This window comes from Camellia sinensis, chromosome 3, assembly GCF_055761805.1.
Source record: "Camellia sinensis isolate YWXY chromosome 3, ASM5576180v1, whole genome shotgun sequence".
NCBI classification, from domain to species: domain Eukaryota; kingdom Viridiplantae; phylum Streptophyta; class Magnoliopsida; order Ericales; family Theaceae; genus Camellia; species Camellia sinensis.
The window spans coordinates 28,362,336-28,434,424 of record NC_138963.1 but is presented as its reverse complement, the minus strand read 5'-3'; the positions used below and the strand labels follow the sequence as shown (position 1 = coordinate 28,434,424).

General features: G+C 35.0%; 1 protein-coding gene across 5 annotated transcripts; it reads left to right on the top strand.

Moving 5' to 3' along the window:
• The first annotated feature begins 18,860 nt into the window (after positions 1-18,860).
• On the top strand, positions 18,861-43,064 carry LOC114303777 (uncharacterized). 5 transcript variants are annotated; one of them, XR_014363666.1, is made up of 9 exons: positions 36,412-36,809; positions 37,001-37,154; positions 37,238-37,845; positions 37,943-38,844; positions 39,361-39,483; positions 40,292-40,444; positions 41,644-41,701; positions 41,866-41,918; positions 42,022-43,064. XR_014363666.1 is itself a non-coding variant. In XM_082919406.1 (8 exons), exons 1-7 carry the CDS (start codon positions 18,992-18,994, stop codon positions 36,765-36,767), a joined length of 1,371 nt encoding a protein of 456 aa, XP_082775532.1. In that variant the 5' UTR covers positions 18,861-18,991; the 3' UTR covers positions 36,768-36,809; positions 37,001-37,137. The 5 variants fall into 5 exon arrangements, 2 of the variants coding, with proteins under 2 accessions (XP_082775532.1, XP_082775531.1); XR_014363667.1 differs by having other exon boundaries at positions 39,361-39,487; XM_082919406.1 differs by lacking the exons at positions 37,238-37,845; positions 37,943-38,844; positions 39,361-39,483; ... (2 more) ...; positions 41,866-41,918; positions 42,022-43,064 and adding exons at positions 18,861-19,304; positions 34,724-34,918; positions 35,033-35,314; ... (1 more) ...; positions 35,771-35,860; positions 36,232-36,331 and having other exon boundaries at positions 37,001-37,137.
• Positions 43,065-72,089: the final 29,025 nt, after the last annotated feature.

Below are 72,089 nucleotides of genomic sequence, written 5' to 3'. Positions count from 1 at the left end.
AGGCTTGAATAACCTTCCTTTATTACCCTTACTCTGCCACGTGTCGAACTGTAACTGGTTTTTACAAAATATGTAGCCAACATTACCCCCCGCACTAATATACCCAATACTTGGCGATATTAGTGGATTACAGTTTTCCCGCGCCTCTAGAACGTGTATGGAGTCCAAATTCTGGAAACTCAACCGTCATCCATTTGGTGATCATTTGCATTAACTCGTCGAACATCCCAATACCTTAGTATTCGAACAGGCTATGGCTGCATCAACTTCCCTTTCTACTGATCAAGCATATGAAGAGCCTTTGAGTGATGTTGTTCCCCCTCGAAAGAACCTCCACGCATTCATTAGCCACCTTTACCCGCCCTTCTCTATTCAGGTAATTGAGGCTTTTGCAGATTATAAACCTTTGGACTACGAACACATTGCCTTTAATCCCTTGGTTTACAATCTTACAGATACAAAGAGTTCTTCCCCTAAGCTCCCTTTGTATTTTGACCGAACTACTCTCAAGCCTTTGCTTCGACAAGTTGCAAATATGGACTTAGGAAACTCTTCTTCACAGACCTCTGCATGGGATGAAGCTGTAACCTCTTCACCCTCTGGGGCTTCTGGCTGGACAAGCTGGTCAACTCCTGAGACTTATGATTTAAGGGAGCGAATCAATCACCATTTTGTTGAGTTTACTGACCCCTTGGAGTTTCCCTTCTACGCTCGAAGCTCAGTGGTCTACCCTTACGTGCCCATTGACCTTCGACGTAGCTTGGAAGAGACTCTGCTTGTGGCTTGGTATACTTCTTCCATGCCTACAAAGATAATGCACCCTGCCCAGCGCCCAGAAGAAGCACAAGGGTACATCCCTTCATTCTTAGCCAAGAAGGCGAAGATTTGTTCTTCTGATTGGCTTGATTATATTAATGCCTTTGTTCCTTCTGCTCCCGTGCCATCTCCCATGATAGAGGCATCCACACCTTCTTCTGCATCTTCTGAGATAGAAACATCTGCTCCCTCCCCTTTGTCTTCTGAAGCAGAGCCATCTATTCTCTTCCCATCTTCCGAAGCAGGACCATCTTCTCCTTCTCCTTCTCCCATTCTTTCCTGGACAGAGAAACTAAGACTTGCCCTTCCAATGGACAAAGTTTTTCCACCTTACCAACCTCCGTCACCCCTTTCTCCAGCTGAGCGAAAGCAAGCTCAACTTTTGCTCGCGGCTTTCTCCCACCTGCCCTTCAATGTTCTTGAGGATGACATTCCTCTTAAGAACTTTCAATGGGCTTGTGATGTCCTGACTAGGGGTTATGTCCTCAACCCTCTTGCCCAAGCAGAGCTTCATTTGTTTTTGGACCAACTTCCAGTGCTCCTCCACTGGCATCGGAATTCTAAGATCACCATCCAATCTCTGGATCAACTTTTATCTCTCCGAATTCATGCCCAGTATGAAGCAGAGAATTTTATCGAAGAGTTCGATGACTTCAAGAATAAAGATTCTGCGTACTGGGATGATTTGGTTATAGATGAATTGGAACAAAAATCGAGGGAAGAGGCTTTCGAAACAAAGGCTGAAGAACTCTATTATGAAGTGAGAGCTCATCAGCTTATGCAACCAACTTTAGAAGAGATAGAAGAAATAATAAAGAAAGAACAGAAACTTATTGACCATTGCTGGACAAAACTTCATGACCTTGTTATTTATTCTATTCCTTATTTTTATGAACTTGAATTTGTACCCAGATAGGGTTACTTAATGTAATCGTCTTGGCTTTAATATAAACAAAGTCTTTCTGTATTTAACACTGTTTGACTCTGTTTCCTTTTATAAAAGCTAACTCATAACTTCGAATTGAACAATCTCATCCTTCGAGTCAATTGTTTTAATGAAGTACTAAAAGAACCAACATGTCTTATTCCAATTTATGGAGTAAAATTGACAATTCTGGCCGATATCGTCTGGAATTAATGCTTTAAATTTTAACAACATTACCCCTCAACATATGGTCATGATTAATATAATCAATCAATTTCAAATTGACCATTTTTCTTTCGAAGAGTAATATGTACAAAAAACCAACAATTGGTTTTGATGCTTCGAACAGTGTTTCTTACCCCTCAAAACCAATTACAACCAACATATGGTCATGGTTAATATAATCAATCAATTTCAAATTGACCATTTTTCTTTCGAAGAGTAATATGTACAAAAAACCAACAATTGGTTTTGATGCTTCGAACAGTGTTTCTCATACTCAGAGAATACTAGGGTTTGCTCCGAAGGTCGTTACTTTGATTCATAATCCCTAAACAGGTCTTTAAACTCTTCGAAATAGACCAATAATCAAGCAATTTAGCACCTTTAAGCATATAATAGGCTTCGAAGCCGGCTTATGTATTTCGAAGCCGTTGTTATTTGATTTTTTGGCGCCAACATCTTGTCTTCGAAGCCAAATATTTCATTTTGAAGCTGGCCCCAATCCCGGAATAAGCTCTTCCCTCCAAGACTATCAATATTGGAAGAGATTCCTCGCATTCATACTTTTAGTACTTAACGACTTACGGGGTATAATTTCAGACACAAAGGTTTTAAAACCCTCTCGTTTCGTGTTCTGAAATCTCTTGCTTTTTACAAACCCTTCTCTCTACTGGTTCCTCTTTGCTTCGGTCTTCATCTTCTGAAGAGTGTATCATCAATGGCTTCTTCTTCACCAAAAGTGCCAGCCCCAGAGCGCGTAGGCTCATCTTTAGCTTTGAAGAGGCTTATTGACGCAGAATGTGAGAAGTACAAGGCTGGAGAGAAAAGCGCTATCGATGGGCGTATCTTCGTCCCTCGTCATCATGAGCAGCAGAACTACGTGCTCGGACCAATTTTCAAGGAAGTCCTTACTGAGCTCCCAACCTTTTATCTGCGTCTGGTGGACCAACGTCTCCTTTATGAAGGTGGCCTTGACTGGAAGAACTGGAGAAGCAATCGTCCTCATCGATGCTGGCCCACGATAAGACCGGAATGGCAAGAATGGTATGATCGGATCATTCCTGCTAAGACACTGGACCTCCAAGAGCTTTGCCTCCTCGATGCTCTTCGACTATCTAGGGTAACTATCTCGGAGGACCCTTTCCTAGTTCCTACTGCTTTGTGCTTTTGGAACCCCGTCTTCAATTTCTTTCAATTTAGATGTGGGATGATGGCCCCCACTGTTCTTGATATTTGCCATCTATTAGGAGTATCCCCCATTGGTACCCCCATCACACCAGATTTTCCTGACTTAGCAGTCCCTTTCTCCCTCCCCTCTCTTAATTCATCTTACAGTGATTTTGTTAGAGCCGAGAACAAAAGAGTGGGTCCAGTAACTGATAGGGAATTCTTTTCCTTTTTATTATATTGGCTTTGCAAATTTCTTTTCTGCACCTCCTCCCAAAGAATCATGCCTGAATTTGCTCCTCTTGCCAAAGCCTTGGTTTTGCAGAAAAGAGTAGCCTTAGCCCCATACATTCTGGGTCATGTATATAGAGTTTGTTCCCTCTTTTGTGAGAAACCCTTAGATGCTAATCAAGGGGGACCATTTTGGATCCTTCAGCTTTGGCTCTTTGCCTATTTTACTGAACTACAATCCAAATGCCTTAAATTTTCTGGGCTACACTCTCTTACTCATGGCATAAAACTAGCCAATGCTTCACTTTATCCAGCTACTTTTGCCTTTTATTTCTCCTTCTTTCATCAACTACCAGCTGCTCTTCCTGATCACCGTTTCCGTCCCTTCGAATCTAGCATAGGTCCAGCCTGGTTGAGTCACTTCCTCAGTGACAGGCTCTGTGCCTTGCCTATTCACAAAGATATGTGGGCTTCCCTACTGATCCCTAGAGAACTGTTTATTGGGACCACCAACCCCAGAGCCTATAAATGCATAGCTGAGCCTTATTGTCCTGCTCAATTTGCTAGACAATTTGGCCTCACACAAGGAGTTCCAATACCTCTCTGCAGCAACACCAACCTAACTCTGACCAAGAGAGATTTGAAGGTTCGAAAGTCAAGGCTAGAAGAGGCAACCTTCAAGTTTATGGATGATCTGGCCACTTTTGAGTACATCCCTTTCATTCCTCAAGGCACCTTTTTGAAGAGATATCAGAGTTGGTGGGTGAGTAATATGGAAGTTTATTTAGTTGAAGGTGATCAGAAACAAAAGAAGCAGAGACTGCTTGAGCCTGAGAAGAAAACAATTGAGGTGCAAGAAGAAGGAAAAGAAGATGCAAAAGATCAAGAGCATGAGTCACCCTTGATGAGGAGGAAAAGGGTGATTGATTTGTCCCAAGAAGAGACAACCACTAGGGAAGTAGAGAAGGAGGTTATTTTTAAGGAATCCGAACCTCAGGCTGAAGGAGCTGAGAAAACAATTGAGGAGCAGACAATGCCAATTCAAAGAAAAAAGAGAAGAAAGATTACTGTCTCTTCTTCTGAGTTTGATATCTCCCCTTCCAACTTTGATGAGGATTCTGATTCTGAGACAATTGCCCAAGCAATAGGAAAGAGAAGGAAAATGACTGCTTCAACTACTGCCTTGATTGAAGATCCCCTTCATGAGGCAGCCGCCAAGGCCGTGGAACAAGAACATTCCAAAGCCATAGTCGTCTTTGAAAGGGCTGAGAAAAGACGGCAACAACAAATTTTAAGAGAGAGAGCTGCTGCTGCTGATGCATTGCAAAGGGAACTAGCCAGAAAACAACGGACTGCTGGACACTATTCTCTCCGCAGTTCTCCCATCAGTACCAGTGCCTCTGGAACAAGTAATTTCTTTCATACCTCTACTGTTTTTTACTTTGTCAGCTTGTGGTATTGAAGTTTAACATTGTTCTGCATTTCTTCCTTTTGCAGCGACAACTACTGCACTCACCTTTCCAATGAGGCCTTCCTCAATTTCGGTTGAGGTTGATCAAATGCAGAATGTCAGGGTTGTTCGAATCGTACTTCCACTTCCAAAGCCTATATTTGACGTACCTTCCTTAAGTCCCAGTATTCCTGCATCTCTTCTTCTTGGATTAAAGCCATACCTCCCTTTTTTGGCTCGTGACCTACCTCAGTCTACTTTTCCTTCGAGCCTTGCTCTTTTTCCGTCATTTACAGAAACTCCAACTGCTGCTCCATTCCCAGGGGCAGTTGATTCTTCCACAGAGGACATTGGTAGCTCTTCAATTCATGGCTCATCACCAATGCGCACTTCCAGCCCCTCTTCACTTGATTTGCTGGTGGCCAAGACCATAGAGGCTGCCAAAGATGTTCCATCCGTTTCTCCCATCCCCATGCAGTCCTTTGTGTCTTCCACCACCACACTCTCTATGCCCTTCATGTCAAGGGACGAGGTAGACATCTTTGAAGGAAGACTAGCTAGTCTCTTTGACATACCTTCTACCTCTCCCACCTCTACTGCTGAAGCTGAGCCATTAGCCTTGGCTGACTCCCTACTGGAAATCTTCAAGAGTTCTCCTTCCTCCAGCAACAAGCCTTTTGCACCTTCAGTAGATTTGGACACATGCTTGCAACTGTTGACTTCTTTTTCAAGGATCCCCTTCGAGGCTCTACAAAGGCCTATCATCAGGAATGGGTTCCTTCAATGCTGTAACATTGCTGAGCGGTCTGCCATGAGTGTCTCAAGTCATCTATCACAGGCTGCAGCTACTATTGATTTTTATCTCAACATTTGCCATGCTGCTAAGACTGCGGATGAGAAGCTGGCTAAGGACCAGAGTTTTGTTTCTCAAGTGCATACTGAAGTATCAACTCTGAAAGAACAACACTCTTTTGCCTCCCACTTTCGAGTCCAACTTCTGGAGAAGAAAGCTCATCTTGAAGAGGAGTTAGCCGCAGTAAACCAAGCCTTGGTTCGAACTGATAAGAAACTGCACATCACCAATCAAGGGCTGGCTGATCGAAAAGAAAACATGGCTGCAGCTATTCAATTATTTCCTTCCCTTAGCAATAGGAAAGCTATTGTACAAAAACAATTAAAGCATTGTAATGATTTTTGGGCCAATTTGTGGCACAATGTACTTGATTCTTTATGAAAGCACAATATTTTGTATATCATTTGAGCAAGCTTGTGTTTTTGCATATGGTATTCACTCTATCCCTTGTGTTTCCCAAATGGTTGGAAAATAAGGTTTTAAATATCTGCCATTAATCTTTTTGGGATGTACATAACCATTCAAATTTCTTAAATGGTATGCTCCAAAAGGCAGAACCCTATGAATTTGATATGGTCCTTCCCAGTTAGGTGACCATTTGCCAAACTTATGGCTTTTAATCCCAATTGGGAGTATTGTCTTCCATACCAAATCACCTTCATCAAAGCCAATGTGTTTGACTTTCTTATTATAATTCTTGGCTGCTTTCTTCTTTTGGAAAAGAATGCTATTTAATGCCAAAATTCTGGCTTCATCTATGCCTTCTAATTCTAAGCACGTACTTTGATGGTATTGTTCAGGATTCAATTGATCTTGACATCTTACTCTCAAAGATTTAACATTAATCTCTACTGGTAAGACTGTATCATGTCCATACACCAAGGCACAGGGAGTGACTCATGTGCTTGACCTCGGTGAGGTTCTATATGCCCACAGAACATCCAATAATAGGTTATGCCAATCCCTGGGATTGTCATCCACAACCTTTTGTATTCCTTTTTTCAAGGACTTATTGGATGACTCAGCTTGACCATTAGCTTGTGCATAATAGGGTGTGGAATTAACAAGACTAATTCCAAATTCTGCCACAAAAGACTTCACCATCTTCCCATCAAACACAGTTCCATTATCAACTGTTATGGTTTGCGGGATGCCAAATCTATGGATCAAATCTTTAATAAAACCAATAACCTCTGTTTGGTCTACAGCCTTGTATGGCTTAACTTCGACCCATTTAGTGAAGTAGTCAGTGGCCACTAGAATGAAACAATGATGTTTCGAAGAAGGTGGGTGTATTTTTCCCATCATATCCATGGCCCACCCTCTGAATGGCCAAGGCTTCACTACTGCATGTAGGTCAATTATGGGCACGTGCCTTATTGTGCCATGCTTTTGACATGCCTGACACCCCCTTGCATATTCTATGCAGTCTTTAAGGATGGTTGGCCAATAATAGGAATGCCTTCGAAGCAACCACCTCATTTTAACACCAGGTTGATGAGCACCACAGATGCCTTCATGAACCTCAGCCATGGCTGTTAATGCTTCTTTCGGGCCTAGACATTCTAACAATAAGCCATCTCCCCCCCTTTTGTAGAGAGCATTACCATATATCATATATTGCATAGACTGCAATTTGACTTTTCTACTGGCCTTCGAAGATGGACCAGCCAAGTACTGCATTATTGGATGCCTCCAATCTTGTTCTTGTAAGTCATTATGATTGACTTCCAAGATCACATTCCTTTTATTCAAAGGTTGTATTAATCTCTGATATGTTGTTTGGCTTATGTCCCTTTGGGTATTATCCCTTCTCTTGAAGTTCGAAGCTCTCTGAGCCACATCATTGGCTCTATTGTTCAAGAATCTTGGAACATGGGTTACATTTGCTGTTTGAAACTGAGAAAGCAAATGTAATGCAACAACATAATATGGCAAGATACTTATGCTTTGACACTTGAAAATTCCTTTCACTTGGTTAACCACCAATTGAGAATCTCCGAATATGTCAACTGCATGTACTTGTAATCCAATAAGAATCTCTAGTCCCACAATTAAGGCTTCATATTCAGCCTGGTTATTGGAACAGGTAGCTTCATCCACTCTAAAACCATGGGTAGTTTCTGTCCCCTGTGGAGACTTGATTACAATACCAATTCCAATTAACCCATTTGCTTTCGACCCATCGAACCACATTTGCCATGGCTCAACACTGGCCATACCAAGTTCCATTATCTCCTGGCTCTCTGTTTGAGATGGATGATCTGCCAAGAAATTGGCTAAAACCTGCCCTTTTACTGCCCTTTGAGGGACATATTCTAGATGAAATTCTGATAAGGCAAGTATCCATTTGCCAATTCTTCCCCTCAACATTGGTCTAGATAACATATATTTAACCAAATCTGTGGTTGCAATTACCAAGACAGTTGTAGGCAGAAGATAATATCTTAATTTTATTGCAGCAAAATACAAAGCAAGACACAGCTTTTCAACAGCTGAATATTTACATTCACAAGAATTTAAAAACCTACTAAGGTAATAAATAGCTTGCTCCTTGCCTTCTTCGTTGTCTTGAGCTAAGAAAGCTCCCAATGAATCCTCTGCTGCAGCTATGTACAGCTTCAAGGGCTTGTTCCCCTTTGGTGGCATCAGCACTGGAGGGTTAGCCAAGTAGGCTTTGATACCTTCGAAAGCAATTTGATGCTCTGCTGACCACACGAATTCTTCTTCAGCTTTCAGCCTTAACAAGGAAGAAAATACTTTAGTTTTTCCTGCAGTGTTAGAAATAAACCTTCGAAGAAAGTTAACCTGTCCAAGGAACTTCTGCAATTCTTTCTTACTTGATGGAGGCCTGGCTGCAATGATGGCTTTGGCTTTGTTCTGGTCAATCTGTATTCCTTTCTTATGTACCACATAACCCAAGAAGTTTCCAGATGATACGCCAAAGGCACATTTAAGAGGGCTGAGCTTTAATTTGAACCTTCTCGTTCTTTCAAAGGCTGCTTCTAAGTGAAACAGGTGCTCTTCCATGGATTGGGATTTAACCACAATGTCATCAATATAACATTCCAAATATCCTCCAATAAGATCATGAAAGATAGTGTTCATGGCTCTTTGATATGTAGCTCCAGCATTCTTTAGACCAAATGGCATTTTAACCCATTCAAATGTGCCAATATTCCCAGGACATCTGAATGCTGTCTTGTGGATATCTTCCTCTGCAATGCAGATTTGGTTATAGCCGGAATGCCCATCCATCATTGACAAGACTTGGTGACCTGCTGAACTGTCCACCAGCAAGTCCACTATAGGCATAGGGTACTCATCTTTGGGAGTTGCCAGATTTAAATTTCTGAAATCGATACATATCCTCATTTTGCCATTCTTCTTGACTACATGCACAATATTAGATAGCCACTCGACATACCTGGCTGTTCTAATAAAACCTGCCTTGAGGAGTCTAAGGATCTCTTCCTTGACCTTCTGAATTACTTCTGGACTCATCCTCCTTGGTTTCTGCTTGTAAGGCTTGAAATTAGGCTTCATGGGGAGCCTATGTTCCACTAATGACCTATCCAATCCTGGTAGTTCATTATAAGACCATGCAAAGCAATCTTTGTATTTCTTCAGAACAACCAATAGCTGGTTTCTGTCCAGTGCATTCAAACAAGCACTTATATAAGTGGGCTGTTGTACAGAACCTTCCCCTAGATTTACTTCTTCTAAAGGGTCTTGTGCCTGAGGACTTACCAAAGCTTCTTCCTTGATTCTTTCAACCTTCGAAGTAGCCTTCTTGCTTTGTTCTGCTCCTAGGTTCTTTAGTTCAACATCCTTGCCCTCCTCCTCATAGACAAAATCTGTCCATAAGGCATCCTCCTCCTGTAGCTCCTGGACTTTTGTCTCAATGTCCAATGCACAATATTTCCCAAGGGTCAAAATTCTGACCTGTTGCTGTTTCTGCTTGCAGCCGAGTATCATGGCCTCTCTTTCTTGCTCCTGTACTCTCTGGACTATAGCTTCTACATCCAATGTTGAGAATTTAATCAGAGCCAAGGATGTGGCTTCTTGCTTTTCACTTCTTTGCCTATAACCAGGCATCATTGTCATCCTTTAGAACGACCTCTTCATCAGCACTTTCTTGGACTAAGTGCTTCAAGTGTGTCACTTCCTCATCGGCCGTCACTTCGGCTGAACCGTCATCTTCCATCAGTATACTGAGCGGTGTCACTCCCTCAATATACAATTTAGCCTCCGCAAAGTCTGCACAGGCTATGAAGGGTTGAGGATCTGCATCGATTTCCTCTGTCTCTCCATTGCCTAAAGCCATCATGATTTTCTGATGCAAAGAAGAAGGCACACATTTGTTAGTGTGGATCCAATCCCTTCCAAGTAAAGCATTATATTTAGCATTACTGTCGATTACGAAGAATGCTGTCATGCAATCCCTGGTTCCCACACTTAAATTAATGGGTAGAATCCCCTGAGCCATTTGCTTATCTCCAGCAAAACCAGCGATGGTTGTGCTGGTTGGTATCAACCTGGGATTCTTTTTTCCTAGTTTCTTCAAAAAAGATTTCGGCAACAAGTTTACTGCTGCCCCATTGTCTATTAGGACTCGATTCAGTTGTATCCCATCGAAGAAAGCCTTGATGTACAAAGGCTTAACATGTTGTGTCATGGAATTCGAGGGATACTCGAATAGATACGATAGGTTGATGCTTACCACTTCCTCGCTCTCATATTCATCTTCGATCGGGGTAACCATTTCGAAATTATCTTGCACCATACTTGCTTGTGAGTCTTCACTAGAGATCTGAACTGGATCAGCTTCCTGCCCCTCTTGATTCTCATCTCCAGCTTGGAATTCCTGTGGTAATATGTGTACCATGTTCACTGATACTGGGGGAAATGAGCCAAACTGGATGGCTGGCTGTACCTGTTTCCCCTCTTGGTCACTTTGGTCGACTTCCTCAGAAACATCCTGCATGATGCATTCTGGTATTTCATTGCTAACTGATCCCTTCGAAGGATCTTTCTCAACTGGCTCTTCAGTCAGAAATGTTTGTTCAGCCATGAAGACTTCGAACATCTCTTCCTCCACGACCTCTTTCTTCTGGCTTATGCCAATCTCTTCTTCGGTCTCGCTATCTGTCTCCATCAGAGCTTTCTCCAACCCTGCCAAACTAGCCTTCTCTCTGGTTTTTAGTTCAGAATGAACCTTGGCAACTGTTCTCGGCCGCAGACCACTTTGCTCTGTGGAACCGGCTTTGGAGCATGGTCTGACTTTGGGTTCTTCCTTCCTTCCGTTTTGACTGGTGAAGAATTTTCTCCACTTTCCTTCAGATCTTTCTGGTACTGGGTGTACCTGCGCTGAATTTTTCTCCTCTGTGATCTTGAGATGACTGGGACCATGTCTGGTTCCCTTGTCTTTGGGTGTTTAAGCAACACCCAGTTATTCGGAGCCACCATAGGAGGCTTGATCATCCTGCCTTGGTTTACAACATCTCCTCGAACAGGCAATTCTCTAGGTTTGTTTTGCATTACAAACCAGTCTGGGACTCCAGGTACCCATGAACTTGCTGATTCAGACACTGAACTGCCCTTTTCCACCTTCGAAGCCATCTTCGAAACTGGCCGTGAAGGTAAGTGCTTGGTTTTGTCCTCATGTTTTGAGTCTGATTCAGACCTTCGATAAGGGTGACCATTTTCTGTCCTGCGTGAAACTGGTCTAGGGGGCCAATCTCTGGCTTTGATTCCATGAACTGAGCCTCTCTCCAGTTTTCTTTCAGAATGGCTACTCTCCATTCTATAATAGTTATGTGGCCTGGATTCATGCAAGAGCTTCTTGCCTTTGTCATGCATTCTGTTCACCACAGGTTCAACCACTGGTGGTCTCTGCCTATCCTGCCTATCACTAGCCGGATACGGCCTTTTGTTGTAAGCATTGGTTGACTTAGGACGTCTCTGAACATCCCTGTAGTATTGCTTCCCATCAGTTGGAAGCCCTTTCAACCACTTGTAACTGAGTCTGCACTTGGGGCACATTCTCTGCATCACCGCTGCTTCTAAAGAATCATCACCCAGTGATTCTTCATCAGAGTGTTCCCTCTGGTGCGAGAAACCCTGTTCAATAACTGGTGGGCTTCTAGTATTCTTCTTGATGTTGGTTTGATTAGCAACATGCATCTGCACATTGACTTCCTCCAATTCTGTCAAGGACAAGTTCTGGAAGTCTGATGTAATGACATTGGCTGCTGCCTCTCCAACTTCTGGAAAGGGATCACTGTCAATTCCCATGGCTTTTTCTGTTTTAGCTGGGAACTTCAAACTTCCTTTTCGAATCTGTTCTTGGATCCTGTCTCGAAAAACAATGCAGTTTTTAGTAGAGTGAGACCAAGAATTATGCCATTTACAGTATACTTTTCCTTTAAGTTCATCTGGAGATGGTAGTTTTACTCCTTTTGGTAACTTAAGGAAATTAGCCGCGAGCAAATGATCAAAGATGTCATCTGCTTTTGTTAAATCGAAAGAGTATTTTCTGTGAAAGTCTTTCTTTTTAAACTGCTGGTCTATAGTTGTATCCTTATGAATTAATGCTTCACAGATTACAAGTTCTTTGCCTACAATCTCTGCTGCATCTATTTCATAATTAGGATCTCTATAATATGTCTTATATGATGCATTATTTCGATCTTGTTCCTCTTCTAATAATGCTTCATATCGAGACACCTTATAGGTCAGTTCGACCAAATCTCTGAATTCGGTTGAATCAAACTTCTTTCGAAGCCTGAATTCTAAACCATTTTGAGCCAATCTGACGAATTCTGGCTCTGGCAGGATGACTCTACATTTATTTCGAGCCCTTTTAAATTTGGCAACAAACTGAGTAGCCTTTTCTTCAGGCCTTTGACTCAATCTAGCCAAATCTGCCATAGATACTTCTGGCTCTGATTGGAAGAATTAGGCATGAAATGCCTCTTCCATTTGTTGCCAATTTTGAATGGAGCCAGGTGTAAGGTTGATGTACCATACAAATGCTCCCCCCGTTAGGGAATTTGGAAATAATCTCAGTTTCATATAGTCATGGTTAGTAAATTCACCGCATTGAGCAGCAAACCGAGCAATATGTTCTATCGTTGATTGATTTCCAGTCCCATAAAAAAGGGTAAAATCTGGTATCCTGAATCCCCTTGGGTATTCATATACCCTATCCACCCATTCTGGGTATGGTTTTCTGTATACAGGAGTCTGGACCCCCCGAGCTATCGGTCCACACATTTCCCTAACAATATCAGCGATTTGATCCCTAAGGACCATATTTTGTGCCTGCTGAACCACTACTGGAGGGGCAAACACAGGATTTGGTGGACAAACTTGTGCTTGTGGTCTTCTTGGTCCATAAGGTGGTAAATTTGGGGCTGGTTGTCCTTGCGGTGCAGGTTGCTGTTGAGGGTATGGGTAACCTCTTTGAGCATGACCTGCGAAAGGACCTGCAAAAAGTGCTGGAACAGGTGTTGTGTCTCTGCCATTTGTAAGAAAACCCTCCAACCCCCCGGGTGTAAATTCGAATAAGGGATTAGTGTACCCCCTTGTGCCAGGTATGGCTTCGAACATGGGATTTGTAACCATTCTTATGCCAGTTTCTTGTACTTGGCCAGATCCACCAACTTGTGTGGCTTCATTATTAAGTACTGAGGCATTTTGGCCTGCTATAGGCCTCGAAACAGGTTCATACCAAGACTGAGGTGATGGTCTTTCATAGTTCTGATTACTAGTTTGACCATTATACTGTCCATTAACTTGCATAGGCTGTTTTTCTCTAGCCAATCTTTGTTGGGGGACATTTACAACTTCCTCCGTGTGTCTTGTGTTTGTTGGTTGGTGGTTATTCATTCGATCCAAAAAGGATGTTGCCCACCTTTCCATTATGTTCATTAATTGTTGTCCCATGGCATCTACTAAACCATCCCATGGATTTGTTGGTTGAGTAAATGGCACAGTGGATGGTCCAATTCCTTGGTTTCGTCCAATAATATGAACATATGGTTCTTGTCCAGAAGTACTGGTTTGTTTGACCATAGGTTCTGACAATATAGGAGTTTCCACAGGATGTGTTACCACATTATCCTCTGGATTTGGTATTTCTACCTCTCCTTCCACGCCTTCTTCCAAGCGTTCATTTTCTCCTTGTCGTCTTCTTCTAGCCATTTTTAATTAGGTCCCACCGGGCGTGCCAAAAATATATGTTGGCTTTTTAGCTTTTCGAAGGGTATTTTTGTAAATGTGAGCGTGCCAGCAAGGATCAATCAGTCCTTACAGAAATTGTGATTGCCAACCAATTACCAGACGATTGTGTTTTAGTTCTTTCAGCCTCAATGAAGAGGACTTTTACTGGTGGCTTGACTTAGGAGAAATTAAAAGGAATAACAGTAATATGAAGAACAATTGAAGTATTTCATTAAAATGAACACTTACAATGGTCCAAACTCAGCCTCGGAGAGGTTTACAACAGCAATCCACTTGAATCTACTTGAAACTACTCCTATGAATCGAAGTGCAGTGCGGGTATTTAAAGTGCAGGTATTTAAAGACTGGAAATGTAAAAGACTGGAGAAGAAAATATATGAAGTAAATGACTGATTTGTATGATCTGAGTTCCCTTTTTTCTGGGGGCTGCCCTGCTATTTATACTCGTCAGTGATGACCTTCGAACTGCACTTCGAACCGTCGAACTGCTCCTCCATGATCGCTGATCATGCTTCCTTACAAGTAGCTCCGTTACGCCATTACTGGCAGTTGAGTTTCCCTCTTGTACTTGAATTTGAATATGAGTAACCGTTGAAGCTATGTCATCTTGCATCCCGTTATTGATCTAGTGTTACTCAGATCATGTGAGAACCAATATTTATTGCCACGTGTACGATCAGGATTGAAGGCTTGAATAACCTTCCTTTATTACCCTTACTCTGCCACGTGTCGAACTGTAACTGGCTTTTACAAAATATGTAGCCAACAATTACACATAATTGATTCTCATACCATATGTTCTAAAAAAATTTCTCAATAAGTGGGTATTGAATTAAATCTATTGATTAGCTTAAGTGCGTATAAGTATAGAAAAAGTAGAGTGGACCTAATGGTTGGGGCAGCAAATTGGTCACAGCTCATTTAGCCTTAATTTGGGGATGTATAATTAACTATAGTTAGGTAAACCTTACTTGAAGTTTGGCCTTTAACTTTTTTCTAAATGAGAATGAACTATACTTTAGTTCATCTTAAATTTGGTCATGGAAATTCTCGAGACACGAAAATCTTAAGATATGATTCAATAATTAAAAATGTAATGAGACAGGAGAAAAAAAAAAAAAAACTGGGAACTCATAATTATATATCCCAGACAATTTGCATATATTTTTTTCAATAGTTTGATATTTATTATTTAAAATAAAGAAAATATATTTATTATATCATATTACAAAATCCGTATTTGGTCAATGAATTCCAAACTTTTATGAAAACATAAAAGTATAGGCTATTTGATAATAGGGTAATATTCAGAAATTTAATCTGAATAGTACACTAAGTAAAATATTTTTAAATTTTAAATGAAAGCCTAAGAAAATCTAAATTAAATCACCGGCAGTCATAATCAAAGAGATCATAATATAATAATCAAATGTCACTTAAGATACAATCAAAAAAATTTAGTCATAACAAAAATAACAACTACAATAGATGATAATTAGGTCATAACTAAAAAATACAATGAAACATATCAAGTCATAATCAACGCTACAATAGATCAAAATTAAAATCATAAAAGATTATAATTGAAGCATATGATGCACCCTTTCAAGAATAATGCATATTATTTAAAGAATTTAAAATCTGAATAAAAGTCCCATATAAATTGGGTTTAGGCTAAAAAATAAAAGAAAAGAATATTGTCAATTTCGTTAGTAATAATAATTTTTTTTACAACACTTAAAGATTGTGTCACAAATAATCCCAACACAAAAAAAATCATTTTAGTGGGTATGAATTATGGGTCAGTAATTTTGTTTATCCAAAAAAATAATCTCAAATTTCTACCGACGTAACAAGATTGTGTGATTAAGATTGAATTTATTTAATATGAGATTATACATAGAATAAATTCAAACCACAAGTTAATAATTCTAAATAAATTTTGAAAAGGATTTTTGGTTTTTTGGGCTAAAATAGAATTAAAAGATAAAATATGCTAAAATAACTAATAAGACAAAATGTTATATCAAATTCATAATTATTTTATTTTTTCTCTCACAAACATCATATTCAACTATAAAAAAATCTCACCTTTTCCTCAAACATAACTATTTTAACCTATTAAAATAGTCAATATTTAAAATAACCTATTAAAATAGCCAACTTCTCAAATGTGAAGGCTCCATTAGGGTTGTTTTGGAAATATAGTTAAACAAAAATGGTAGACACCTCAAAAATTCTACCAAAAATTCTATCAAATGTCTCACATGGGTGTGAGATCTATATGGGACACACATTGTATGGGTTTCACACCCATGTGAGACATTTGGTAGAAACTTTGGTATAATTTTTGGGATCTCTAGCATTACTCATAGTTAAAAGTTAACTTTTTAATTTTTTTTTCAAAAAAAAACGTGTAAAAAATATTAAAAATAATATGACCTAAAATGAATTAAAAGTTAAAAAATAATTTTTAACCATCCTTTTAAAATAGCCGTAGAAAGCTACTGTTGGAGATTACCCATTAATATCATGCGTGCCAACCACCAACATATATAAACTCGTTACACTGCCAACCACCAACATATATAAACTCATGACACTGTATTTTGTAAGAGTATTCACACTAGTCTCTATAAATTAAAATTTTTAATTAAATATAGTTAGCAAATCATGAAACAATGCTCCATCTGACTCAAAAATCTAATTTACTGGCAATTGAATAGTTTATCTTCTTTTTTTTTTGGGGGGGGGGGGGATAAACTTTATCTCCACTATTTTGACTTTTTTGAGTATTTTTCATTGAGGGAATGAATGATAAAATAGAATTAGAATAGAGAGTCTAATGAATGATACAGTTAAAACAATAATTAATTAAAATAAGAAATTAGTTTTTTTAAATTATTTGGCTCAAAATTTGTTGAAACTGATGTGAATGTTCTAATTAATCATAGAGACGACGGTTGTTCGATATTAAAACAATTTGTTTTTTTTTTCTCACACATTAGAGCATCTCCAATGGCAAGCTATTGGAACTGCCATTGCCAAAATTTAGCCATAGTCTCCAAAAATCTTACTCCAGTGGACTGCTATAACCCTTGTTAAATTTGACAATTGCCATTTTCTCTGTCAAATTTGGCAACAAGTTTGGCAATCATCATCCAAGCAAATTGAATTTGGCTCCAAAATTTCTATGGAACAAACAAACACATTGGGAAAAATCCAGCAGCAATATAATAATAATAAAAAAAGACTATTTTCTAGATTTTTGGAGATGAAGATAAAGGCAAACCCCCCCCCCTCCCCCCAACAGAACATATATATATATATAACAAATTTAGAAAACAACAACAACAATCACTACAAAAGACAATAATCAAACAATTTCAGAGAAATTTCAAGCAATCTCAAACAAAGCAAAAAGAATCTCAACTAATTTCAAGCAAATTTCAAACAATTTCATAAATGAAATTTCACAAAAATAAATACTTGGAAAGGGGTTTGAAGTTTCTTCATCTTCTTCACTCAATTTTGTAGTGGTATCAAATGGTGGGGTAAATTATATATATATATATATTTAATTTTTTATATTTGTCTAGTCAGATAGAATGTAAATATTTAATTTTTTTAGAAAAAATTTGAAATAGGTCATAAAAGATAAAAAAAAAAAAAAAAAATCATTAAAAAACACATAACCTAAAATCCTATTCAAGACTTATAAAAAATTTTAAAAAAATTCTGGAAATATTTTTGATTTAAAATAAAAAAATAACAAGTGTAAACAAAAAAAAAAATCGAACACTGTTTCGATCAACCAGCCGGACGTCCGGGTTAACCAAATTTTCCCGCCTAGAAAAGAGTTTTCAAAGGTGGGTGTAGAATTATAATTTGAAAATTCAAAACAAATACTACACTGAAATCAATGGGTGGAAATGTGCTTGGAGAGCTTCTCCAAACGCAGCCAAATTTTTTGTCAAATTAAGGATGAACCAAATCTTTCACTAAATTTTCAATAAGCTTTTTTCTTTTAAATTTGATTCCGTCCCAAAATAATAGTCAATTTTGGAGAATTTAATTTTTTTTAGTAATACAATTATTACATTTAAAAAAATTAATTTTCAAAATTATCCTTTGATAGTACAGTATATTTTTTAGGAAATATCAATTGTCATAATAATATTTTTTTGTGTTGTTAATAAATTTTTCTAAAAAAAGAGAACAAGATAAGAAATTTATATTATTTTAGTCCTTAATTTTTAAGAAAAGACTTATACTTTGAGTGGGATGGAGAGAATAATAAAATTTAAGATGAACAAGTAATTTTTTAAAAACTTTTGATGAAATTTAATGAAAGATTGGAATAACTCATATCAAAACAAATTTTTAACTCATTTAAAATCAAATAAAAAATTTAATAAATGATTGGAGATGGTGTATCTATTTTTTTAGTCAGATCAGTCGTTTCCAAAATTTTCATAACTCATTCCTTAATTAAATCCATTAATCAACTTTCATTTTCTTAAAATTCAAAATTCCCTCTCTGCAATCTATTTTTCTTCCCAAAATTTTCACAACTCATTCCTTAATTAAATTCATTAATCAACTTCCATTCTCTTGAAATTCAAAATTCTCTCTCTGGAATCTATTTTTCTTTTCAAAATTTTCATAACTAATTCCTTAATTAAATTCACTAATCAACCTTCATTCTCTCTTGAAATTCAAAGTTGCGTTTGGTAGAGCTTTCTAACTATGATTAGAAAGTAGGAGTTGCAATAAATAAATAAATAAAAACTTATATTGTTCTGATCAACCGGCTGAACGACCAATTAATCTAAATTTTCCCCCCTTTGATAAAGCTTTTAAAGCTGAGTGTAGAATTATCTTTGGAAACTATAAACAAACATTCAACACAAATAAAGAAATGGAATCATAGTTTTAAAACCATTCCAAACAGAGTCCAAAATTCTCACTCCCCGCAATCTCTCTCTCTCTCTCCATAAATACCTACCCCTCTCTTCCTCACTTTCCACATCCTACATTAACTCTCTCTCTCTCTGTACACACAGGGTCTTTTGTTAGAATGGCAAAGGAAGTTGAGGAAACAGTAGTAACAGAGCAGGAGTTCTCAGCCAAGGACTACCACGACCCGCCTCCAGCTCCGCTAGTGGACGTGGTGGAGCTGACAAAATGGTCGTTCTACAGAGCTATCATTGCAGAGTTCATAGCCACACTTCTCTTCCTCTACATCACCGTCCTCACCGTCATCGATTACAAGAGCCAGATTGACCCCATCAAGAACCGTGACCAGTGTGGCGGTGTCGGCATCCTCGGCATCGCATGGGCCTTCGGCGGCATGATCTTCGTCCTTGTTTACTGCACCGCCGTTATTTCTGGTTAGTATAACCTAAAACCATTATTTACCATTTTACTAATTTAAACCCTAATAATTATACATATTTTTTTATTAGTTAAGATTGTCACTGACCTTTGTAAACAATAATTATTCTACCTGCACAAAAATATATGGCTGAATTGATGTAGGATTAATAAAAAGTGAGATTCATCTCATGTAAAAGGGTTCTGTTTAATTTTATATTCAATTTTTATGTTTCTAATTATTTATTTTGGAAAGAATTGAATTGTCCAATATTTTGATGTGAGCTCAAAATAAGATGATTCATCCTATTTATTTATTTTTAATTTTTATCATTTACAATGATATCATCTCACCTTGTTATATTATTTCGTCATTTTTGTTTGGGTGAAGTACCAATAAATGCTAAATTTAGATTTTGTGAACTGATTAGTCCCTAGGTTTTTCTTATGGACCCAAAAGTCCCGTTATAAGTGAAATTACTTTAAGGGATGGGGGCAGAACACGCGTGTGTGGAAAACAAAGGGTGAATGTGGGATTTTGCAATAGGCTGAAATTACACATTTACACCAAGCTCACTATAGATTTTTTGTGTTTTCCCTCCTTTGCAATCGAATCTCACACTATCAGGGTAGGAAAGTTTCTGTATACCCAATGTTGAATTGTTGCGTAGTTAATATGACATTGGGTTCCAATATGTTCTTCGTTGCAACTTCGAGAAGTCGTGAGATTGAGGCACATTAGGATACAGAAACCCTACATTGTGTGAACGAGGGATTGGGTGTTAGAGCCAGCAGACGTTGAATTTGTATCGTTGAATGGGTGTTGCGGAGATGACAATGCCACGACCAAGTTAGTGATGTTTATTTGAGAAGGAGTCGGGAATGGGAGGCCTATTGATAGGGTTTGCTAGCGTAGAGTTAGGGGTTGCAACGTTGGGGTTTAATACTTATGTCGTATGCCTTTTTTGTGGTATGTGCTTGGTATTTGGTCCACCACTGTTAGATTTTTGAATTTTGTTGGGTTTAGATTGTTTGGCAACGTCATCTGGTATTCAATCTTGTGTTGATGTGTGTTTTTTTTTTTTGGTAGGATCAACCATTCTGTGTTTCTCTTTCACTTTTAGGTTGGGGTATTATCCAGGTGGCACATTTTGCAATTGGATTGTGATGTTAATGGGTGATATATGAGAATTCCACATACACATTAAACCATATAACCAAAATGTGGTCCTGGTTATGTGATCCTAATGTCTATGTGGTTTGGCATTACATGTTGGCCAACCTAGGTATAGTGTCCTGTGTTGTGGAACTGTAGATGTGTTGGATCTGCTTATATAACACGGCATTCACACCGTACTCAACTATGTCGTTGAACGATATGAAAATAAGGAGTAGTGGTTATATTGTCAAGGTGTATGGACATTGTTCTGTCAAGGTTTGCTAGCGTTTTTTATCGTTTTAATGTGTTCTTATTTTTAAACCAGTATGGGTCGGAATGGGTGCCTGATGTGTTGTTGTAGATGTTGTTTGTATGTGATTCGTAAATTTGCGATAGTTGTTTAGGTCTTTGATGGGAAATGTTATATTGGTTATTATGTGTTCCGTCACACTTCTTTGAAAATGTATTATTGGGTCTTCCATAAGCTTGTGAGATTGCATTAATTGTTTCCGTATGCAAGGAATCATTAAGGCATACACGTTTACATTGGAAGTGCGTTTATGGAGAGTGATAACAATTATTGAGTCCATGAATGGAACAATGTTTTGCACGTTTGGTGAGCGAGTCTTGTACAATCATAACCTAAGTACACTGCAATGCACATGACAGAGAATATGTTATTCAACTCGTTGTCAACATGATACAAACATGTGTATTACATATTAGTATACAGTCGTTATAAGGAAATGATGAATTCAAACGTCGATCCACTTTGAACTTATTGTAACCAGGTACGTTGAACAACATGTATACCAGACCCGGCACCAACCCATCAAACTTCCCACAAATAACATCAACGATTCTCTCGAACGTCGATGCATAATGCAACCGAATAGCAGCATTGGTTTTGTCGTACGTGCACGACAAAATCCCAGCATCCATACCTGCGCATAACAAACACATGGCCATCACACATTCCATACATTACACATTATGGTGATGTATAATTTTTTTGAATTAGACACCATTACAGTTAACTTCTTGATTGAAAAAAAAAAATGAAACCCAGATTGAAACAAAACCACCATGATGACCAAACATGCTAACGTGCATCAGTAAACCAACATAGACACATCGAGACCACCGAATGCGAAAAAAATTGCCAACCCGTGTAGAAAACCACATTGATCAACCACCAAACAAACCCACATTACACATAAACACCCACCATTAACACAACACACGGCAAACATGAAAAATAACCCCCAACCAATAACAATACCCACCCCCCTATCCAACTAAAAAATCACATTACACCCCTGTACATAAAGAACAATCGACCAAAATGTACATACCTTGTGTCATTCTGCTAGACCCGAGCAAATGCAACACCACCGTCTCTAGAAAAACACACTAGTAAAAAAGACTCCTGTTCAGTCCCCGAAATGCCAAAATACACATCCACCGTGATACACTCCATCAAATCTCTCTCACAGAATAATATCAATCACGTCTTACCCACCAAATCTCACACACCCAGGAATTTGTTCCCAAAATGAATCATTAAAAAGGGTATTCTAGTCAAGAGATACGCCTTTTCAAAAAAAACTAGGACCAATCCGTCCATAAGAAAACTCTTAGGACTAAATGGATCAACGCTCCCCCATATAGGATTTATGGGTAAATTCTCCTTTTTGTTTTTTAGTATATTTTAAAATTATATTTAGGCCTAGTTTGGAAAGACTAAATAAGTGCACTTTTTAACTTTTTATGAAATATGGGTTGTGTTTGGGTTGGGTTTGAAGTGATGTGTTAGAGAGGTGATGTGACTTAAATAAGATGATGTGACTTAAATAGGATAGTGACTTTTTAACTTTTTGTCTTTTTTCAATCATGCCAAACTTGACCTTATTATTGGAAAATGTTACAAATCCCAAATAATCTACCAAACTTCGACCCACACAAACTCACACATGTGAGAGATTTGGCAGAAAATTTAGTAGATTATTTGGGATCCCTAACATCACTCTTTATCATTTATTTATTACAAGAGTCTAGTTAATATGTGCTTTTAGAATAAATGCTAAAAATATTTAAAAATATTATGGTCTTGTTTGGTTTGTTTTTAAAATATTTCGATATTTCTTTAGAAAATTATTTTCTTGTTGCTGGTTATTTGTGATAGCTTCCAAGACTTTCGACTTTTAGGTTCTCCTTTATGTTCCTTCTTATATGTAGTTACATCAATATCTATGTTTGTGTTTGTTTATCTCGGTTATATACAATTATTATACAAGCTTCAAATTTCCAATTCATTCCGAAACTAAACGAAGTTTAGGGTTTGAGGATTTATTTTGATATTTGTTAATTGTGAAAATCTCGATGAAGCTTGATTTTGTGAATTGTGACATGTTCTTGTATGAAAGGAACTGCTTTTCTTGATCTCAATTGGATTATTTAATTATTATTATTATTTATTTTTGAAAAAATCTGTATTGGAGTTTTGTCATTTAGCTGTGTGATGTAAGGGAAAGACTTTAAATTGTACTTGAAGGGTTAAGTTGCTTGTGGGTATTAATGGCAAAATCAAAGAATCAAACTTTGATTAGATAGTATATTAGTATCTACTTGTTTATATATATATATATATATGTTCTTCAAAACGAAACATTCTAGGGTTTGGGAAAGATTCCAGCATTCACCCGAACTTCTTCCACCCAATTTGATTCGGATTTCGGAGTCCCTCTCCTCCAGATTTGACATTCATTGCAACCTATGAAATATAGATACTTCTAGATGAGAGTTGTATTTGTATCGAGTATCAATACTTTTTGGATACTAGCATAAACCTATTTGATACTTCTTAAACGTATCTATAATTTGAAATTTATTTTATTTTATTTCAATCAAGTACTAAATCGGCTATTCAATTGATCCTAAAATCAAAATATGTGGAGAATTGATCTAAAAGAGAAGATCAAAAAGTTTTGAGAAGAACTAGAAGAGAAAAGAAGAATACAACGGTCAAAACCTTAATCTCACAAAAACGGCCACAACCTTTAACTACTCAATACTATTATCTCAAAGCTAACCGAAAACTATTACATAGGGCCATATATATAGGCAATGTAGGAAACCCTAATTAAAAATAACAAAGTAAATCATGACATTATTTGGAAGCCTAATCTCTAATAAAATAAGTAACTAAATATACTAAGGTTTTAATTAAATTATTAATAAAAAAAAATAAACATAAATTAAAAAAAAATTACAAATAAATAAAATCCACATATCACGTTCCGCATCGTCTAGATCATGTAACTTATTTTGAAAGTTGAGTATTTCTTGCATAGCATTAGAGTAATTGTTAGGATAAATACAAGAGTAGTTTCCAGGTAAGAAGAATTGGGCAACATTGAGAATAAAGCATGTCAAATTTGGTCCAAGTTTGAGTGGACATAATGAACCCTCAATATATCTTATATGAATATATTGTCAATATTAATATATAAAGGGGGCTCATTTTGGTGTTGATCATGTACTGAAGTTGTGTATTATTTTCCTTCTATCAAGTTATGGGGCAATAATCAAAATTCTCACAAACTCCTTTCCACTTAGAAACATTAAAATCAACTTCCCACAAATTCACATCCTGACAACTTCTCCCGAAACTGCTTTTCACTTGCCAACTTTCTCTTTCAAATCAAATGGTTTCCTATATGAATTAGAGGATGTCTATGGTGCAAGATCAAGTGTTTTCTTGCTCCTGCTGGTGTTGCAACTTGAAGGATAACATTTTCGCTTAAAGGCCTCAAGGTGGGTTGGGTCTTTGATTAAATAATGATTGTCATTCAGTTTCTTGTTGCAGTGGAAAAAACAGAGTTGCAAAGTACATTGTCTCTGTGTGTTATATATATATATATATATATTTGCTCTATCAAAGAGGAATAGACTTTCCAATTCCTCCAAACCAATAGTATGGAGCAGAAGAACATTCAATTATCTCCTTGGATTTGCTCAGTAATTTTATACTATCACCACTACCTTGGTTTAAATGACATCACTTATGTTGAAAATTGGGCCAGGTATTGGACCCGAATTTGGGCGCCTATGTGGCATGACCCATGGCCCATTCAAATTACCCATGTAATTTGAATTTGATTTCTTGATTATCCTATTTGTTAGGATAATCCTCTATCTATCTACATCAATCCTATCCTTAGGAGATATAGATAGATGGATATATATGGTTAGATATTTGATTATATATTTTAATATATAGAACATCAGATACGTGATGTGGTTTTTTATCTATAACATTTTTTCCCTATACTCTCTCTCTAACTCTCTCCCATCAGAGAACGATCTAGCGTTTGCACTGTGACTAGTGTGGGTGATACTCATACTGTAGTAGCACTCCATTGCTGGTTGTTCATAGTTAATGGTTGTCAAGCACGTGATTTACCAACAAGGTTCTTTGTTTTGGATTCTTTTACACAAGATATAGTTTGAATCATTTTACCTGTTGCATTATCTGTATCTTACATTGGTATCAGAGCCATAAATGGGTATTTTCGTGCTTGTTTTTTGTGCATTAAAATATGTATATAATTATATATATATACACACGTGATATATGCATGAAAAATTAATATTTTTTCGAACTGTCCCTGATCAACTTGAAATTTACATATGTTGTGGTCTATGAAGCATGGGTACTTTGAAAAACATGCTGTACCCGTACCGGGTACGTATCGGCGTACTGTACCTCGTATGGTACTTCTGCATACGTACCGGATATACGAAACATGTACCTAAATTTTTTCTTCTTAATTTTTGACGTACCCAGACGTACTTAGTATATATCTAAGCCGTACCGTACCTCAGTTGAAACAATATTTTCCTTCTACTACAGAGATAAAACTCACTTCACTAGATTTCTTTTTTAATTTTTGTTTTATACTTAACATGATTTTAAAATTAAACTATGGTTTGTAAGTTATTTAATATATTGACATTTAATTTTGATTTATACTTTTCCTTTTGGCATTAAATGTTAATTATAGGTTGGACCTTAACAAATTAAATCATTTAATTAATTTTTGCATTACTCTAAATTAAAAATAAATATTTTTTTATTAACGTACCAAGCCGTACCCGTACCCTATTTTTTTTGAATTTTACCGTATCAATGTACCTGTATCGTACCAGTACCAGTATTCGTACCCGTACCTATGCTTCATAGGTTGTGGTATATTTCATGTAGAATATATCTGCAAAGTTTCATGAAAATCCAATGGTCGGATTTTGAGAAAAATGGAGATTCATATTTAATTTTTCGAAACTTTGACTGCATGCTGGTTTTAAACGCTTTGTTTTTATGTTATAAAAATTATATATTTGAAATCCTTGTTTTGATACCTTCGAAATGGTATATTATGGGCTTGATTCCGACTTACGGTTGATGAGAAAAAATAAACTCTAATTTCAGTTCGTTTTGTGTTTTTGGTGGCTAAAGGAAGAAGATGAAGTGTAGAGTTTCTGCACTTCCACTCTCATTAGAGAGAGGGTGTGCTACACTCCATTATTTGTATTTGTTAAATGTCATTTTTGATACCACCATAGTTTTTATTTTGGAAAATGGAGTCCAGTAGTACCAAAATTGGACAAGAAAACACACCGGAAGGCAGCGCGTGTGCCTCACGCGCCAACTGACGCCGTCAGCGGCGGCCACGTGCCATCACGCGCCGGGCGTGCTTCCACGCTCCGTCACACGTGTGTCAGCCACGTTGTCCACGCGCGTCGCTTGCCCAGCCGAGCCGCGCTGTTTTTAGCGCCGGCTTGTTTGGTTTGGCAGCTGGGTGTAAGGCGCTGTTTGTTGTTTTTTAAAATCTAGAATTGCTTTAAATGGTCATAAGTAATTTGTTATAGCTTTGTTCTAAGCGTGGTTGGTACTGTTAGACTTAGAATTAAATTTTTAATCTACTGTAAAATTTTAAAATTTTATGCAAATAAAAATATTTTTCCTGAAAAAATAATTCATTATTTCTGCTTTAAAATGCTTCTGGTGTTGCAAGACTAAGTTTCTGGGCTGAAATTTTTTCTGTAGACTACTGTAATGGTTTACTATTTACTGGTATGATTTTTTCTTTTTCCCAGATTCTGGAATATTTATTTCTAATTTTATGTGTATTTATTAATTATTTGAAATTCCAGAAAATTCCAGAAAAATTTCAGAACTAATATACTTTCTGTTATGGCATAATCTGAATATTAAACATAGCATATTGCCTAGAGAGTTTCTAATATGTTGTGATTAGAATAACATGATTAATTGTTTTTTATTTAAATTCCATTATTAAATGTAACATAGCGTGAGTTGATTGTGAATCTACATTAAGATGCTATTCTATGGAATTAGAATATTTTATCATGCTTTAGACATGCCATAGTCAGTGGGAGGTTGTTCGGTTGAGAGAAATCTTTGTAGATTTACTCCTGAAAACTAATATTTTGCGCATGAATTAAATTAAATTTTTGGATAATTGTCACCTGTGGCGCAAGAGATGATTACGAGCATAGCGGATTTTCGATCTTGCGACTTGTGGAATATTGTCACTATTTAATTTAGATTTTTGCAGTAAAATTATATTATGCTAATCAAATTAATCCCAATGCGAATTTCTCTCTAAATTGACTTAGCTTATGGAAGTTAATTTGGTTGACCTAAACTTAGTAGAGATGTTCAAATGTGAACAATGTAATCCTATTTTTTAGATGAGCAAAAAGTCTTGGAGACTTTACGTTAGAGTTTAATTGAGCCAGAGTAAGGAAACATGACTCAAAGGCTCCGTGGTTTTGTTGCCTTGTTTGGCACAATAAAAACTGATGCGTGTGCTATGGTTAGCGGCATGCTACGTAGTTTTGATTGGTGAGTTTTGGAGTTGTGAAATTAGTAAGCCCTCAATAGATCTGTATATGATCTTGACTATTGAGCTGCGCGGATTGACTTTGTAATTTAACTTGTACTAATGTTGCATCATTGGATGAAGTAACATTCAAGAGTCATGCCATCTAAGAAATGCGAGCTTAAATGAATTAGTCATTAAGTGTAAGACGAGTAACTAGTATGAGCAATGTTTTGCTCTCTACCCAACTGTTGGGAGTGGATGGAGCAAAAATTTCACGCACTATAGTAGTGTACATTAAAGTATCACTTGAAGTTAAAAGATTAGCGCTTAGTAGCAGCAAAAATCTATTAACACTAAGTGAAAAGATTAACACCAAGTGACTGCAAAATCTATTAGCATTGCCAACTTGTCCAAGTCTGGACACTTACTGTTTCCACACTTGAGTGTGAGACATGATGAGGCGCTTCTTTGTATGATTCCTTAGCTAGGCTAACGCTTTTGAATAACGTTTACCACTTAGCAAACGTTGCAACATAGTAATGAAAGGTCCAGGCCGACATGGTTAAGAATTTGACGCATGGCTTGTGAGAGCATTGTGTTGAATTAGACTCTTTAGCCTAATTCGCGCTTAAGTTACTTCGGGAGTTGTCATAGATTGATAGCTTATTCTCTCCTTCTTGTGGATAGTAGAATTAATTGCAAGTAACTATGAAGCGAGAAACAGAGATGGCAAGAGGAGTATCGTCATCTTTCAACTAGATGCAGTAAAGTGTATGGAGAATAAAATTGACTTGAAGTGCAGGGGATTAGCACTTGCTAGTTAAATTTGCGACTTAGGTGCACTTGATATCTCCATAACATCCTTTTATGCTCTAGTGAACATGAATTTGTCGTGAGTCATTACCTAGTTGGGCCTAAAACCTTTAAAACTTGTCTTCGAGAATTCACGCATTAGAATGATTGGAATTAGTTTATGACATTGGTCATGAACTGGTGGCTTATTATACTCAATCACATTAATGAGAAGATGACATAGATGGTTTGAGTAGGCCCTCTCGGGCCCACTCACTTGTAACGTCTTGCTCTCATGTGAATGTGTAACTTTGTTCGCAATGGTTGCGCACAAGTAAGTAGGAAAGCTGCAGAAGGGCATTTGTATTGGCGCATTTAGTTCATTATGATATTTGTGACTGGATAGGTGTAAGGGTATGATAGCTAGCCTCAATCTTGACACATTTATAGATTACGATACGCATCTTAGTCAAGGCTATTTGATCTCCCATAAGTCAAAAGTTTTGAGATGATTTTTGACATTGCACAAATGAGGTTGAGATCAATTAGATAAGAGCTTTTATGCTTTTAGTTTTGACCAAGGTGGCGAGTATCTATTTGACTTTTTTCTGAAAACTCTGTGAAGAGAGATGGATGCTTAGAAAATTGATTATTCCTAGTATTCAGCAACACAATGGTGTAGTGGAGATAAGGAATTAAATATTGTTTGTGTTAGGTGGATGATGGCGCAAAATGTTTCCCAATTGGGAATTGCACTAGTTTGTTGCCTATATCCTTAACTAAGTGCCCTCCATATCAGATTTTACACTCCATTTAAGTAATGGGTTAGCAGAGAGCCATTTGTGAGCGATCTGTTACCATCAAGTAGCTTATCTTTATTTTACTTCTCTTAAGGTTGCGAAGTTAAGACCTAAAGATCTAGGGCGCATTATTGTATGCTGTCTTGTAGAAACTTAGGGTCATGTGGCGCATTATTGTATGCAGTCATGTAAACCCTCCAGGTCATGTGCTTATAGATAAGCAGCTTTGTGGGAGTGTAACTAAGTCACATAAAGTTTTCTTAGTAAAGGTGACGTGAATAGAGTTTTGGAACTCTATAAAATAGAGAATTCTAAGTATAGCGGTTATGTAGCCTAGTTGAGAATGGAAAGAAATTTCCAATATCCTAGGAACAGTGGGAGCGATGTGCCTACTAGTGGATTACTCCATTAGAGAAGATTACTCTACATTCTAAGTTGCGTGGTAGAGAATGTGAAAATTTTCCACGTCATCAGTAGGTGATTGAGAGGGAAACATTCATGATTGCTCCACAAGATGATAAAGAGCCTAGGATAATGCCAAAGGCTCTCTAGTCCCCTACTTTTAGAAAAGTGGATCAATGTTGCGCAGTTTAAGACAAAGTCTTTGAGGATTAGCCATTTCTATAATTTGGTTGACTTTCCGCTATGACGCGAAACTGTTCTAAAGTTATGCGCGATTTGGATAGTCATTTTTTGAGGCATAAGGGATACCGAAAAGTCGCACCATTGAGGAAGGTGTAAACCATGAGAAGACTTTCTCCTGGGGAGTAAAGTTACCTTGACTTAGGCTATGATTGACATGAGTTCGGAATTTTGATTTGTGGACGTTGTGACCCAACTTCTTGTTGGAGAATTGGATAAGTAGATCTGTAGAGATTTACCTTCTGCTTTTATGGTGAAAAGTTAGGAGCGCAAAAAGGATTGCTAGTTCTAATAAATCTTTTACGGCCTAAAACAGTTACCCAAATAGTGGTTCTTAGATTTCATTGAGCCATGATAGGCCAACGATGATCGATGAAGACCACTGAGGCATGATCAATGGTCCAAAAGAAGTTTTTCCTTACTTAGTCATTATGAGCCAGGAATTTATACGGTTGTCTCCACCTAGGGTTGGCAGTCCTCTGTTTTAGACATGATGAACATGGGTGATATTATTTGTATGCTCGGATGTAAGATCCTTAGAGATTGTTCTGGGAAAATTCTCGGTTTGTCCTTAATGACTTACATAAGGAATATCCTAGAATGATTCTAAATGCGAAATTGCAAACCCATTGACTTACCTATCGATAAAAACTAGAGCCTTAGCTATTGAGTGAATCCTCGGATTGTCTTTGGGAGAAACAAATGACCTATATTCCTTGATTGTTTTTTTGTGGGAGCCTGAAGTATGCTATGTGGGTGTATTCCGCATAATGAGTGCTATCTCTTTAGATGGTCAACTGAGTAGTTTTAGACCTTGACCTTGCTCATTAGACTGTGGATAGGATACTTTACTGGTAGTGTATAAATTTGCCCTTTGTAAGATTCAATGCGCTAGTTGGGCGCATCTTGAATGAACGTAGATTGGTCACCAAAATATCTTTAGAGAGGTAATTGCGCAAGAGGTAGTGATCTTGAACCACTTCATGTGAGGCGCACATGGTGGATTCCGTTGTATGTGCTTATCGCATGAGGTGCTGATAAGGTTTATGCTTGGAATCCAGAATTGCGCAGACTGTGGTCGTGTTTTTTTTAAAATCGATCACTTGTTTGCTGTAAGATGATGGGATGTTGACACTATTATGGTTTGCGTCATAACGATTAGCAGATGATGATGTGAGCAGGCAAGATTGGCTCACTCACACGAGCAATCACCCTTGGTGCTTGGGAGCGAGCAAGGATGAGACTAGTGGTTTATTTTTATTTGGAGCCAAGAAAGACTTAAATTATCCACTATATATGTCGCCTTGGTTACAACCAAGAATCAAACATGGATGTTAGTACCCACTTTCCATGTTGTGCCTGTTATGATTAGCTAGATGCGAGATCTCATTTGGCGCCTGGAAGGCGAGCAAATAGAGAATTCGGGTTAGGCGCTAGAAAGAGACTAGACTAAGATCTGTACGGTGTATCGAGTATGACGTCACTCTTTTGGAAGAGTTACTCCACCGTAGCATGTATTCATACTCCATATGCTTGGTGACCGAGTAATGAGGTGAGAGAATGGATCCCTGTTTCCTCACCGTGTGAGTCTTATGTGTCATTATTGATATGACTTTCACTTATGTACCCTTTTGTGACCTTTGACTATGTCACAAGGTAAGGGGTTGATATTCTGCTACCTTGGTATGTTGCTTGCGGTCATGTATGATTCGGCCTTAAGGGGCATCACTGGGAAAGCGGTCAATCCTAAACTAAATGGCATAAGGGCAAGGGGAAGATCATCTAGTATTACATCACAGTTGTATATTCACTGTCGACAACTCACATCGCTCTGTATGAGGCGGATTGAGTGTGAATATATTGCCAGAATTGAGAGGGTCAAACATGCTCTTTTGAGGGATTAGAGATGTTTTTGGACCGGTGTAATTAGATGGGCCTGGGATATATGAGACACTATTTCTATTTTTTGGGTTGATGTCCCTATGCTGGCTCATTTTGAGTTTCTAGTATAGAGCTCCCACATGCAAGTGTTTCTCAATGGTCGCACGGTTCATTGGCTAGTATGGGATTGTTCAATATTTGGGAGATTGAGATAGAGATGTGGCAGTATCATGCCAATTCATGTGCGAGTGGGAGATGTTGGAAATTGGGCCGGGTATTGGACCCGAATTTGGGCACCCATGTGGCATGACCCATGGCCCATTCAAATTACATGGGTAATTTGAATTTGATTTCCCGATTATCCTATTTGTTAGGATAACCCTCTATCTATCTACATCCATCCTATCCTTAGGAGATATGGATAGATGGATATATATGGTTATATATCTGATTATATGTTTTAACATATAGAACATCAGATACGTGATGTGGTTTTTTACCCATAACATTTTTTCCCTATACTCTCTCTCTAACTCTCTCCCATCAGAGAACGATCTAGCCTTTGCACTATGACTAGTGTCGGTGATACTTATACTGTAGTATCACTCCATTGCTGGGTGTTCATAGTTAATGGTTGTCAAGCATGTGATTTACCAACAAGGTTCTTCGTTTCGAATTCTTTTACGCAAGGTATGGTTTGAATCCTTTTACCCGTTGCGTTATCTGTATCTTACAACTTAAAAGACTTTTCTTCATTTTTACGTACATACACACCTATGATAAATTGTATGTATATATAATGTTATGTTGACTTTTTTTGTGTGATGTTGTGTATGAAGCTTTTCATAGTCATTGTTGCCTATGAAGCACGGGTACAGGTACGAATACGAATACTAGTACTGGTACGATACGGGTACATCAATACGGTAAAATTTTTAAAAAATAGGGTACGGGTAAGGCTTGGTACACTTGTAAAAAAATATTCATTTTTAATTTAGAGTAATGAAAAAATTAATTAAATGATTTAATTTGTTAAGGTTCAACTTACAATTAAACATTTAATGTCAAAAGTAAAGGTATAAATCAAAGGTAAATGTCAATATATTAAATAACTTACAAACCATAGTTTAATTTTAAAATCATGCTAAGTATAAAACAAAAAATAAAAAAGAAGTCTAGTGAAAGGAGTTTTATCTCTGCAGTAGAAGAAAATATTATTTCAACTGAGGTACGGTACGGCTTGGGTATATACTAGGTACGTCTAGATACGCCAAAAATTAAAAAGAAAAAGCTTGGGTATGTGTTGTGTACCCGGTCAGTACGTATGCAGAAGTACCATACGAGGAATATACATATTTGCTCTATCAAAGAGGGATAGACTTTCCAATTCCTCCAAACCAATATTATAGAGAAGAACATTCAATTATCTCCTTGGATTTGCTCAATAATTTTATACTATAACCGCCACCTTGGTTTAAATGACATCACTTAAAAGATTTTTCATCATTTTTACGTACATATACATCTACCATAAATTGTATGTATATATATAAAATTTATTTTGATTTTTTTTGTGTGATGTTGTGTATGAAGCTTTTCATAGTCATTGTCGCTATATGCTTAGCTAGATATAGTGATCTATCTGCCTATAATTTTCATTTCTTTCACTGTTATTAATTTCCTATGTCAAATGTGTTACAAAGAGATTAAATAACTTCAATTTGATGATGGTATTATTATCCCATGAAAAAAAAAATACACAAAAATTGATGATATTCTAAACATAAAATTTAACAGGGACTTTGAATATTTTGTTAATTACTTTTTTATTTTTCTTTTTGTCCATTTTTTTTAAAAATTTACTGGGTTGCTGATCTTTTGAAGTAATTTACGGCATCATTTCTGGTAACATTTCATTTATACCATAAATTTTATATTTAGAATTGTTATTGTCTTTCAATGATTTATGCACACTTTGTGCTTGCTATGACTCCTAGTAGTTTGAAAAACAGTCTTCACAAAATTACTTTTTAAATTTATCCGTATCTTACTTTTTCGGAATTTGTATCGATGTATCCATATTGTGTCATACCTCTATCATGTATCCCATTCCATGCTTTATAGATTCAACTAGTCACTTAATCTCTACCAATATTACACTTTGAATTTTTTTGCGTGCCGTGACTTCTAGTAGTTTGAAATTAAGACTATTTGGTAGACTAGAAAGTCAACACATACTTGATGTGCTTGAATACATCGTAGGGAAGCATTGCAACTCTTGATGATAGTGGAGTTATATGCGGAGCATGGGACTGGAAGTAGAGAGCTTACATACTTTATGGTGGTTATGTAACTGTGTATATAAAATAACTATGTGACTCTCAAATGATTTGATTAATTATCACCATCTGAATAAATTAATCAATTTTTATTCATCTTTTTCTAGAAATCTAAAGTCTGACTCAGCTTTGCCGAAATTAGAGTGTTTCCTAATTATAGATAAATAAAGAAAAATAGTTTATCCTAAAAGATTTATGACAATTACTTTTTAATTTATATATATTTTTATTTATGGTCGTATCCTTTAACATAATCCATATCCTACTTTTTTCAGAATTTGTATTGGTGTATCCATATTGTGTCATACCTCTATCTTGTATCTCTCTAGCCATGCTTTATAAATTGTAACTAGTCACCTAATCTCCGCCAATACAATACTTTGTACTTATGTCTTAATGTGAGATAACACAAGTATATTGGAAGAAATACTCTGTAATAATTTAGTTGTAGGTTATATAGTACGTGAATGATATTTCTTTGCTCCATGTAGGCATGTTTATATTCTAATTCTAATTTTCATGTCTTATTGTTTATCATAGTGTTAAGACTAATAATCAATCCATTAGAATAGACCTGTGTTTCTAATTCTTCAGTTACTTTCGGGGATGGGAGCAAAATTTTAAGAACCTTAATATTTTACAGTAGTTCCCTTATGGTAGGTCTGAATTTCTGATATCATTTTATTTGTGAGATATTTCATAGTTCTGCATCATCTTTGACTCTCCTAATTCTTGATAACTAACACATCAATATCTAAAGGACTCTAATTTGCTTAGGCTGCATGAAAAACCACCAACTGATCTTAGTTTCTGTATCAACATTAGGAACAATTCTGCAGTTACTTGAACAGATACATTCTTCCATTTTCAATTTTAGCTTGAAACATTTTATTCTTGAATTCATTTTCACAGTAGTGTTGGAGAAAATAGATGAGCAAGAAGGTTTCAAGCTGTTTGGGACCACAGATTCTCGTGAACCTGAAAATGCAGTAGAAATACTCGAGCAAAGGGAGCAAAAGGTCTTATTTCATGAATCCACTGAGTTGGGAAGAGCAAGCAACTTGCGCAAAAGTTTAGATTGGGATACTGCTTTTTTCACCAGTGCAGGTATGCTTTTACAAGAAATCTGAAATATTTGGTGCCTTTTGCCAATGTTAACTCATTTCATATGGTTAGAGTAAGTTAAAATTCAAAGTCATTAATGCTTCATGCGTGAATCAGGACTTCTAGATCCAGAAGAGTTGTTTATTATAAATAAAGGATTTGAGAAGGTTGAAGCTCACCTATTACCCGTAACTCAAGAAGATCTGTGTACGCGGAGATATGCAGACTCAGAATCTACATTAGATAGTGATGACTTCTCCTTGGACAGCAACCAAAGCACTGAGGTTGATTTGTTTGAAGATATAAGAGCATCCATTGAGAAATCCAATATAATGTTCAATATTTGCAAGTCAGTTTGCAAATCAGGAGTTGGAGAAGCCCACAAACGGGAAACCCACTGTAAGTATATTGCAAATTCAGAACAAATCTTATTGTGAATGGAAGAAGAAATTTTTGCCTGTTCATTTTGTATGTGAATTGCAATGTGATTGCATTTAAGGTATCCCAAAGAGATTTAATGGGTAATCAGGCCTTCCGCTATTGTTGCAGCAGGAAATATTGAAACCTCACTTGTCCTAAATTCTTTTCTTACTCTTAGGCTTAGTAAGCATAATATCTTGTGTTTAGGAGGTTGGTACCTAGCTTTAGTGTCTTGTAAAAAATGTTATATGGTCTCCCTTTTTATGCATCTGTTTATCACAAATCTATGCTCAATATCTATGGTTGCTTCTTTTCAGCCTTGAAGAAACTTGATGACATCTCTCGAAATAGGGTATGTGCTATTGATTGTAGTCTTTCATTGTAATTGTTCTAGCATTTATTGAGAAATTAAGTTCTCTTGTATCTAAATATCAGGTGAAATCCACACCAACTTCTAGAAGCCAAAGCGTCTATATGCAGGGATCAAAAAGAGTTAAGGAGGTTGTCCATCCACAAATCGTCCAGCCATGTATAAATCGAAGAAAATGAGATTATATAGTTCCTTTTAGTATTTAGTATGCACAAGTGTATCTCAATTGCTCAAATTGAAAGGCTGCATTATTATTTATAACTTACAAGTTACAAGTTTGTCTAGGCATGTATAAATCGAAGACAATGAGATTATATAGTTCCTTTTAGTATTTAGTTTGCATAAGTGTTCATCTCGATTGCTCAAATTGAAAGGCTGCATTATTATTTATTACTTACAAATCACAAGTTTGTCCAACATTTGGTAGTCTAACATGTTGGATATGTAGACACAAGATTGTGTAAGGAAATGAAATTTTAACTCTAGGATATGAATTAACTGAGTCAAATTTATTTGATCAATACAGGATGCTAAAAAGAACATGGTGTCAGTAGGACAAAGAAAAAAGATTTCCTTAGGTGCGGACCATGTCAAGATGGGAAATAAAGTTGCAACCCTTGGATCTCGTAAGAACCATCACATAATTTAAAAGCTCCTTTCTTCCAATTCTAATGGAATTTACATCAAAATGCATTGACTGTTACAGGAAAAGATTTAGTATCCAAGAAATCTGGATTGGGGAACTCATGTTGTTCCACTAGCTCTACAACATCCCTTGAATCATCTTCTTCAGTTTCTGTCACTACCAGTAATGATTCATCAGCTTCTTGTTCTCCATCTGGTAGTGCTTCGTCGTTGAAATCTTCCTCAAACTCGAGAAGAAAAGCAGATTCCAGGAAAAGTAGACTTGCTGCCTCTAGTTCAACCTCCAAGACTCCTCTCAGGTGCTTACTAGGAGACAAAATTGTGTTGGAAAATCCTGGTTTGTCCACCCCTTCATTGTCCATGTCAAACCATTCTTCCAATGATCCTGCAAAATCGACCAAAAATTTCAAACCTTAAGGTCCCCGAATGCCATCACCAAAGATTGGGTTTTTTGATGAGGTAGTTTTATTTTCTTCCAATTTGTTTAGTTCTATGTTATGAGTATTATTATTTATTACTTACAAGTTACAATTTTTGTCCAGCATTTGGTAGTCTAACTTTTTGGATATGTAGACACAAGATTGTGTAAGGAAATGAAACTTAACTCTAGGATATGAATTAACTAACTCAAGTTAATTTGATCAATACAGGATGCTAAAAAGAATGGTGAAGCTAATTCATTTCCTCATAAGTCACCCAAGATATTAAGCAGGATGAACATGGCATCAGCAGGACAAAGAAAAAAGATTTCCGTAGGTGCGGACCATGTCAAAATGGGAAATAAAGTTGCAACCCTTGGATCTGGTAAGAACCTTAATATAATTTATTAAAAGTTCTTTTCTTCCACTTCTAATGAAATTTACGTCAAAATGCATTGACTGTTACAGGGAAAGATTTTATATTATCCAAGAAATCTGGATTGGGAAACTCATGTTCCACTAGCTCTACAACATCCCTTGAATCATCTTCTTCAGTTTCTGTCACTACCAGTAGTGCTTCGTCGTTTAAATCTTCCTCAAACTCGAGAAGAAAAGCAGATTCCAGGAAAAGTAGTCTTGCTGCCTCTGGTTCAACCTCCAAGACTCCTCTCGGGTGCTCACTAGGAGACAAAATTGTGTTGGAAAATCCTGGTTTGTCAACCCCTTCATTGTCCATGTCAAACCATTCTTCTTATGAATCACCTGCTAGCTCCATTGATGGATGGTCCTCAGAATCATCATCAACTGCCAACCAAAGCTCCAACTGTTTAGAGGTCAGTTTTCATACCAGTACTTCCAGAGGAGCTTGTTTAGGAAATGATGCCACCCAAGCATTAAATTTTCAGAGTTTCCCACATGATGAATGTTTCGATGATCAAGAAAGTCATCAAACAAGGTTTCCAAATCTATGTCTTGAAGTAGTTAGGGGAACTGCTAATGATCTTGCAAAATCGACCAGAAATTTCAAACCTTCGGGTCTCCGAATGCCATCACCAAGGATTGGGTTCTTTGATGAGGTAGTTTTATTTTCTTCCAATTTGTTTAGTTCTATGTTATGAGTATTACCTTGTGAAGTCAGTATTTCAATCAAGTAAAGCTTATCTGCTTTGGCAGGACAAAGCTATGCTGTCGACGGTAGGTAGAACGCAGAGTGCTTTGCCTAATATCAGTGGGGTGACAAACAGAAAAAGGCCGGATGAACTTCAGACTGCTAGAATTTTACTAGAGAATGGGGATACAAAGCTTGGTTCTGTGCAAAATGGAGTGATAAATCCTTCTTTGAATGCCATTCGCAGATATGCAGCACAAAATCAAGAGCTAGATAAAAATTCCCCAAAAATGTCCAGCACGTCTGCAACCTCGAGAAATTTACCAGGGAAAACTTCAAAAGGTCAGACTGATACATCTCCTCAATTGTGCAGAGAAAATTGCTCAAGATCTAGTAAAGTTATTGACGGGGGACATAATTCAAAAAAACTAGGCCTGCGTTCTAGTTTGAAGGCAGAAAGGAAAAGAACAGAAGTGATATTGAAAAATGAAATGGGTGGAGAGAGCAAGAGGCCAATGACGAAAGAACATGAAAGGGCCAGCAGACGCCCTCTTGAGAATGACCCTCATTCACTTCATGACAACGAAAAAGAAAACATACTTAGTTTTGGAGATCATGTTAATGGTTTAAATAGATGTTTGGAGGTCATTGATCTCAACAGGGGCGTGGTGATAGAGCTCGAAGGGAAGAGGGGTTGCTCTCATTCCCACCTTGGTGACAATTTCGCTGAAAATGACAGAGCCCCCATATATATATCATCCTTCTCTAAGGAGTACCTTTTTCCCCGCCAGCAGGTTTCACCAAATATGCTGTCAAAGACTGGACCACTCTCTCTTTCGACAACAGTTGAGTTCATGCCCAGCACAAGAACTCCATTGGCGGACAAAAATTCTGCTCCCATGTAGCAGCAGATTAATTCAGGTTTATAACAGAATCAGAATCAACAGTAGACAAGGCAGTGGAAAAGGTGTCAAAACACTCCATTACATGGCATTGGAGATCAGAATTTTTTTTTTTATTATTTTACATGGGTCTCTGTTCTATATTTCTCTCACCTGAGTTTATTAATCTTTAAGTTGGTTCTTCTGTGAACACTTCCCATATATTAGCAAATTGTCCGATCAACCTTGTCATTTAGTGTTTTTTGATTGCGCAAGAGTTTAATTGGATTGGAGTTCATAGTGCTTGTATAGGAAAAATTGTTCCTGAATAAACACATACTATTTGTCAGATCAGATATAATAAATGTGTTGGATTTCTCATCTGTTTTGAGATTTGAATGCTAGCGTATGCTTAGCACATATTAACGTGGAGAAAACAAGTAAGGTAATATAGAACATCATTAAATCCGTTGACATTCCAAGCACTGAAGTTAGCCACTGAAAATGCAGCAGTCACTGAAGTTAGCCACTGAAAATGCCGCAGTCACTGATCCTGTTCTGTAAGGATAAATCACTATTAATATGCTGTGAATAATCTGCAGGAAATTTGAGAGGGAATTTAATTCTGAGCTTGAGAGTCTCGGGCCAATTTTGAGCAGCAGTTCTCAAGCCGAGCCATATTTAACTCATCCTGCTCAGTGGATTCTTAGTGTTGGAAGGGACCAGTAAGTTAGTTCTGACACTTTGCTCCGTTATTTTTTTGGTGTAGACAATATTATTTAAGATGCCTTGCTTGCATTTGACTGTATGTATAGGATAGAGAGTTTTGTCCCTTGTTTGATTCTTGAGTTTTGACTGTATGTATAAACTCATTACACTGCCAACCACCAACATATATAAACTCATGACACTGTATTTTGGGTTTGAATTTGGGGTTAGAGATATAGTTTGTATTAAGGTGGGGGTTCAAAGAGAAAATGGAGGGGTTTCATTTTGTTGGATGGGGGTTCAAAGAAGTGGGGGGGCCAAAATAAAATGGTGGGGGCAAATAGCAGCCCTCATAATTTAAGATGTCAAATATGGAATGCCTTAAAACTCACATTAGCATTTCATCACAGAAATATGGATTTCAACATATAACTTACAAAAAAGCAAAAAGAAAAAAAAGGCTTTCAATATATGAAAGCAAGAAGAATGTTTTCATAGCTAGGAGCAAGACTAAAGTGAGTGAAATTTAGGTAAAAATGAAGGAGCATAGATCCTATTGGCTGAAAGCTATCTTTGACATGTATATTACCAATGCTGTCCTCTCCTGTGTCCTAAATATTTGTTACTAACAGTGACTGCCTGCCCTTCCTGTCTCCACTTTACTGTATAAATCTTATAATTTTAGACTGTTTGCTGCATTTTGCTGATTAGTCCTGTTGTACCTCTCTAGATTGTGATTCCATTGTTATTGGTCTATGTTTTTATTTATTTTCCCTGACAAAATCCTTTGAATTACTGACGTCAAATTGGTGTTTCTTGTTGTAGATCGAGTGTCTATATGTAATCATCCTTACTGCAACAAATGTTACCGAGCTGGACGGGCAATGGGATTGTCTGATTGAATTAACAAATTCTAGTGGCCTTCTAGCATTGGCGGAACCGTTTGTATCTAAGCGCTTGAGAACCACTCAGTCAGATGTACGTGCCAAGTTTACTATTCTGTACTTTGTTATTTTTTTGTTTTGCCTTCGTGTTTGCCACTTGATTTCTGCCCACCCTTGAATTTCCCTTCATTATACACACAATAATTTTCCCTTTTCTTGTTATGTGTTATTTGGGTTTTACACAACTGGCAGGAAAACGAAATATAAATAACAAAAGGATAAATTTCCCTCCATTCCACTGTCGGTTAGTCTGTACAAAAACTGAACATAGAAATGCAAAAGGGGGCCAAAAATGGTTCAATCAAGAGCCTGGTTATAAATAAGGAAAGATAATAGAGCATTATTTAATATAACAAATAGCAAGAGCAATATTTTTGCTCAATTTAGAAATTGAGCAAAAATAGAAGAAAGCTGAAGGAGGACATAGGTTGAGATTGTACAAAAGGAGGTGATTGTCTTAGACTAATTGAGGACATGACTTTTAATAGGAACTAACCGGAGAAAACAGTCCAACCCCAAGTAATTGGGATGGAGGCTTGTTAAGTTGAGTCAATTTGAGATTGAAGAATAAATTGTGTTGCTTATTGTCATGAAAAGGATAATAATATTGAGAAGATTTTTATGTGGTTTTTGTTAGGAGTGAGGCTTTGACATTGCTTTAATAGCCCTCCTCGAGAATTTTTTCCTCACCAGCTCGAAGAATTTTGTGGATGAATTCTAAGTCAGATTTAATATTTATATTTCACTTATTTTATTTTATGTTATTTTTTATTTTTTGGTGGCATGTTTCCCTTTATGGTCTAGTTTATACATGCATGGGTACTCTTACATTTAGGTCCATGAGAGTACTTAACTCAATATTTGGGTATTGCAAGATAGCAGGAAGTGTCGACATTGTTGAACTGTTAGATCATTATTCTTTGAGCCAACTTGGCTGGTAATCATTGTCTTCTTGTGCCGATGCCATGTTCAAATTCCTTTCAACAGTTTTTCTGGTATATCCATCTACTTCTTCCTTGGTACTCTGTGAATCGGGGTAGGTAGAACTTATCAATGAGGAAACAGGTAAACATTGCATTCGTATGGGAATGGAGTGGTCAATATTGCATACTTTGAAAGTTTTGGTGAAATTGTTGCTAGGCTTGGTTTGTGTGAGTAATGCTTAATCAAATAGTTGTGCAATAGCTTTTGTTTGTGGTGTCATTGATTCTTGATGTGTTCTACCTAATACAGGTAGAAACTGCTCAACCTCTATCAAAACCGTGTCTTGAATTCCCAGATCTTTACATAGGTGAGCATCTTTAGTTTTAACTGTGATTGGGAACTATAATATAACCGTTTCTTTCTCTTCTGATCTTTACATAGGTGAGCATCTTTAGTTTTAACTGTGATTGGGAACTATAATATAACCGTTTCTTTCTCTTCTAATTGTGTAATTTTTTTTGAAACATCAAGGTTGCTATCGCGAATCCAGAACTGGTCCCCTTGTTATTAGTTTTGAAGGCAAGGTACGGGGATAATTGCCCGATGATGTCAATTAGTTCAAAATATATTTAATCCTTAACAATATGTTATTTCGAATGATAAAGACCTTCCCATGATTGGCTGCAGGATCAATCAAGAGTAGAAGCAGCTGCCGAAGCACTTTGCAAGAAGTTTCATCCTGGGGCTTTCTATTGTTAAAATTCACCTACTACACACCTACCACTACCACCTACTACACACTCACCTACTTCACCTACTCTCCACCTACTCCTCACCTACTCCATACCTACTACACACTCACCTATTCTCTTCCCACATCCTCTCTTCTATATATAGGAATCATTGTAATATATCAAAAAATCAATCAATAATACATCAATTCTAACATGGTATCAGAGCTATAAGATTTAGGCCTATATTTCTTTCTCGCCGGCGGGCAGTCGGCCGGCAATCTTGCCTTCGCTGCCCGCTGGAGTTTTCTGCACATACTCACTTGACGATCTGCGTTGATTCATGATCAAACAGTCCAATTTTGTTCCTGCCCCTTTGTTTCTGCCGCCACCGAGCTCGCCGGAGAACTCCGCCATGCTGCTCTCGCTCAGTCACCGGAGAACTCTTCTGCTCAATCCTTGATGGTGTTGTCATAGCTACATGAGACCAACAAATCTAAGCCCGGCTGAGAGAGACGGGATAATTCATTTAGGAGCTGCTGTTGTTGCACATCAAAATCTGGCAACAAATCTAAGCCCTCTGCTGCAATATCTCTTGCATTCTAAGCCCGGCTGAGAGAGACGGGATAATTCATTTAGGAGCTGCTGTTGTTGCACATCAAAATCTGGCAACAAATCTAAGCCCTCTGCTGCAATATCTCTTGCATTTAAAGATGATCACAAGCGACTTGACTGAAAATGAACTGCTGTGTATGTGTTGTGGCTCTGTGTGAATGTGTGTATGAACTGCTGTGTGTTGTGTGTGGAGAACCAACCCGAGAGAGAGAAGTTGGGTGGGTTTCTCTTCTCTAAACCATGCTCCACAGGCTGTTAAAGCTCCAAACACCAAACACCCACCTTTATTTTAATATTTCCACCCATTTATTTTAAACTTTTCTTCCACCAATCCACCAACCCACTGATTTTATATTTTATTTTATCACCCATCATTTCTTTTCACTTTTTCTTCCCACCACTTTCAATCAACTTGTCTTGCATAGCGGGAGGATTGATAAAGAAAAATATTCCAATACAACAAAGCACACCCATTCTTCTTTTATTTATTTAATCACACTCACCAAGTTTGTTTCACTCTCATTATCACATCCATACACACCGGTATCATGTTGTCTTCAACTTTCTTTTATTTATCATTTTAAAATACACCCTTATCATGTTGTTCCCCACCTTCTTTATTTTATATATATATATATATATATCTCTTTTTTTATTATATTCTATTACTCAAACTCTCCTCCATTTGATTTTAAAATCACTTATTTTTTATTTATTGTTTCCCAAATCATTTTTCCTCCTTTTTAAATACCCCCACTTTATTTTTGAAACAATCACACTGATATTTTTCATATAATCCATCTATAAATATTTTTTTTATCTATTTTCTTTCTCCCTTGTTTTCTTTCATTTTATTTTTATTTTTTCAACACAACACTCCCAAAAAAAAAAAAAAAACATTTTACAAACTTGTCATGTCTTCATGCCGGGGATCAACCCCGATCAGCATTTTACACCAAAAAAAAAAAAAAAAAAAAAAAAAAAAAAAAAAAAAAACACACACAAAACAACCACATTCACAGGCGGGGATTTTTTTCTCTACTTTGCCGCCGGTCTCTTCTTCTTGCCTCCGTCCTGGGCGGCCCTTGACGGTGTTGCCTCCGTGTTTCCCACTCCACCGAGCACGTTCACTCCCCCATACTCCTCCACTGCAGTGTATGGCGGACCTCCAAATCGAAACATCACGGTGGCCTTCCGCTTCAGCTCCTTGTTTTCCGCCTTTAGCACACTTATCTCTGCTCGCGCATCCTTATACATGCGTTGGAGCAGAGCCAGTTGGGCGTTTAACTGCTGCACCTCATTTGTCCTACTCTGCAGCCGGTGCGACAAGTTTGTGACCGCCGTCATGGTTTCCACACATGACTTCAAAGTATACTGATTGGCCTCAATATCAGTTTGCACCGCCATTTTTTGCTCCACCGACCGCATCGGAAAGTTCAACGGAGCAAAACCAGAGGCGCTTGGTTGAGGTTCACTGGCCACCGCACCAGTTATCTCTCTTGTTGACTCGTTGAGGTCGGGAAAGAGAGTGAGCAGACCACGGGACGAAGAGGCCATATTCTGGGTAGCTGAACGGGAAGACGAGGCCATGTTATGGGTTGCTGAGTGTTTCAGAGAAGGGTTGGTTACAGAATGGCAACAGAGTGTTCCAGAATCTCTTTCTCAGAAACGGAAGAGTTTTTTCAAAGGATTTTCGGCGGTTTCAGACTGGTTTGTACAGCCTCCGCCTCAACCTTGGTTAAATAGCCGAGGCAGACACGCGCATCATGCGCCTCTCGGCGCTCGCCGACAACATGGGCGCGCCTTTTGATGGCCCGTCTTTTGATGGCACGCCTTTTGATGGCACGCCTTTTTATGGATTGGGCACGCCTTTTGATGGCACGCCTTTTTTGACAGATTGGGCACACCTTTTTGAGGGTGCGACTTTTTAGGGGTCCGACAAGACTCTGTAAACTGTCCCGACATTGATTCCGGTTAGTTTCTACAAGGGTCCAGCAAGACTCCGTAAACTGTCACAACAACTGTCACAACATTGTCTGCTACAACGGTCCGACATGACCCCATAAACTGTCTTCTACATCGGTCTGACACCGCCATCCGGTGTCCTCTACAACGTTATGACACCACCATACAGTGTCCTCTACAACGTTATGACACCACCATCCAGTGTCTTCACCAATGGTCTGACACGACCATACAGTGTCTCCTATCCTCTTTTATTTTTATGTATTTTCTTGTTTTGTTACTCTCTCCAAACTCAAGTTGGTTAGTTCCTATCCCCCTTGAGTTTGCGGGGGGCTGTTAAAATTCACCTACTACACACCTACTACTACCACCTACTACACACTCACCTACTTCACCTACTCTCCACCTACTCCTCACCTACTCCATACCTACTACACACTCACCTATTCTCTTCCCACATCCTCTCTTCTATATATAGGAATCATTGTAATATATCAAAAAATCAATCAATAATACATCAATTCTAACACTATGAAATCAATTGACTTGAGGGGGGTGAAACTGCTCGTCTTTGAACCATAGCCTGCTCAGGCATTGACTGAGCTTTGTTGTAGCGGCGTCAGGCGGCCTTTCTATCGGGGGATTAAGATAGTTGGTGGGTGGGTGGCATTGGAATTACAACGGGGAAAGGTTTATTTTATTTTATTTTATTTTATTTTAAAATCATTAAGAAAATAATTAAAAATTAAAAATAGAACAATTTCGGAACTTGTAAAGACCTTGATTTAATTTTTAGGAAGGGAATTGTTAAGCGCTGTTGTCAGGCTAGTAACAAGCGCACAAGACAATGTATTAGTTGTTGGGCAAAGGAAAGAAATGTTGTTGCTGATCCAATTGAAACTTTCAGTGCCTTTTTCGCATTCAGTTAATCTAAAAAAACTTATATAAAAAAAAAAAAAAAAAAAACTCTAGTCTTGGTGATGCGATAGATATTATAGTTTCTTGTTTTTATATATCTATCTGATTGTAAGGATGAGAATTGAGTCACAAACCTCATCTTTTAATGTGTGAAGTCGGCCAAACAACTTAAAGGACAACCAAACAAAATGAAATTGACCCATGGTCTAGGAAGTGACGCCAAACAAATACGACTTACTAAGAGCATCTCTAATTGTTCATTTCTTTTTTTATCAAATTTGAATAAAAAATAGGTTGTTTTTTCAATTTGATACAGTTTCCTTCAACGGTGAGCATCAAACTTGTCGAACAAAATATATGCAGAATTGAGGGAAGGGTTATCCGGTGGGTCGACGACCGGTAAGACTAAATTTTTTTTTTTATTTTTTTTTTAATTTGTTTGAACCTACCTATTTGAAAGGGAACCGGTCGACCGGTTGGTCAACCGGCCAGGCATCCAGCTAGTTGACTGGTTGGTCTCTCCCAACGGTAAAGCACAGTAAAATAGTGAAATCTGGAGTCTGTTTCACTTTGATTCCATTCTCATTTTGATACCAATTTGCTGAAATCATTGGAGCTCCCAAAAGTGACTTTTTTACCAAATTTTAAATCTGATGGAAGGTTTAATGAACCGTTGGAGATGGCCTAACAAGTAAAAATAAATGTTAAACAAGCAACTTTAAAATAAAACATTTTTATACACTCTTACAAATGAAAACCCAACAATTAGAAGGGCAATTTTGGTTAAGAGACTTACCTGTAGGTCTTAATAAGTCGATTTTTTTCTCTAATAAGTCATATGAGAATTAATGACATTTTTCATCAAATACTACTAGAAAAGTCACTAATTGTTAATTTTTAACGACAATTTAAAAATTGTCACAAAATGTCACTAATTAGGATAAGTTTTAGTGACAATTTAAAAAAATTGTCACAAATTAACTTTCAGCGACAGTTTAAAAAATTCGTCATAGAAAAACATCACTAATTGTAAATTTTAGTGACAATTTATAAAAAACGTGAAAAAAGAAGTCATTGATTGTCAAATTTTAACGACATATGCAAAAACATGTTACAAAAAAATATTTTTAATGACGGCTTTACTAAGACTTATTTTTAATAAAAATTGATAGAAATTAAGTTTAACTATTAAGACTTATTAATAGTTTGCTCTTTTGGTTATTCACGATTAATTATCCTGATGGATAGAGCTGACATTTTTTTAAAATCTTATTAAATTGGTGTAAAAAAGAAAAAAAGAAAAAAAAAGAAAGAAAAAAAGTTAAAAGACCATGTGACAAGAGTTATCCAATATAATAGGACTGAATTATTATTATTGTTTTTTTAGATAGAATAGGACTGAATTATTGGAGTGACGATTCCATGTCACCATTAAAAATTGTAGCAACAAGTTAACATTATTGTAGACCATAAATGTCAGTCCACAACATGCTTCCCTGCAATCTTCCAAATCCATATTTTTAAAAAAAGTTAAATACAATCACAAAATTAATTCTATAATTAAATACAAACTAATCACAAAATTAAATACAATCTTTTGATAGGAGATATATCTCATATTTTTATGAGTTTTATATTCATGCGAGAAAGTTGTGTTTAATTCTATAATTGATTTACGTGAAAAAAAAAAAAACTAAAATAGACAAGTGGTGAGCCTAATTTGGTCAATTAATTTTTTATAATTAAACCTGAGTTACTACACAATTTATTTTTTAGATGCTAGTTGTTTTAATTTTATTTCTTAAGCTTAGATTATTTTTCATTTTTTGTATTTTTTTTTTTTTTTGAAGTGGTATTTTCAAAATTTACACTTTACAAAACAATATGGATGTAGGAAAGGAATCTGCTTACCTTCAGAGGAAATATATTTACAAAGCATTCTTCTCCATCTCTTTTCATTTATTTTGGACGTGGAATTTTATAGATTTTTATAAAAATTTTAAAATCTTTCTTGAAGCCATCATTTATACTAAATTAAAAAAATTCACAAAACCAAAACCATAATACACAGTTGGTTTTAGTTCCTCAACTAACAAAAGCAAACGGTTTGTTTCAGTGTTAAATTTTTGCTCAATCTCGACTGAATTGAACTACTTACACTCCTAATTGTATCTCTAAAATTTTAGAAAGAATTATACTGTGAATTTATTGAGAAATATCACTTAATTGCGTCACATGCTGACATTCTACATACCTAATACAAACAAAATAAAAAAAGAAATGGAGGACAACTTTGCATATTATTATAATTTTTAATTCCTCCATTGATTGAAATATGCATGCACCAAAGCTGTATTTGCATACCCAAAATTGCCCTTCAAAAAAAAAAAAAAAAAACTTTTAATCCAGATTTTTGTCAAGAATTAATTTGTGCGGTAAAAATTAAATTGGTGAAGTATAAGTCCATATATAAAATGAATTTGAATCATAAATTATTATTTCTAAATAAAATTTTAAATATAAATTTTGAATTTGTAATCCCTTTGAAAGAAAATTGAACAAGTAGGTCCACATTTCAAAACCCTTAAAATGACCTAAAACAAAAAAAAGAAAACAACAGTAAAACCCACTAGCCTGTTCATACTTGTCTTATTTATCATGGAATCCAGTAATAAATTAGTTGGTGTTGATTGTAGCAATGGTCATTAATTTTTGGGAAAATTGCAAATTCAGTATAGATTTTTTAAAAAAAGAAAAAAAGAAAAAAAAAATTCAAATTAGGAATTTATATATAAAATGAATTTGAATCATAAATTGTTATTTCTAAATAAAATTTTAAATTTAAATTTTGAATTTGTAATCCCTTTGAAAGAAAATGAACAAGTAGGTCCACATTTCAAAACCCTTAAAATGACCTAAAACAACAAAAAAGAAAACAATAGTAAAACCCACTAGCCTGTTCATATTTGTCTTATTTATCATGGAATCAAGTAATAAATTAGTTGGTGTTGATTGTTGATTGTAGCAATGGTCATTAATTTTTGGGAAAATTGCAAATTCACTATAGATTTTTAAAAAAAAAAAAAGAAAAAAGAAAAAAAATTCAAATTAGTGATAAATCTTTTCAACTTCAATAATTAAAATTATAAAATTTTCCATAAATTTATAAATATTTTGTGAAATCTCAAGTGAATTGCAATTTTTTACTTAATTTTTTTTTGTCTCTTTTATTTGTTTTCTTCATGTTTCTTTTGTCCCTTTGTCTTCTTGTCTTTCCTATCGTTTCAATTTGTAAACAATAGCATATATATATGAGCATCATCCCTTTCTATTTTAATTGACGTTTGATAATTTAATTTAATATTTAAAATTAAATGTATTAAATAAAAATTAATTAAATTTGTTTGATAATTATAGTTTAATATTACATAAAAATTTAAGTAACTTTAAAAATACAAGTTAAAAGTCAAAAAAATTTAAGCAATTAAATTTATAATTACTTATGTATAAGTATTAACGTGCACTATTATTACTTTATTACTGTTGCCATCATCATCACCATAACTCTCACGACTGCCACTACCATTGCCACTGCCACTGCCACTGCCTCGATTGTCGTCATCACCATAGATATCAACTATCATTTTACTACTACTACCACCACTATTGTGGTCATTGCTGCCACTACTATCACTTCACCACCACTATTACAAGTACTATAATCTTCCATCTCCACCACTATCCCTACCTCTATTATATTCAGCACCATCATCATTACACCACCACGCTCTTCTACCATCACCACAACAACTATTGCTCCACCTCAACCACCATCACCATTGATAACATAGTCACCACAGATGCCGTTGTCACCTCCTCCCATCGACTACCTCACCAACTCAACATAAAAATTGAAGGATAAAATTTTAAAAATGATAAATTTATATCAAACAATTTACTTTAGTTTAAACATATAAAAATTAGAACTTTCAAATTTTATTTTATACATATGAATCAATTTGTTTTAGTTCAATACTTTCAATTTTTACCAAATAACTTTTTCTTAAAATTCAATATTCAATTTTTGATACTTGATTTTTAATTTAAAGTTTTATCAACATCACTTTAATCATTTGCATCTCCCAAACTCTCTTCTCATTATACAATATAAATAATTAATTTATTTTAATTAAGTGTTAATACATAGTAAAAATGAGAAGAGAGTTTGATTTGAGATGTGAAAAAATTGCCGAACCTTCTTCCTACGTCTTGGCTTGGGAAGTTTCCACTGCAAATAGGTATGCAAATTGTAAATATATATCTTTTTCTTTTTCTTTTTGAGTCATCATTAAAGATTGCATATGCATGCTTTAAAGACTAGAATTTCTGGTCTTCTGCAACTTCATTTAAGTAAAAAAGTGTAGAAAGAAAGTTGAAGCATTTTTAATGGAAATATTAAATTTATGTTTTAATTGACAAAAAGTGATAAAAAAAATTTGTGTGTTAAGTGTTTAATGATTTAATGAGTGTATGGATATTTCAATAGAGAAGAAAAAATGTGTGTTAAATTTAAAATCTACTTAAATGTGTATAAATATAAAAATAAAAAATATATAAAAAATGATAATGCTATATATGGTACACACAGTTAAGAAGGTGTACCGTATACACCCTTCTTATACATTTTTTGGGTGCACTTTACTCATTTTTGTAGTAAATGTCACGTATTTTTTTTGATAGAATTATGACGATTTGTGGTTAAAAAATGAAATTATGCATTTTGTGGTAATATTATGCATTTTTGACATAATATTTCACATTTTTTGGTTAGAAAACGATTTCATTAAAAATTTGTAACATTACTACAAAATGTGCAATTTCATTTTTAAACCATTAATTGTATTAATTTGATCAAAAAAAAGAAAAGAAAAAATACACAACATTTGCCATAACAATACATAATAAAAATTAATTGAGCCCAAATTATATTGTATTTAGACAGCTAAAAATTAATCCCCGAGCCTAGTTAACAATTAGGAGCTCAGTTAACAAATTTAAATCTTATTTTTAAATTTTTATAACTCAACTAATCTCTTAAAGTTTTGAAACTGTTATTAATGATAAATTACGAGAGTTTCACACCACTGGATCAAGAGATTAGAATACATAAAAAAAAAAAAAAAAAAAAAAACACCTTTCAATAGAGGAATCATAATTATTAGATTTTTTTGGGAAAAAATTTAATGAAAAAAAACTAATATGAAAATTGACTTTGCTAAAATATCATAAAAAATATTTTTTCTTTTATATTGTAACAAACAAATACATAATTTAAAGGATAAATTACAAACACACCCCTTGAGATTTGATTAAAATACGAATCACCTCCTGTGACTCTAGAAATTACATTTCACCCCTAAGCTTTTTAATTTCATAACAAATCACTTATTTTATTAATAAATCATGAAGTCAATTAATAATTTTTAATGATGTTAGAAATATGTTTCAATTAATAATTTAGGTAATTTTATTATTGTATAGGAGAACAATTATAAATTTTATTTTTTTAGTTAATTTTGTTAAATAAAAATTATTGATAAAATAATGTTTATAAATTTTTAAATCACAAATTTTTTTTTTTTATAATTTACCTTAATTTTAACAAAGTCATGTTGACTTCGATATTGATAACCCTTCCAAAAGAAAACAAAATAACGCTAAGTGGGAATTCTGTGTGAACCGAAAAAAAAAAAAGGGTTCTGTTTACTTTCCTTCTTTTTAATATTTAATATTTTTTTATTTTTTAATAATTAATGTTCAAAAGTGGTGTGCCGCCGCCACACGGAAACATTTTAACAACCACCTTGGCTTGATTTTTTTAAAATTAAGATTTTATAAGATAATTGATATGTAATATTTTTATAGTAGTAGGGATTTTTTAATATTTTTAAAGAGAACATTTAGCACAGAGAAATTTTAAAAATTTTACTAATTTTACAGAGAAATTTTAAAATTTCTTTGATAGAGAGAAATTTTATTGAGGGATCTTAAAAAAAAAATATTGAACCTCTCCTGCTATACAAAGTTAGAGAGATATTTCACTAATTTTTCTTTCTGAACTTTTACAAAAAATATAGATAATATTAAATCTAGATGTAGATCATATTATACCAAAATTTGCATAAATTACACTCGGAGTCCTTGTTGTTTGCATCTTGTATCAATTTTATCCATAATTTTTTTAAAAATATATCAATTTAGTTCACTTGATAATATCCTTTTAAAAATGAACTGAAATCAAGAGACAAAATAATTTAATCGCTCTTCTCAAAGAGTATGAGGGGTTGCCTTCTAAGTTAAAATGATGCAATTTTTTTTAAGTGAACCATTTTGCCCATGATTCAATTTCGTAACGCATGTCATTGTTTGTATTAAATTAACACAATATAAAAAAAATTAAGAACAAAACTGATACAATCAATATTATAGAGACTACACAAAGATAAATTACAAGGATTACAAATGTAATATGGGCTTTAAATTTTAAACAATTTAATGATATTTTTTTTTTACCAATTAACACCCTAACTATAGATGTTAGATTGATCATAATTGGATGTTTTAAGGAATTAGCTGAGGTATAACTGGAATCGTGATAAATAAACTAAGAAACATAAGTTACGAGTTTGAATCTCACAAAACTCTTGAATCTTTTGAGATTATTTCGAAACTTATGTTTAGTAATTACTTAATATTCACTCAATATGTGTGAATTGATATATGTAAAATAAAAGATTCATCGGAGCAAAGCTCTGAATATTCTACTAACCATAAAAAAAAAGTAGTTAGGCCATCTCCAACGGTTCACCAAATCTAACATCAAATTCAATTTTGATGAAAAAAAATTGTTTTTTGTGCTCCAACGGTTGCACCAAAACAGTATCAAATTGAGAAAATATTAAACGTTTCACCAAATTGAGGACGGCTTGCTCCTTTCACCAATTCACTGTGCATAGTCGTTAAAGCAGAAATTTGTAAAAATTTTACACTACGGGATCGATCACCTGGTTGACCACCCGGTCGACTAGCTCATGCAAAAATTAGCCTGCGAACTGGTTCAAATGGGTCAAATTAATGGTTCAAAGGGTTCAAAAAAATTTGAACCGGTCGATCCACCGGATGTCCTTTTTTTTTTTATGCACACTACAGTAACCATAACCATTAGAGCTACTCGTATTAGATTAAGAAAATCAACTTTTTTTTACTTAAATTTAATAAAAATTTTGTTAAACCGTTGAAGATGCTCTTAGAAAACTATTATAAAGTGTATGAAATGAAATGAACCTTTTTACTTATTTTCTAGGCCTTTATTTGTTGACTTTCAATTCGTTAGATTAATGTTGCTGAGTGATCTTTTTTGTGGCTTATAATATACTGAAGACTTTGACTGGTGACTTGAGGACTCAAGGTTACTTTTTAAAATTTTTATTTTTTAAATTTATTTTTAGGTCGGGCTCTAAAAAAAGTAAAAAAAATAAAAGGTTTAATTTTTTTTTTCAAGTTTAAATATGAATTGAATCGTTATGTTCAGATTGGTTAGATTCACTACGGATCTCGTAAATCAAGTCATTTCGATAATCATATCATTTTTATTTTATTGCATTTAGTCTATTTTCAAAAATACACCTGTAGTCTTTTTTTTTTTTAATATTTGTCCATAAATATTTTATTTTTTTTAATGTATCTAAAATTAAGTGCATTTAAAAATTTAAAAAGTTTTATTAAAAAATGAAAAAAATTACTAAAAACAAAAAATAAAAAACTTAAAAATAATTTTCAAAGACTAAATTATTATTATTTTTTTAAATTTGTGCAATGAGTGCTCAAAAGCTGTGGGCATTACAGAAAGAGTTTTAGCAAATCAATACATTGAAAATTGAGTAATGCAAGAGCCTTAAAAGGTCTGTTAAAAATTTTACTAAATGTTACATATATTCATGTGAATTATTTGCTAAAAATTTTAATAAAATTTTTTAAATCTTTAATATTTTTATTGAAAATTATTTTATTCGTATAACTTGGACGAGATTGATTAAAATAGTGTATTGAGCCCTAGTTCAAAGTGCGATTGGCTCACTTAAAATAAAATATTTTACTGTATTTTCAGAAAACAAAATTGGAGAGAACATGAATCATTGGAGTTATGAGGTCAGTAGTGCAAAGTCTATAAACAATTGTATCAATAAAATCATCACACTGTGAACTCAATAATTCAAGCTATTATGGAAAATATCAATTCCGTGTTGAAAAATCTAAAAACTTTGAGATTGTGATTTATAATTAGAATTTAATTTGAACAATGAATAACAATTTTCAATCAAATAAAAAATGATCTAATTAGATAATAATATAAATCATCAAGTCAATACGATAGTGATTTAGATTATTTCTAAACAATCAATAAAAGCGACACAACGATATAACGTGAAAAATTTACAATTAGAATACCTCCAATTGTGATAAAAAATCAAGAACGAAAATCACAAAATAATTTACTAAGAAGACAAATGAATTACACAATAGAACCATTAATTACCAAGCGAATCCACGCCTAAATTGAACCGAACTTGTTATGCCTCTTCCAACAGTGTCTTCACCTCAAAATTGCTTCGCCAAATGTTAAATTCATAACGCCAAACTCGAATCTACGACAAAGAGCCACTTTGTAATTCACCAAAGCTTCCAAACTCAAGTTTTACAGAATCCAATGATGAATCTCTTTTTAGAATGAATTTGAATGAAAGAAATCCCTTGATGATCTTCAATATAAAACTTGTTAATCTATCGATCACCTTCAATTCATCAAGGTAAACAATCAATAAATACCCTTTAATATAGAACACTTTGCCTTATCTCTTTAGAGAGAATTCTGGAAGGGTTAGCCCTAAATTATGCATCTAAGGTGATTTAAAAGATCCAAAGTGGTGATGACTACTCGAGCACAGAAATGACCGCTTGAGTGGTGTCTCTGAAAGGCAATTTCAACAACATTCCACCTGTCATTTCGCTTGAGTGCAAGACTTACTGCTCAAGCAATAAAGCACAACTCTCAGTATCTCTGTCTCTCTGAAATCAAATAGAGATATATACAAAGATACGGGGATGTTCCAAATTAGCAATCTAGCGCACTTAACTGTTTGAGCGGTCCAAGAAGTTTGACAAAATCAATAAAAGCTTATGAGCATACAAACCTTTCCTTTAGCACAAACACCTCTGCTCAAACACAAATTGAGTTGGATTCACATCTAAAATTTCAAATTACCCACCTAATAAAATAAACAAGATAAAAGGGTGGATTAAATAAAAAAGGGTAAATTACACTGACACCCCCTGAGGTTTATGTTTATTACAGTTCCCCCCTCACATTTGGAAAATTACACTGACCCCTTGTTAATTTAATTTTATATATGATGATCATTACGGTGAGGGGGGAACTGTTATGCAACTTTAAACCTCAGGGGGTAATCTGTAATGAAACTTTAAACCTGAGGGAAGGGGATGTAATTTCCAAAAGGTGAGGGGAACTATAATAAATATAAACCTTAGAGGGTGTCAATGTAATTTATCCAATAAAAAAATAAAAAAAAGAAAGAAAGAAAGAGAAAAGGCCCAGATTCCACTGACCCAAAAAAAAATCCAAAACGAAAAAAAGAAAATGTAACCCTACTAGCTTTTGAAGCATGATAACCCCAGATTCCCTTTTGCCTGTAATTTATGCTAAATGACAACTAAATAAGTCATCTTATCTTCTATTTTATATTGGGTAATCATTTAGTAATGGGACACCTTTTTATAAATATCTTTTTAACTACTTATATTCCATTTAATTCATATTATTTTTTTATATTTTAATAAGTTTTATGGGTGACATATCAAAATATTCCTAATAATATTCACATTTATAGTATAAATATTCCGTGATGTAAATGTTCACAGCGTCAATGTGAATGTTCACACCATCAGTGTGAATGTTAATATGTCAATATAAATGTTCACACTGTAAATGTGAACATTTACAGTGTGAACATTCACACCATCAATGTAAATATTCACATTGTAAAATATGAATGTTCACATCACCAAATTGTTAACCGTTCAAAAAATATTTGTAAGGGTAAAAATGTCCATAAAACACTTTAAATATGAGAATTAGGATTTGGCAGATCAAATGTTCAAATAATAGGATTTATTGAAATACAAAAATATCTAATGAACTAATTGGAATACGAATACTTAAAAAAGGATTTTTCTAATGAATTTCCTCCTAAATTATCATGGGACATTATTTACGTAATGTTTTTAAATTAATTATATAACAAATTTTTTTATAAATAGAACATGTTAACTCACAATTATTAGATAGTAGAAAAATGATGACTAACTTTTAATGTGTATTATGCCGATCAAAAAAAACTTTTAATGTGTATTACAGTTTTTATTAAATAAAATTACCATGTAAATAATATCACATCATTAAAATATCTAATAATTTTTCTATATATAGCTATAAGCATGCTTCAATCAAAACACACAAGTCATCATTAACTTCTTTGAGTTACTGAGAGAGAATCAGAGAGAACAATTCTTCATTTTTAGTCAAGAATGGCAGCTCAAGTAGGTAGATTCATGGCCAAGACCATGGTCCTAATGCCTACTTTCAAACCCTACCAGCTCAGAAATATTATTATGTAAGTTTGATCTTTAAGTTGTTTCGAAATCTCTCATATACATACACCACATTCTCCCCTAGAATGCTTTTGTTGTCGTTATTGTCTTCTTTATTGTTTTCATTTTTGTTTTTGTTGGCATGCATGGTATGACCAATTAACCACAAAATATGATTAAGTACATTGTTGTACTATAAGTATAGGTAGGTTTCAATTTTTTTTTTTTTTCTTTTTCTCGTTCATCTTATAAGGAAACAAAAATATTTTCTTCTCTTGTCTCTCTCTCTCTCTCATTTTAGGCGGCTTGTTATTATAATTGTTTTTTTTTTAAACAATATGTAGAAAAGGAATAAGGGAAGGAAAGTTATATAACGTAATAATAAGATTTAAACTCAGACATCATACTTAGTAATAAAGCAAAAGTGACTCGATTATTAAGTTACTTAGCTCATTGCCTAAAGCATTCAAAAGAATCTTAAGAAAGCGCATTATCTACAAAGTTAAACCCTCATCATTCTCATAAATCATGATACTAAAGATGTGATCACATTTTATTTACTTTTGTTTTTTTATTATTATTATTATTATTATTTGTGTTGCAAGATGTGCTAAGAGTGGAAAGAACATTGACGCCAATAATTCGACGCCACCAGTACGTTCGGGCGACGGTCCAAAACACAACATGCAAGTTACCGGAGGAGGAGGAGGAGGAGGAGATGGAGGAGGAGATGATAATATTGACAAAGCTAAAGCAGATGATGTCAATGCCAAGAAGAGCTAGTCCTCATATCTCTAATAACTTTGTTAGCTAGTAGTTATTGTAGCTATGTTCATGGCCGAAAGGTTGGAATAAGTTTGTAAGTTGTGACTACTATATATTTGGATTCGACTTCTCGCCAGTCAACTAGAGAGAATGAGAGAAAGACCAGTTCACAATACTGTGTGAATTACTCTCTTTCATATTTTTCAGTTGACAAGAGAGAAATTGTGAAAATTGTATTTCACTAGCGTGTTTTTTGTTTTTATTTGTTTTTGGCCTTCGCTTGTCTTTACAAATTGTAAGATAAAGCATATATGTATGAAAGAATCCAAGCAGCTTTTTTATGGGGTGGCTCGGATCTCAAAAGGAAGGTTCATCTAGTCAAATGGGAGGAGGTTACCAATAGTATTGAAAATGGAGGGTTGGGTGTTAGGAAGGTTAGAGTTGCTAATTCCTGCTTGCTACTGAAGTGGTGGTGGAGGTTTGCTTGTGAGTCAAAAGCTCTGTGGCGAAAAGTAATTTGCAGTAAGTACAACATTGATGAGTGCTGCTGGTTGCCGACTTCTGGTGATAGCTGGAAGCAGTCAAAATTATGGCGAGATATTACATCACTGGCCTCTCTTTACCCCTCAATGTTGGAGTGTTTTCTTAATAATTTCAGCGTGCAGGTGGGAGATGGCTGTAGAATAAGATTTTGGGAGGATTTGTGGTGTGATGGCCACTGTTTGAGAGTTGAATTTCCTAGGCTGTTCAGCTTGTCCAAAGAAAAGAAAGGTACTCTTAGACTTTTTGTTGATCTAAAGGCATCCTCAGGGGAGTGGAACTTATCATTCAGAAGAGAGTTGTTTGAATGGGAAAGAGTTGATTTGCTGAGACTGGTTTCTATTATCTCTCCTGGTCCCTTAATTAGGTTGGAGAGAGTTGATTACCCTAAGTGGTCAGCCACATCATCAGGTCTCTATTCAGTAGCTTCTCTGTATAAGCATTGTTCCAGTGGAGTTGGAAATCAACTGGGAGCTCCTAGAATGCTGTGGAATAAGGTTTTACCCCCTAAAGTCCAGTTTTTCGGCTGGCTCGCTTGGAAGCATAAGATTAAGACCTCTGTGTTCCTTCAGAAAATAGCGGTCCTCCCTGGAGGAACTTCTACCCTGTGTTGCTTCTGTAAGCATGATGAGGAGTCGGTGTTACATGTGCTTCTTCATTGCCATTTTGTGTGGTTGGTATGGTCGTCCTTGCTTGATTGGTGGGGTCTATCTTGGGCAATGCCTGGCACAGTTGATGGTTTGTTTCAGTGGTGGGAGGGTGGGAAGTTTCAGACGAGAGAGAATGTGATTTGGAGATGTATCCCTCTTGTAACCCTTTGGTCTCTTTGGAAGCAAAGAAATGACTGTGTTTTCAATAACGCAGTAGCTGATGTTGAGATTCTCTCTGATCTAGTTAAGTATAGAGTGGCTCTTTGGCTAAGTACAGCTTCTAAGCAGTGGCAGTATCCTATTCATGATTTTGTCTTCAATCTCCCTCAGATTAGAAGGTGTATCAATAGAGGCTAATCTCTTCTGTTGTGATGCTACTGTTGTTGTGTTGAGGATATCAGAAGAGGTTATCAGTGAGTCACAGTTGTTGCAGGGTTGTTTCTGCTGGTTAGTTGCTTAGTCTGCTGGGTTGGTCTGCTGGTTTCATAGGTTTTATTTTTTGCTTTGGGTTCCCTCTTTTGGGTACCCTTGGTTGGCTCCTCACCAATCCCGGGTCCAGTGCTAGCATATGATTGCGCTTTCTTTGCGGTGCCAACCTAGTTGGGATTGTTAAGTTTAGCTATGATGCTCTCTGCACTCCCCTGCTTTGTTGATGTAATTTTGCATGTTCTATGCCTCTTTCATCAATAAAGTTCTTTTTTGCTGATAAAAAAAAAAGCATATATGTATGAATAAATATTAAATGTAAGAGTCACATTATTCTACTGGTTGTCACTAATCAATAAAATATTTGAAATTAAGTAAATATTCTTTTTCTTCCACTATACTGCCACTACTTAAATTTTTATTAATTGATAATATTGCCACTTAATTCAATCTTTTCCTTAATATTGTGTATGTTGAGGAATTTCCACTTCATTGTAATGCAGATATATATTGTTTTAATCATTAAAAATGAGAAATACTGAAATGCAGCTGAAAGAGTAAGCTAATCCAAAACAATAAAATTACTTACACAATCTTTTTGCATAATTTTTTATGAATATATATGTGAACTATATTCATTATGGATATAACGCACACCACATCATGAATGAATCGACACATTCACGAAAATTGTGCGTAAAGTGGTGCATGCATATTGTTGAATCCAAAAAGCCCATAAAGCTAACGAAGAATTAGCTAAAAAATTAGTTTATTAACTCAAAATAAGTTTATAAAAAAATTAATATTATAAAAGTTAATTTATTTGATATATTCTTAATTATTATTATTATTATTATTATTATTATTATTAGATAAAAAATAAGTTTGTCAAATGACTCAGACTTTTTTTTTAATAGCAAAATTGACTATTGAAGCCATAACCACATGAAGAGTACTTTTTGGGTGCATAACGTTTTTTTAAAAGCAAAATAACCATTTTATTATAACGATGATATTACATCAATACCATCAAATATATCATCAATAAGAAAAGTGCAGATGAGGACAAGAGATCTAAGCTAACAACCATATGATATATGAGATTTTATCATTGAATGGTAAAATATCATTTATCGATAATGGCGTAATATCACCATTATATTAAAGGATTGTTTGAGATGACCTAAATAAATACACTTTTTATCTTTTTACGAAAAGATGTGCAGAAAAATAGAGAGCTGATGTGATAAAAAAAAAATAAAAAGATAGATTATTTTGTGTATGCCAAACTTGGCCTAAATTTTAAAAATTACGCAACTTTATGGGAGGTATATGTCTTACAAAATATAAGGTGTGCAATGGCGAGGGCACCTTAATTATTATGGATAGTTAATTGGCATTCACTTGGACCTCTTTATGAGAAGTATGGGGAGAGGGTTGTTCATAATATGGGAAGTCCCTCTCAAAGCTAATATAGTTGAGATTGTCTATCAATTAAATTGGAAAATGGCATTGGTCCCAAAGTCACCAAAGTCTCAATTTTGTAAACACTCTTAAGGCTATGCTCATCAGTGCTTAGGACCAAAGTGACAGAAATGAAAACTTTTGGGGGTCAGAGTGCAACGAAAATGCATATTTTAGGTGCTATAGATAGATTTTATTGTCATTTGTTCATGATGTAAATGCTCTGTTTGAAATTAGAATAATCTAACTCAAACTAAAAAATTTAGAATGCAATAAACAAAATTAAAACTTGAAAAATCAAAGTAACACGTAACGTAACATTATAGATATCTGCATCGATATTCCAAAATATACTTTTGTATTGTGGTTTCATTGTCATGAAAGACTTTTATTAAAAGAGAGATTGAAAAAATGGAGCCTGGTCAGTAATACTATGAACTTAAAAAAATTATCTAGAAAAAGGACTCAATGACCTACAATCAATCATTGCAGGTATCGCTCACATCTCATCAATTTTAAATATTTTTTCATGGTTCATAGCATTTTGGGAGAGATATGCTAAAGAGAAGTGATATTTATAAATCTCCTTTACCATTTTTTTTATGACAGGCTTTCTGTGTTAGATTACACTCATTTAAATTAATCTCAGGACCTGCGCAAAGTGCCTCCTCTACGTGGATTGGGCAAATCTTGAGCAGAGTCTGCGGGTGTAGCTCCTAAATAGTTGATAGTATTTAGTGAGAATTGAACCTAAAACTTGAATGAAGCACGCTCTCGAGCATTTTAACTAGTGAACCATGAATTATTAGAATGCCAACAATGGCACCAATTCAGAAAAAATATTTAGAATTTCAAACGTGTGGACTAGATTCAATTTGTGTGTGAACTACATCCTACCGCGTTTGAATTTATACCAATTTTAAACATTTTACTAAGTAATATTTTGAGTACATAATCTGCTATGTTTCAACATTAATACTCTTCTAGGGTTAAATTAAAGTTTTCAGTAAAAACTTTATACATTTTTTTTGGTAATTGTATTTCATAAAACGCTTAACTTTCATGGGACTACATATATGGTGAATCTATATTATGTTGGAAAAAATAATTTTTGATGACTTTAATTTAATATTAAAGTGTGGTGATTTTAATTAAATATAAAAGTGGGTCTCAATTTTTTATTGTGTTAGGTCTAAGTGAGCCAAAAATCATTGGGTTTTGAATAAGAAATTGCCAAGAAACTACCTCATGATGTTAGATTCATGAATAGGATTTTAAAGAGTATTTAAATCATTTTTCTTGGCTAAAGAGTGTGAATCCTTTGGTCATCCAAACTTTCATATTTTGGAAAAGGGCTATGAATGCTTGGTGTTTTAATGACCAGCCTTAAAGGCTGAAGGCTCTTCTTTTCTCCCCTTTACATGTATAAATTGAGACCCTCCTATCAAGTTTCAAAATAGAAATTTTTTGCTTCCATTTTACAAGTCAGTTTGCCAGATAGTTCCTACATTGAGAGAGTGCTGCCACTGTTCTTGTTCGCTAAGCTAGACAGAAAGTGCTTCTGCCGTAGCTGGTTTTGACTGTCGTATCTTGGGAGACAGACGCCGGGATTCCTCAAGCACTCGACCCGTGAGGCGGCGAAATCTGTTTTAAGGAAACTGCTTCTGTGCAGGCTTCGGTTTCGTCTCTTTACCATTTTATTGTTTTGTGTATTTCTGTTAAAATTTAATTGTAATTATTAGCATATGTTCTTGGTATATAATTTGATTTCTTCATAAATCTATTTATTTAATTTTACAATTTGAACAACAAGCTTAAAACAGATTTTATATATATTTTCTATGAAATTGATTGAATAGATTTATATAGACTATTAGGTTAGCTTTGTATAATGTTACTAGGAATTGTTGCGAAATTGCTCACTATTTCAATAATTGTAAATTATGTTATGGTACTCTCTAATTGCTTAGTTTAGTTAGAATTATCTATCATAATTTGCATGAATTTTAAGATTATAAAATATAATTTATAGATGTTACAATTTTGACATGCTAACTCTATTCTAGTTTTAATTTGTTGCATGCTTATTATTTTCTAGACTAGATTACATAATTTAATGTATATTGGAGTTATAGAGTTTTTTATTTTTATTTTTATGAATTGTGTACATGATTAATGTCAATTATTTAATTAGATGCATTAATCTGAATTATCTAATTGGGTGCATTAATGTGAATTATTTAATTAGGTGTATTAATCTAAATTATCTAATTGGGAGCATTAATCTACATTATCTAATTGCGCGCATTCATGTGAATTATTTAATTAGGTGTATTAATCTAAATTATCTAATTGGGAGCATTAATCTGAATTATTTAATTGGGTGCATTAACTTTGAATTTAACTTATTTATTTGGAGTTAATAGTTTAAATGTTTATTATGAATTAATTTCATTCATAACCCATGAGTATAGACTTTTATTTTAAAGTTTTAATTTAATTGGCATTTTAATGCATTGGTTACTTATATAGTTAAAAGTTGGCTAGATGGTTTCATTTAATTTATTAATTTTTTTAGATTATTTGTTTGTATTTTGTTGTGGTTTGCTACTAACTTTCTTTGTAGGGATACCAATGCGAAAAACAAATATAAAACCAAATGAATAGTATTTGGGATGGAAAAACAAAATTGTTTGGAATACTAACTTTTGTGTTGAATAGGAATACCTAAGCGTGGAAAGGCTTTTGGACTAAATAGAATCCTTATGGATTGGCTATTTTATTTAAATGTTTGAATCATGTTTTGCTTGAGATTTAGTTGGTTTGTTTATCAATTTGTGGTAGCAAGTTTTATTTGCTTGTTTTGTTAGAAGCATTTTATATGCGTGTAATTGTTATAGTAATTTTTTAAATTACTTGTAAGTTTGGAACTTGGTTTGGTTTTCTGTGATAGAAACCAAAGTTTTTAGTTTTGGCTAAAGAGTAGTTCTTATTTGTTCAGAAATGACAACTAAGACGGATTTGGTTTCAAACCTTTGGAGTTTGAGGAAGTCTTTGGGTTTAATCATTTTATTTTCAAAGTGTTGGAAAACCAAATTTGGAGAAAAGTCTTTGGTTATAATCTGATTATGTCCAAAGTGTTTTGGTTTTGAGAAAGGAAACCAAATTTTAGTGTTAGCTAAAATATTTTTGATTTTATTCAGAAAAAATGGGCTTAGTTCCGGGAGTACCGGTTAATTTTTATGAGTGGTGTCATTCTGATAGCAAATTTTATTTGCTTGGGAATCGGTTTGTTATAACCTGGTTTATCCTCTGAAAATCTTAATTTTTAAATTGTTTCCTATGGACTAGGAGTCAACATGCTCTTGAATGTTTTGTCAAAAGGTCAACTGGGTTTTAAGTGGGACCGATGTGATCCCTCCAGTCTTCCTAGGAACATTCCTGACCATGTTCGATTCTAGGTTAAATGGTGAGACTGGTTTTGAATTAAATTTCCATATGAGGAATTTTCTAAGGGTTAAGTTTAATTTTTGGAATCACAGAAGTGAAATTCTATTGTGATGTTTCAGAGATGGCTTCAAAATGTGACAAATAGAAATGTTGTTCCACCTGACAACCTTAGCCTCGCAAGATTCTTAAAGGAAGATCTTGAGAGATCAAGTATGGTTAAGGAAATCATAAGATTGCATTAAAATATCTTTGATTTAATTAGAGGCAATTAGTATGGTATCCTTGTGTTATTTATAGCATTTATGATTGCTATGTGACTTTGCTTGAAAGCAAAGTTGAGACAACCTGTTATAGTAGGTGAATATTTTTTGGATTTTTAAATTCCAAATATATTCTTAAATTGGTGGCTCTTAGTGAGTACAAGATCACTGATCACAGAGATAGAAAACTGGTGGTTTCTAGGAGGTGTTAGACCACTGGTTACATAGTTATGAGATTGTGGTTCCTAGTAGTGAACAGATTACTGATCACATGTCAAGACATCATGGTTCCTAGTAGTGGAGAGACTACTGGTCATATGTCAAGACATGATGATTCCTAGAAATGAAAGAGTCTATTGATCCTATGTCAGGACGTTGTGATTCCTAGTAGTAAAGTGACTACTGATCACATGTTAAGATATTGTGATTCCTACTAGTAGAAAGTCTACTGACCACATGCTGAGAAATTAGTAATTCCTAGTGATAAGACTACTGGCCATGTTATGAAGTTCCGAATAGTAGACTATTGAACACTGGATTTGTGTTTCCTAATAGTAAGACTATTGGCTTCAGAGTGATAGGTCGGATCTAATATATTTGGGTGCCTAATTCGGTTGATGACATTCTGGGAATGTATTTACTGTGATATGATTTTGAGAGTTTCATAATCATTGTGACACAAGGATTTGTTTAAAACTTTGTATAAATTCTACAAAGAAGACATGATTATCCGACTCCGTAATGAGGAGGATAATAGAAAGAAATGAGGGAGTACCTCCTCAGTGAAGGCCAATGTCATTGAGCATGGCAAATTTTCTGGGATGAGGAAGAAGCCCCCTCTTGAACAAGGGCTCTAAGTTGGGGCCAATGGGTGGTGTTGCAAAGAAGCTGGCATACAAGCCGCGGAAACCTGGTCATCGGTTCTTTGGGAAGTGCTACAACTGTGGTAGCGAGGCTTTTAGTTTTACTAGGGCTACACGTCACATCTGCTCCGAGAAGGAGCTGTTTACAACTTTCGAACCGGTTACAAACGGTAAGAAGTTGTTAATGGGAAACTCTACTACCTCATTTGTTGAGGGAAAGGTGGTCCTAAAGTTAACCTCAGGAAAAAAGCTAACCTTGAACGAAGTCCTGTATGTTTCGGACATTCGTTAGAATCTTGTCTCAAGGTCTCTTCTCAGTAAACATGTTTTTCGCATGGTTTTTTGCGTCTGACAAGGTTGTTCTGACGAAACACAAGTGTGAAACTTGTGTTGACGGGAAGTGGACAAGATCTCGTATGAGTTATGGAAAGGCGTTAAGCCTTCTTATAAATTCTTACGAATGTGAGGGTGTCTTGTATAGCGGCGATTCCTACACCCTAACGGGTTAGGATAGGCCCGAAATCCGTGGATTGTATATTCATTGGTTATGCACATAATAGTAGTGCATATCGATTTCTTGTACATAAGTCTGAAACTTCAGACATTCACATGAATACCATCATGGAGTCAAGGAATGCATGTTTCTTTGAAGACATTGCCGAACCTAAGAAGGGATTCTGAGGTTTTGGAGCAATTTGGTGAGCTTGCTAGTGATGATGATCATTTTGATGATCAAGTTGAGAATCAAGGTGATGATCAGCCTAGAAGAGTAAAAGGGCTAGGATGTCCAAGTCTTTTGATCGAGACTTCTTGACTTTTATGGTTGAGAACGAACCTCAAACTTTTCACAAAGTTGTGACTTCTCCTGAGAGTCCTTGATAGAAAGAAGCGATCAAAAGTAAGATTGACTCCATCTTACAGAACCACACCTGGGAGTTGGTAGATTTACCTCCAGGTTGTAAGCCTTTAGGCTGCAAATAGATTTTTAAAAAGAAAGATGAAGGCCGATGGGTCAATTGACAAGTATAAAGCGAGGCTTGTTATCAAAGGGTACAGGCAACGAGAAGGCCTAGATTACTTTGATACGTACTCACCTGTAACTAGGATGACATCCATTCGCATGGTGATTGCGATAGCAGCTTTGCGTAATCTTGAGATACACCAGATAGATGTAAAGACAGCTTTCTTAAATGGGGATTTGAATGAAGAAATCTACATGGAGCAACCTGAAGGGTTTTTAGCTCCACGAAAAAGCAAGAAAGTCTGTAAACTTGTCAAATCTTTGTATGGTTTGAAACAAGCGCCTAAACAATGGCATGAGAAGTTTGACAATGTAATGTTGTCAAATGGGTTTAGAATCAACAAATGTGACAAGTGTATTTATGTCAAAGACATTGACAGAGGTTATGTCATTTTGTGTCTATATGTTGATGATATGCTCATTATAGGTAGTAACGATGAAATGATCAAAACTACCAAGAAGTTATTAAACTCTAAGTTTGACATGAAGGATATGGGCATTGCAAATGTTATTCTGGGAATTAAGATTACCAGAATCTCTGGCGGAATTGTACTTTCTCCATCTCATTATGTTGATAAGATACTTGAGAAGTTTAGTGGATCAAATACGAGTATATCATCGACACCTGTAGACTTAAGTCTACATTTTACCAAGAATAATAATGAAAGTGTCTCACAGTTAGAATATTCTCAGGTAATCGGAAGTTTAATGTATCTGATGAGTTGTACTAGGCCGGATATAGCTTACTAGATTAGCAGGCTTAGTAGATACACAAGTAATCCTGATGCTTCTCATTGGAAGGGCATTGCGCGGGTGTTAAGGTATTTACGCTACACTCGGGATTATGGGCTGCATTATACTCGATATCCAGCGGTGCTTGAAGGATATAGTGACACGAATTGGATATCAGATATAAAGGACTCAAAGTCCACTAGTGGATATGTGTTCACTCTTAGTGGGGCAACCGTGTCTTAGAAATCTTCCAAGCAAACGTGTATATCTAGATCAATGATGGAATCAGAGTTTATTGCTTTGGATAAAGCAACGGAAGAAGCAGAATGGCTTCGCCATTTCATTGAAGATATTTCACGTTGGTCTAAACCTGTACCAGCTATTTGTATTCATTGTGATTGTCAATCTGCAATTGGTAGGGCACAGAGTAATATGTATAATGGAAAGTCTAGACATATCCATCGTAGACATAATTCCATACTACAACTACTCTCGAATGGAGTTGTCTCTTTAGACTATGTAAAGTCTAAGGACAACATTGCGGATCCGCTAACCAAAGGGTTAAGTCGAGTGTTAGTCGAAACGTCGTCAAAAGAAATGGGGTTGAGGCCTTTGGAAGTTACCAGAATGGAAACCTAATCTAGTTGACTGGAGATCCCAAGATCTAGGTTCAATGGGACAACCTAATTGCGTGTAATGGTGGTATGTCACTGAGGAGGTTAAAGCTCCAGCCATTCCTTCTATCAGTGATACCTGCAAGTGTAAAGGTTATGCTGAGCTTTTAATGACTCTAGTGTGTTAAACTGTTGAGCTGAGTATTGCAGCATACTCAAGTAGAGTCACCTATGTGAGTGTGAAGTGGGGCCGTTTCTAGAAGAATTGGACAGGCCAAGATTCTTTGAAACCACTCGCTGAACCAGGCTAGTATCTAGGGCCACATAGGGCACACCAATGAGAACAGAATGGTGGTAGGAGTAATTCCCGAGTGAGATCTATTGTCTCAGTTTACATAAACGGCAGAGCAGTTCAAGATGTCTTATTCACTGATCAGCCAGTAAACTCGATAGGTTTTCACTGGGAGAGGTTCAAAGCCAAAAGCTACCTTCTATGATGTCGGGGTTAGTTCGTTGTACTCTCTCTTCGAGTCATTATTGTTGAACGATGTCCGTTTGTTGAGTCTTTCGGTCAATTTTCATTCATGTGGGGGATGATTTTTGGTGACTTTAATTTAATATTAAAGTGGGTCCCAACCTTTTATTGTGTTAGGTCCAAGTAAACCAAAAACCATTGGGTTTTGAATAAGAAATTGCCAAGAAATTGCCTCATGATGTTAGATTCATGAATAGAATTTTAAAGAGTATTTAAATCCTTTTTCTTGGCTAAATGGTGTGAATCCTTTGGGCATCCAAACTTTCATATTTTGGAAAGGGGCTATGGATGCTTGGTGTTTTAATGACCAGCCTTAAAGGCTGGAGGCTCTTCTTCTCTCCCCTTTACATGTATAAATTGAGACCCTCCTATCAAGTTTCAAAATATAAATTTTTTGCTTCCATTTTACAAGTCAGTTTTTCAGAAAGTTTCTACATTGAGAGAGTGCTGCCACTGTTCTTGTTCGCTAAGTTAGACAGAAAGTGCTTCTGCCGTAACTGGTTTTGACCGTCGTATCCTGGAAGACAGACGCCGGGATTCCTCAAGCACACGACCCGTGAGGCAGCGAAATCTGTTTTAAGGAAACTGCTTCCGTGCAGGCTTCGGTTTGGTCTCTTTACCCTTTTATTATTTTGTGTATTTCTGTTGAAATTTAATTGTAATTATCAGCATATGTTCTTCGTATATAATTTGATTTCTTCATAAATCTATTTATTTAATTTCACAATTTGAACAACATATTATTAATATTTATTTATTTTTAATTAGCAAAAGATTTTTCCAAAAAAGAATCATGGCAAAACTATCTAGTCGATGCAAAGCTCTGAATGTCTTATTTATTTATTTATTTTTAAAGCTTAGAAGAAAGAAAAAAAGAGAGTCATATGGCAGACATGAATCCTATATTTTTTTTTTTACTTACAATTATTGAGATAAATGCTGAGGGTTGAGTATTTTTGTGGGTTTTATAATTATACTTTTCCTTCCTGGAGCTTGACTCAAATTTTTCTTTAATCTCTATAGTTTTAATTTGGTCATTTCATTTAAATTTGTGTTAATTTTGTCGACATGTGCACCTTAAAAAATTGATAAGTATTTTAAAACTATTAATTTTATTTTTAATTTAGATGGAATGATCAAATTGAAATAGACTTAAAGTGACAAGTGTTTAAAGATTATTTAAATTAACTTTCAATTTAAATGGAATGATTAAATTGAAATTAAATTTAAAGTTTATGGGCTAAATTATTTAAATTGAAATTACAAAAGTTAAAATAAAATTCAAATCAACTGTATGGACGAAAAAGTAATTAATCCTAATTTAATTGTTGCAACGACTTTGACTGGTGACTTGGGGACTCACAATTATTAAGATTATAATTTTTTTAAATGAAGTTTGAAAAAGAAAACAGATGTTTTGTGCATGACACAGATGTTAGACTACTTCAATCGAAAAACAAATATATTTTTTGATCGTTAAATTTTTTTATTATTGATGATAATAGTCAACTATTACAATAATAAAATAAAGCAAAGGTAAGTGCATGACGGTGCCAACCGTAAATCTAAGGATAATTATCAATAGGTCATAATGTCAAATTATAAGATTTATATATTAGAAATTAAACATTGTGAATATAATTAATTATTAAAATATAAACTTAGATATGTACCGTTTGATTCTATTATTGTCTTGAATTTTATTTTTTTGAAAGAAGATGGTATTCACAATCGAAAAATTTAGCACCAACTCTTTCCCTTCTTCTCTTAATCTTTATGTTGTCTTTCCAATGAGACTGACAACCCTTTGATCTACATATATATATATAAAACCCTAATAAGGATAAGAGAGGAGACTGGGGTTAAATAAAATAATTACTGGGCCCTCCCATTAAGGAACCCATGTAACTTAAAACATGCCTTACACCTCCATATCACATATCCACATATAAAATAATAAACATACCATGATGGACCATGTCCCAAAACCTTATGGATCACAATAATAATTTTGGGCTCATGCCAGTCAATCTGTCCGAATCACTTTCAACCCGTTTTTCACAAACCAAACAAAATATAGTCAATGACAGCCTAATTAAGAATAAATTCTTACATTCTCCCACTTAGGCAACATTGACTACTTCTTTAAGAAAATATTTTATTTAATAAAATGACTCTCGGGTTAAACAACTTTAGTGGCCATACAAACATGATTCAGAATAGAAACATCTCAGCACAGAATCCCGTTCAATGAGAAATATTAATATTGAACTGTAGCGGTAATTGTGCTATTGAAGAACATAACACCTTCCACAATTACAAATACTAATATCTCACCAACATAGATTCCTATATGTGGTAAAGTGTAGTGTGGAATTTCTGCATAATTGATCCAAAAATTATATAACATGCTAATTCCATATTTAGTCCTCTGTATGGTCTTGACAAGACCCTACAAGGAATTTTATTTCATTTTACACTTCCAAAAGAAGCCTTTATACCTCTAAACCGAGATGATTCATGCTTTAAACCAAGCATCAGACTTTATGGATCCATATACACTTCTAAACCGAAGCATTATACACTTCTAAATTAAAGTGTCAATCTTTATGTCTCAAAATTTAAATATAACTGTAAGAGTTCATATAAGACGAATACATACATAACAATTACCATTTATGCATACGCACATAACTATAAACAAAATGTAAATAAACATATTAAACTGTATTAACTGAAATACACCATAGAAAATATTCATGGGTAAAAAATTTATTTAACCAAGCACATAAAAAATTGTAAAGCATCCATATGCCTAATATATTTGGCAAATTAAAATTTGGCCTAAGCCCTTTATTCAGAGGATCAATTAGTGTGTATTCTGTAACATGTGCTCATAAAGAATATCATCTTTAACAACTTTCTAATTCTGAAGTACTTTAAATTTATATATTTAACGCCATCAGAGTTTTTGTTATTTTTTATAGAGAAAATTAAAACCATGTATCATAATACATCTTTATGGGTTTGGAAATAAAATTAACAATTACAAGTTCTGAAATAAAATTCTTTAATTGTATAGCTCAAGTCGAGCTCTAAAACATGTTGTATAGTGAAAAATTATAAGAGATTTTATAAAACTCTTTCATAAAACAACACCTCATGCAAACATAAAAATATAACCAATAATAGATACTAGATCATTTGAGCAACTACCAAAGTCGACATAGTACAACCAATAATATTAATATGATTAATTCTTTTATAGACAATCTTATAATCTTTAATTTTCTATAAATATCATAACACTTTATATGTTCCAACCCAATGGTCAAGGCTTAAATTAAAATAATAATTGTTTGAGAAACTAATTGTTGGACAATCTTCACTGTTGTGTTCATTTTGGCCTTGAACGCGCTTGGTTTTCATAAGTGTTTCTAGAGAATTTAGCCTCTTCATTCTCATAGAACCGACCCCAATTCAACACTTATATAGGTGATTCTTATTGTGAGTATCTCCTTATACTCGTCTTGATTTTATGCCTCAATCAAGATATAAATAATCATTAAAGCAAAGCTTATCCTTATACCCCTGCATACAACATATGTTGCAGATATCACTCTCACCATAGGAATGGGTAGGGAATTTTAATCCTTGGTGATTTCTGGCGAGCCATACATAACTTAGTTGTCCCTTTGAACTTAGTTCTTGGGATCTCCAGTCATATAAGTAGGGTTACCATTATGACGACTCTTATGTAATAGGCTTTAATCCCATCCCCTTCGATGAACTATACACTAGCTATTTTGTCAAACCTTTTGTTAACGGATCCGCAATATTCTCTTTAGATTTTATATAGTCTATTGAGATTATTCCATTTGACAACAACTGCCTAACGGTATTATGTCAACGACGAATATGTCGTGACTTACCGTTATACATATGATTCTATGCCCTATTGTTGGACAATCTTCACTGTGTTTAAATAGTTAAATTCTATTGTGTACTAAATAACAACCAGAATAAAAAGAAATAAAAGAAAGGAGAAAATTTGTTTGATTACAAAAATCAAACTAGAAATAAAAATAACTAAATAAAAACAGATTTTATTTTGTTACAAAAACAAAATTAAAATCTAATTTAAATAAATAATAATAACACCGAAAATAAATTAAATAACTTACTTGATTAATTCTTGAATAATAATCTGATCAAGTCCAATGTTTGACACTGTGTCCTTAAGACAGAATCGTCCTCTCCTCGGTGCTTTTAGAATGTGGACGTCTATCTCCCAGGATGAAATAATCTATCAACGAATAAAAGTAGCACTACAACTTATTTGTTCGTCGAACACACTAAGTGTTTATACTCTCTCTCATAAAAATAAAATGCAGCAAAATGAAGAATAGGATTTGCAGAGGTGAAATATGAAATTTCTGAATGTCTAACATTAAATGAAGGTTGTCCTATATACAGATGTA

Excerpts from the sequence above, each read along its gene's own strand:
- LOC114303777 (XM_082919405.1), top strand. The coding sequence starts at position 36,777 with ATGCCATCACCAAAGATTGGGTTTTTTGATGAG. Across the intron at positions 37,155-37,237 it reads AGTTGCAACCCTTGGATCTG|GGAAAGATTTTATATTATCC; the intron begins GTAAGAACCTTA and ends TGACTGTTACAG. Across the intron at positions 37,846-37,942 it reads GGATTGGGTTCTTTGATGAG|GACAAAGCTATGCTGTCGAC; the intron begins GTAGTTTTATTT and ends CTGCTTTGGCAG.